Raw genomic sequence first — 72,089 nt, forward strand, 5'->3', positions numbered from 1 at the left:
AAGCACTTCTAAATCAATGAAATTGCAGAAATTACAAACTATATAACAAGTACGAAAGATTTATACTTGTCTCACTCCATACCTTTTGAAAACGATCAAGAACATGAGAATTAGATTGACCACGTGAGTCACAAACACTTGATACTTCATTTTAGGCATGTAAACACTTTCCTAAAGTGATTATTTCCCCCACAACGATGCTTGAGTTGAACCGGAAAGTCACTTTGAGATACAAAAGACGACACTACGATCTTAGCACTAAGAATCGTAATTTGATGATTAAACTCTCAAAAGTAAACTTGATTGATTGAGATTTCCAGGAAGAGATTGCAAGTTTCTTCAAAGAAAGTGTGGAGAAGAGAGAAAATTGGAGAGGAGATAAAACCGAATAACTTTCTTCTTTTTCAATTTCACAATAAAAAGAACGGAAAACCGCAAAACTGAAACGACGCGGGCGCGGGTGTCCAGGCAAAGGACGCGGACAGGATAAATTGGAGCTCATCTTTTGAAACCTGTAGAAGGTTGGCCGCACCCTTGGAGAGGGCTCTCCCCAGACAACCGCGGGCACGACACTTCATGACGCGGGCGCTCCACCATTCATACACTCTAAATTACTAACAGAAATATCCTCGAATATATATATATATATATATATATATATATATATATATATATATATATATATATACACACTATTATACAGCCTATACTGTTGTTAGGTACAATCAAAATTAGTCATTGGTCTAATAAGCAGACATAAGCACATAACTTCCAATGATTTGTTAAGAAATCCTAATAATTGACGTCCTACACTTTACTATAACACAAACTATGTGATCATTGAAAAATTATTCATCATGATATCCATTTAACATTTATATTCACCAAATCACCCGTATATATATAGATATTTATCATTGAATTATTTTGGCATGATTCTTACATATAGATCCACTCAATTTTATATCGCATTATTCTTTTTAGGTCTCGATTACTAAAAACTAATATTATTTATATTTGAACTTATGACTATATAGGCATAGTATATGTTATTTCTTAATTAGTTAACCATCGATTAAGTAAATGAATAAGTTCTAGCATAATTTTATACAAGTACCACATAAATCTTCTTTGTAAATATATGATTGTAAGTTTTCCTTAAAAATTATATATAGAAAAATATATTCTAATGTTTTTGACATTTCATATCTTTAATTACGGTGTATACATAATCATGTATGTCACAATTGTTGTATGTTTGATTATATATCATAAAAAAAAATATTGACTGTAAAATTGTTTTTTATGGAATTAGAAAATATATATTATAATGGATATATTATTGAAAAAATATTTAAAAACAAATAGCTAAAATTGTTATGTACAAATAAAAATAAAATAAAAAAAGATACTATCATCAAAATATATTTAAAAAAAGATATTGCACTAAATAAAAAACAATAACAAATAAGCTTGAATAACATGTTCATATAAGATATTTTTATCCTATATTTTATCACTATATATATATATATAGTTTAGTAAGTAAAAGATTTTAGGCTCCTCTATTTTTATACAACAATGGTCAGTTACAAATTATGAATAATTATTAAAAGAACAAAAAAAATAAAATAAAATACTTCTTGACCGTTTTATGAAGAATGAAGTATTATATAACAATCTTTATAGCCAATAAAAACTTCTATATCCTACATATATTATTCAACTTTTATTTATACAATTTAGTATAAGACTAGGTCAAGTGATGTTAACTAATTATAATTCTTTCGGGGTATTCTGATGTCCTGCGGGAGAGTTACAATTCCGAGACTGGAACCGGACGCCTGTACCTGCAAAACAAACGGATGCTCCGGATGATTGGAGATCCGCCTCCGACGGTCAAGTTAGTACCTGATTAAGGAGTAATTAATGCGGAAATAAAAGTGATTGGGTCTCTCTATGTGAGAGTGTTTAATGTGTGTAATCCCTCTTAATGAGGATTAAGGGAGGTATTTATAACCTTGGAGGATGCCACGTGTCATGAAATAATAGGTCCAGGGTGGACGAATAGGCGTGTGCCACGTGGCAAGCCCTGACAGTTCCAACTGGGGGACACTTGGCAGGACCTGATTGGCCCACGTGGCGCATTCCGATTGGTGGGAGCAAAATCCCCTAATCATTTGCCCCTCACAGGTGGCACGTGACTGGTCACGTGTTACCTGTGACATGTGTCGCACTGTGACAAACGACGGCCTGCTACAGGTGTCACTCGGCGAAAGGCCGAGAGATTCTCCCGCCCAAATTTTGAATTTTGGAAGTGACCCTTCGCCTTCTCACTTCGCCTATATAAGGGAGTGTTGACTTCAGTCATTTTCACATTTGAGAACTTTTTAGAGAGAACATTCGGACCCCTGAACTTGCTCTGACATTTCGGACCCTTTCTGCCTACCGCCTGCTCTGACAAGCCGACTGCACAGGATTTTCAGAACTCCATCAACTTCACTCGTTCAGGTAACCGTCGGTTCTCTTCCTCTTAATTTTCTCTTTATTTTATTCTTTTTTGAAATGGCACCACGGAAGCACACGACACGACCTAGGTTAGTGATCAGCCGGTCACCGGGGACGGCTGAATCTAGGACTAGGAGTGCCGCCTGCCCTTTTCCAGACCCATCTTTGCCCTTTATACAAAGTCCGACTGTCTCTGTGTCTATGCAAAACATGATGGCCAGAACAAAACGAACTACTAGGATTTCGAACTCAGACGGCTCCTCCCACAGGGTGCCGATTAGTGAAACATCTGACCAGGCGCCAGATGTGGAAGTGAACCAAAGCGGCTTGAAAGCCGACAGTTCTGAGGGAGGAGTCAAATTGAACCCTTCCAATTTTACAGTTGACAAGTCTACATTCTCTCCTGCTCCTTTTAAAGGAGAGGAGGCGGGCCCCTCTTGGAGAGGGGAGGAGTCGTCCTCTTCGGACTCGTCAGAGGACGAATCCGAGTCTAGCTCTTCTGGTCATGCTTCTGGACACAGAAGAGAAAAAAAGTCGCCTACAAGAGGCGAGGGTTTCTCACGCAGTTGAGAAGGGGGACAATTGGGCGGAGCCATCCGCCTCTTACCGAGAGCAAAGTACCCCCTACTACTGCACTGTCCCTCGGGGCCGGATCACGGCCATGCAAGAGAAAGTGGGGAGCTTTATTGTGAACCACACAATGGGCCCCGACTTTTTAGTGTTCGTGCCGGATCCAGAAGACACAGTCGTCTGGCCGGCTGATACTAGTTATGATGGCGCCTGCTTTGGCTGCTACGAGGCGGTCATCAAGGCTGGGCTGCGCTTTCCACTACATCCGGCTGTTCAGCGGATCTTGGATGGGTATGAGTTGTGGTTATGGCAGTTAGCCCCGAACTCCTGGGTCAACGTACTCGGCTATGTGGCCGGGTGCGAACTGCACGGGGTGGAGCCAAAGTTCGAGGCTTTCGCCCACATGAACTACCTCAGCCGGACCCCTAAGGCAGGCGGTACCGGCTGGTATCAATTGACAAGCCACAGAGGCTACCTCATGACAAGAGGTAAAGAAAACAAGTGGAAGGACTGGAGAAGCACCTTCCTTATCATTGAGAGTTCAGACACAGAGCTAAACAAGCACTTCAACAGATGGAACAGGGATCTGCCTCTTCTTGCAGGCGGCCGTAACATGCCGCATGTTCCCCCCAAAGCTAAGAAATAGATCCTGGATAAAGGACTCTTTAAAGTAGAGTCGAGGGTCGACTCTACTTCAGGGGTACGAGAGCAAGTACCCCTGCACTGCGTCCTGAGCTTCAAATGGCTCTACGACGAGTACTTTTTGGCCGCCTGTGGCCTCAGCAGTCGGTGCTCAAGAGGTAGCCGGCCTGTCAAATACTCTGTTTTTCCATGCATTACTGTTATGACTTTTTATTAACTTTGCTATTTGTTTTTGCAGCGGACGCCATGAGCAAAATTACCGCCTCCAAGACTGCGGCGGCCATGTTGCGGGCTTCCATCATGCAACAGTCCTCAACCGACTCCCCCAACAAGGGGGCGCCCTTGGTGAGCTTCGAACCTTTCACTCTCTTTTTGGAGTTGGGTTTATGCATATACTGACCGAGTGTTTTTTCTTTTTCTTTTTTTTTTTTTTTTAGACGGGCGCTCCAAGAGCCTCTTCTTCCCAACAGCCGGACTCCAAGACCCGGAGGACGAATGTTGCGAGCTCTCCTGGTTCTGCCAGGAAACATGCGGCGGCTGAGAATAAGCCGGCCACTCCTTCTAAAACTCCAATCGGGCCGCCTAGAAGTATGAAGCTGTCTTTGTGAATTTAGACTTGCTCCCTTCTTTACTAGGTCTAACTCGTTTGTTTATGGTTGATGCAGCCGGCCCTCAGGAGCCTGACTTGGTCGAGGTGGCCAAGTCTATGATCAAGGTCGTTCCTCCAGCTGAAAGGGAGGCGGCCAGGGGTGTCGGCACCCTTGACCTAGACGGGATTGCAGGGGGTCCTTGCTGAGGTATACTTAGCATATTTTTGGTTATTTAAATTCCAGGACGCATGTTTTTTGTTTGAAAATTGACGCCTGTTCCCTTTTACTTAGGCCTTGCTCCGAGTGAACGGCCTTCGCAAGCCACTTGACAGGAAGAATAAAGAGGTAAAAGCTGCAAAAGTTATGGCCGCCTCTTAATGTGATAAGACAATGTTTCAAATTGCCCAAAATGAGGTTCTGACAATTGACATTCTTTATTATCAGGCGCAGGCTACTTCTGCTATCCGGGCTCAGTTAGAGGCGGCCCAGAAGAAAAATAGCGAGCTGGAGGCGACCATCAACAATCTCAAGGCCGAGCTGAGACCTCTTCGCCAAAAAATGTCCTCATACGACACCTTGGAGAAATCCTTGGCGCACGTTAAGGAACGCCTGGTGACCCAGGAGAAGAGTCTTACTCAGGAGCTCTCAGAAAAGGCCGAGCAAGAAAAGAAGGAGCTGGTCCGGGAGATGATGGAAGACTCTGCTCAAATCCAGCGCATGACCTGGGGCCGCCTCTTCCCCAATGCCGACTTTGCCTCCTGGGAAAAAACGTACCGCCAGTGTTCTGATAGATATAATCAAGAGATCCTGGCGGCTGCTGAGGACGAGGCGTTGGAGGAGGAAGAGTCGGTAGTGGCGCTTGTGCCGCTTGGGGGTGATGCATCAAAGAAGGATGCAGCTGAAGCCGAGTCTAGCAAAAAGAGTGCTGACCAGGCGGCTGCTGCTATTATTGAAGATCTTTCCCCTTCTTAAGCTTTATGTCTTCTTTTCACGGCCTGCGTGCCGTTTGTTTCTATTTACCCGGCCAGGGGGCCGGGGTTCTGAATATTTGGTCGGTCTTTAATGACCGGCTTCTTTTTTATGCCAAAATATTTCATTTTTGTTTTGTTTCAAATTTGTTTAAGTATCGAATACTCTGATATCCAATTGCACACTATACCGACTGTTTTGCATGGCCGATAGTTGCGGACTGGTACGAGATAGTTAGTCACGCAACCTATGCCCCTGGACGACTGGTTGTCTGTTTCCAGGCTAAGCGATCAGTCGGCCACTTTAAAGAATGGATTTCCTTCAACCAAGTAGGAAGGTGGTTTCCTACCTGCCTTGTTTGCTTCTTTGTTTTTTAAGCTAGAGACTCTAGTCGGTCCAGGCCGACTGTTCCCCGCCACTTTTAATCTAGTGTGAACAGGCGCTGTATAAACACCTTTTTAGCTTCATACTAAATTTTTTAAGGAGTGACCATGGAAACATAATTGTTACCTAGTCGCCAAGTGACTGAGTAGTAGAGGTATCAAGCGGTGGGTACCGGTTGTTCCCCTTTATTCGCCAATGTTTGTTGGCTATTAACTCATAAGATACCAACTGTTCTTATCCCAAGTAGTTCAGTCGGTTGGTTGACACGGATGGTTACTGCGAACACTTGTTTAACCTGATTAGTCAGTTAAGTGAGAGGTATCCTTGCCCGGGAAAAGGCTACGTGGTTGTCTTGGTTAGATAGTCGTATAGGTGCCGTGTAATGATTTTATAGAACAATGTTCCACCCAAAAGGGAGCTTCTCTCTACGACGAATTTCATCCGGATGGATGTCGTCGGACGCCTGCTATAATGTTGGGACAGGTCGAATTGAATTTATATTTGGGTTAGTTGGCTTGGCGCCTGGTCTGATCATTTTAGCCATGAGCCTTTGATAGTTCTTGGTGAACTGTGTTATGGGAGAGTAACCGGTTGTGTGGAACAAGCGGCGTGCCCCTCTTAAGTAAGAATAAAATTAAACATGGAGAGTAGCCGACTTTTTGTTAGTAGGCATGCCCCTCTTAGGTAAAAGTGAAAATTAAACATGGAGAGTAGCCGACTGTTTGTCAGTAGGCATGCCCCTCTTAGTACAAAATTGAATGAAACATCAAACTTTTATTAAGTAGCCCTTGACTATTTACATCATTCAAAAGAAATATTTCTTAAGATTATCTACATTCCAGATTCGAGGCAACGGTTGGCCGTCTGGTGTTTCCAGACGGTAGGTACCGTCCCTGACCTCTTCATAGATTCGGTAGGGTCCTTCCCAGTTGGGAGTTAATTTTCCAGACTCATTAGCCCTACCAACTGCTTCCATTTTTCTAAGTATAAAGTCTCCCACTTTGAGTGGACGCATGTGTACTTTTTTGTTGTATGATCTAGTCATTCTCAGGCGGTAAATTTCATGGCGCAAGACAGCATTGCCCCTCCTTTCTGGGAGTGAGTCTAATTCCAGGCGCATGGCTTCCCAGTTTGCCTCTTCGTCATATAGCATTACTCGAAGAGTCGGCTCGTAGTGTTCTATTGGAAGAACAGCTTCCGCACCATAAGTTAGGAGGAATGGAGTTTCTCCAGTCGCCCCTTTTTCAGTCGTCCTAATGGCCCAGAGAACATGTGGTAATTCATCCGCCCATAGGCCGCCTGCTCGTTCAATCTTTTTCTTGAGACCGTCTGAGATGATTTTATTAAAGGCTTCCACCTGGCCGTTTGCTTGTGGACGGCCGACTGATGCAAAGTGGTGTGCAATTCCTTGGTCACCCAACCAGCTTTTGAGAACAGGCGTCTCAAATTGGGGACCATTATCAAAAACCATAGACATGGGAACCCCGAATCGAGTGATGACATTTTTCCAAATGAATGAAATTACATCCTTCGTCTTGATTCCCTTTACAGCCTCCGCCTCTACCCATTTAGTGAAGTAGTCGACTGCAACAAGTATGTACCTCCTTCCGCCTGTAGCAGGCGTATATGGACCCAGAATATCCATGCCCCACTTAGCAAACGGTAGTGGGCTATGAATGGTAGTGAGGTCAGTAGCCGGACGGTGAATTAGTTTGCCAAACCTTTGGCACTTGTCACATTTTTTCACCATCTCCATTGCATCTGCTTCTAAAGTAGGCCAAAAGTAGCCCTGCCGTCTTGTCCTTTGAGCAAGTGACCTACCGCCTATATGGGAAGCGCAGTAACCAGAGTGAAGATCGTCTAGTATCTCTCGCCCCTTTTCTGGAGTAACACACTTTAAGTAGGGTTGAAGGTACCCTCTTTTGTGAAGTTCTCCCTTTATCATTTCAAAACTGGCTGCCCGTTTTTTCAGCGCTGCCGCCTGGTGATTATCATCCGGCAGGGTACCGTCTGTCAGATATGCCCTGATTGGATCCATCCAGGTTGAGCTTCTGTCTAGGATTCCAATAGGGTCTTCCACGATGCTTCTCTTCTCCATTACTTCCCAAAAAACAGTTCGAGGAGTATCACAAGAGGCGGATGATGCTAATTTTGAAAGTGCATCCGCCTGGTTGTTTTCTGATCTCGGCACTTGAGTCAGATGAAAATCTTCAAGGGATCCGACTGCCTGTCGTACCGCCTGTAAATACTTGATCATGGCAAGATGGGTTGCTTCGTATTCGCCATTATACTGACTCACTATCAATTGTGAATCAGAACAGGCGTCTATCTTTCGTGCCCCTGCCGCCTTGCACATGCGGATTCCGGCTAGTAAAGCTTAATATTCTGCCTCATTGTTTAAAGCCTGAAAACTGAAGCGTAGAGCATACTCGTACCTGTCGCCCTCTGGCGACTGACATATGACGCCTGCTCCACAACCATTTGAAGTGGAGCTTCCATCCACATATACCTTCCAGACTTGGTCTGGATCTCGAGAATCAGGGGGACGAGTCATCTCAACAATAAAGTCAGCAAAGGCTTTCCCCTTTACTGCTTTTCAAGGCTCGAAAGTAACTTCGAGGCTCTGTATTTCTATCGCCCATTTGATCATCCGGCCTGACGACTCCATGGTGGTCAGTGGCCGCTTGATAGGTTGATCTGTATAAACGACGACTGCATGTGCCAAAAAGTAGGGCTTCAATTTTTTAACAGCCATGAAGAGTGCAAGACCAAATTTCTCCACTAAGGGATACCTCAACTCGGCATTTTTCAATACATGACTGACAAAGTAGATCGGGAGCTGACAGCCGTCTCTTTCAGCAAGAAGAACAGCGCTTAACGCATGATCAGAGGCGACCAGGTACATGTAGAGTACTTCTTTGGGCAAAGGGCTGACCAGCCTTGGCAAGGAATGCAAGTGAACTTTCAATTTCTGGAAGGCCGCCTCAGCATCCGCCCCCCATTCAAACCTTGCCTTCTTCTTAATGGCCTGGAAGAAGTATAAGCATTTGTCGCCTGATCGGCTTAGAAATCTTCCCAAGGCTGCCAGACAACCTGTTAACTTCTGAACCTCCCGGACGGTACGAGACGACTGCATGTCGATGACCGCCTGCACCTTCTCAGGGTTCGCCTCTATTCCTCTCTGATTGATAAGGAATCCGAGAAATTTCCCAGACTCAACTCCAAATACACATTTATTGGGATTGAGCATGACATGGTGCCGCCTGAGTGTGGCGAAAGTTTCTCGGAGGTCCGACTGATAATCTATCTGAAGCTTAGACTTGACAATCATATCATCAATGTATGCCTCGACGTTTCTCCCAATCTGATCAAAGAACACAGTGTTTATCATTCGCTGGAAGGTGGCCGGGGAATTCTTAAGACCGAACGGCATGATCGTGTAACAGTATAACCCTTGATCAGTGACAAAGGTCGTCTTCTCCTTATCTTTCTTCCATAAAGGAATTTGATGGAAACCAGAGTAGGCGTCCATAAAGCTCATCAAAGCATGGTCGGCTGTTGAGTCGACTAGGTTATCAATTTTAGGCAGAGGGTAACTGTCTTTGGGGCACACCTTGTTTAAGTCTGTGTAGTCTACACACATTCGCCAGGTGCCATTCGGCTTTTTAACAAGCACCACATTTGCAACCCAGTCTGGGAAGTAACATTGCCGAATGAACCCTGCATCAAGTAGTTTTTTAACTTTGGCGGCTGCCGCCTGACTTCTTTTTTCGCCATGGTTCCGTTTTTTCTGCCTTACCGGTTTCTTTTTCGGATCCACAGCCAGTTTATGTACCGCCAGGTCAGGACTAATGCCTGGCATTTCGTGGACTTCGAATGCAAAGATGTCCTTGTATTCTTTCAATAGTTTGTGCAAATCGTCACCAAGGACTCTCAGAGCAGCCGTCCCAACTTTGACTTTTCGGTCAGGACGTGAGTCGTCCAAGATCAGGTCCGTATGCTCACCAGCCGGCTGAGGGCGGAATTCGTCCGACCGCTACTCTGCCAATGATTGCTATTTTCTGTCTTTTCTTGCGGCCCCCGTCTGGGCTGCCTTTCTCTTCTTGCCGCCTACTTCTTGAACAGGCGCACTCTCCTTGACATTGTCAAGGTCTGCTTTTCCACCACTTGACCCTGCGGTCATAACAGTGGTCTTGATATCCGAGAGATAGCACTCTCGGGCCATCCTCCGATCTCCCCTTAGGGACCCGACTATTCCATTATCCCTCTCAAACATGAGCAACATAAGAGATGGGATTATAACAGCTTTGGAATTATTCAGGGTTGGTCGTCCCAGAATCATGTTGTAGGCCGAGAGTTCTGCTACTACAAGGAACCGGACTACCATGTGTCGTCCTTCCCCTTTTTCACCCAGGCGGATGGGTAAATCCACTCGTCCCACTGGGTGGACGACTCCTCCTCCAAACCCTACTAAAGCGTGGGATGCCGGATGTATGCAATCAGTCTGATATTTTAATTTTGACAGACATTTGCTAATGATAAGATCTGAGGAGCTTCCAGTATCTATAAGGATTCGACCAACTCTCTGGTTGGCCACTTTACACTCAATAACGATAGGGTCGTCATGCGGCCCCCTTACCCCTCCTAGATCTTCTTCAGTGATGACAATCTCAGGAAATGAATATTTGGAGGGCCGTTCTTGGTGAACGGAATTTACATCTAGCCGCCTGATATTGTCTTTGTTGCCCCTAATAGTGGGGCCGCCTCCTGAGAAGCCGCCTGCAATGGTGTAGACGACTGCATCATCTGTATCAGAGCTGTCGGCCTGTTGACTCTTTTTGGCTGACTGCTTTTTCGAGGAAGTGTTCCCCGTAGATTTCTTGACATAAGTGTCAAGATCGCCCTGCTCAGCCAGGCGGTCCAGATACCGCGTGAGACTGATGCATTCGTTGGTGTGATGACCAACATCTTCATGATAATCACAGAACTTTTCTTGGTTCCGGTTGCTTGCAGAACCCTTCATGGGGACCGGCTTCTCAATTGAGATCCGTCCCTTGATTTCCTTTAGGATAGCTTGGCTATCCTTGTTAAACGCATACTTTGGGGAGTATGGTTTGAATTCTTTTTTCTTCTTCTGGGCCGGCTGTTTAGAGGAATCAGCCGCCCAGACCTCTTTTCTTTTCTTCTCATCTTTGTTCGACAACTGTTTCTGTCGCCCTTCTTTTTTGTCGAACCTTTTCCTGTATATAGGCTTCGGCTTCAATCAAGGCCTCTTGAAGAGTCGCCACCCTATTTCGGACCAAATCAAATTTGAATGTTGATCCGTCTTTGAGGCCTCTGAAAAAGTCAGTATAGGCTACCTCATCCGGTAACCCTTGAATCTGTATTCTCATCAAGTTAAACCGCCTGATGTAAGAACGAAGCCCCTCATTTTCGCCCTGCTGAATCGCTCCTAAATCAAGGGTCGTCTTTTTTGCAAGTATGTTCATGGCAAAGTTGGAGGTGAATAAGTAAGCAAGCGTCTTGAAGTTATTCACACAACCAGTCGGCAGGTTGCCGAACCATTGTTGTGTGATTCCTTTGAGAGTCGCTGGGAAACACTTTCACCAAGTGGGATCATCCAACCCTTTAAGGTACATCAGGTTGGTGAATGCCATCAAATGATCTTCTGGGTTAGTAGTGCCGTCATAGGCGCCTACTAATACATTTTTCACTTTGGCCGGCTGAGCGGCTTCAGCAATTTCCTTGGAGAAGGCCGACGGCTGTTCCCCAAGTCTAAGCAACCGTAGCTGCCAGTCCATAGGTTGGACATTTTTTGCTGCATGCCCACCAAAAAGAGGTGGCTGCAAAAAATATTGTTGTTGCGGTACAAATGGTAAGTTTGGTACCGCCTGGTAGCTATGAAAGCCGGACTGACGGGAGGTGCCGCCTGACTGACTCTCATGATACGACTGAGTATACTTCATCGAGGTATTGCGTAGACTGTCTTGGAAGTTTGAAGTAGAGGCCGACTCTGACAATCGGTCATTCTTCTTCTGTTCTAGCAATAGCCGAGCATCTGTGTATGTTTTCTTCGACCCGTCCGCCTGAATATGACGAACATGTTTTCTCTTTCCTGGAGTAGGAAAGCGGTACTTTGTGAAATCAAGGGCAGGCGGCTCCCACTTCCTAGAGTTAGGATTAGGGGTCGCCTCTCGCCCTTGAACTGGCTTTTTCTTCCCTGAAGTGGAAGGTTTCTTAGCCGACTGCTCCTTGGCCAGAGCAGGCTTCTTGTTGAGCAACTATTGAATCCCTCCCTTGAAGCCCCTCATGAAGGTCATGAGTTCGTTTCTTGTAATGGGAGCAGACCCATCAGCCGGCTGCTGCTGAACAGGCGGTGCGCCGGCTGGATCACTGAGTCCAGTTTGAAGATGTTCCCGTTCCCTCCTTTCGGTATGGCGGGTGCGTCGAGCCCTTAGGGTCCCGTCTGATGCTATGTGAGCTTCAACTTCAAATTCTTCCTCAGTATCATGGTCCGACTGAACTTGAGGGTTGTCCAGGGGACGCCTCTCTTCAGGAGTCGGTACAGACGTGGATGCCATCTCAGAAGTACTCTCCCCACAGACGGCGCCAAAATGTTTCGGGGTTTTCTGATGTCCTGCGGGAGAGTTACAATTCCGAGACTGGAACCGGACGCCTGTACCTGCAAAACAAACGGATGCTCCGGATGATTGGAGATCCGCCTCCGACGGTCAAGTTAGTACCTGATTAAGGAGTAATTAATGCGGAAATAAAAGTGATTGGGTCTCTCTATGTGAGAGTGTTTAATGTGTGTAATCCCTCTTAATGAGGATTAAGGGAGGTATTTATAACCTTGGGAAACGTGCCAATCCTAGGTTTAGGTTAACCTAGGGCTGATTGGGCTTCCCTTGGAAGTTGGGCCTAGGTGGCCGGTTTCTCCATTAGGCATGGAGGATGCCACGTGTCATGACATAATAGGTCCAGGGTGGACGAATAGGCGTGTGCCACGTGGCAAGCCCTGACAGTTCCAACTGAGGGACACTTGGCAGGACCTGATTGGCCCACGTGGCGCATTCCGATTGGTGGGAGCAAAATCCCCTAATCAATAATGACAATAAAATAATGTAGAAAAATATAATGAATCGAGTCACTTGGTATTAAAACTTTGAAATAAATTAAACAATGAAAACATGTGAGAGGAAATATTTAAATATGTAATAGTCATAATGTGCAATTTGATATTTTAGGAGGTTAACTTTAGATCTTATATATATGAAGTAAAAGTCATAATTTAAATATAAACCTTATTTTTATATAACAGTGAATATTTTTTCATAAATTTTTATATGTGGTTAGGGTTACTCAACTCGGTCAGGGGTTACTCGAGTTACTCGGTCATGGGTTATTTGAGGGGTTCGGTCAGGGGTTACTCGAGTTACTCGGTCAGGGGTTATTTGAGGGGTTCGGTTAGGGGTTATTCAGTCAAGGGTTACTTGAGGGGTTCGGTTAGGGTTACTCGGTAAGGGGTTATTCAGTCAGAATTTAACTCGAGTAACCCCTGACCGAGTAACTTGAGTAACCCCGACAACACAGAAAAATCCCTCATTTTTTTTTTGAGAAAGTAAGTTTGGAGGGAAAAGTGTCCTCTTAGTTTTGATTTTAGTAGTATGTAGAATTATAATGTGCAAGTTGACATTTTAGGAAGTTAAATTTATATCTTATATAAAGTAAAAATCATAATTTAAATACAAACCTTATTTTTATATAACAATGAATTTTTTTTTTATATGAAAGTAATTTTGGAGGGAAATATTTAATAATATGGCGCCAAATGTCTTCTTAGTTTTGCTTTTAGTAGTATGTAATAGATATTAATGATTATATATTAAATGTTGATTATCACTCAAATACACTAATGACACATGATTAAATTAAGATTTTAAGGGGGAAACAAACCTAATTATCATTCTTCTAAGGTCATATAAAGAGCTTACATTTTTTTTTAATAAAAAAATTATACTAAGGCCATTCTGTTCACTTCACCTTATTTTTATTTTATTGAAATTTTATTACTGATTTGAAATTATTTTTGCTGAACATTATTTATTTTTGGACGAGTAAGGTAAATATTTTAGACGTGTAGGGTGCAATAGATGTGGTGATGGGGTGGGTATCACGTAATAAAAGGTAATGAGTGATGGGGGTAGGATAATATCAAAATTTATATAAATACATGAGCAGTGTAAACATAAAATAAGTTTGAGATAAACCTATCATTCTATACGAAAAAATAAAATATAATCATTTTCAAAAGTAAAATATTAAGTTTCAAGTGTTTTTAGAGGTCGTAGAGAGGAAAAAGTTGTGTTGTATTATTTATTTATTTTGTAAATATTTACAAGAAGAAATAAATTGTTTTCAAGTAACACATGCATCATTTTGAGTGGTTTATTTGATACTATTAAAATATATGATTAGTCTTATGTATTCAATTTTAGTTTTTTGTGAAATGAATATAAATATTAAGATTTATAAATCGTGCATTGCATGGGTGCTATACTAATTGATAATCTATTTCAGTGGTGAGAACCATAAGAGACATGATAAAATATTTTGAGCTGATTATGAAAAAGTAGACCCAATTATAGGTCAAGTCAGCTTAGGCTTTGGAAAAAAAAGGGACATTTTGTCCACAGGTTAGGGCAAATCGGGCCCAAGTTCGGGTTAACAAATGGAACCCAAACCCAGTACCTAGCTTGAACCCGAATTTAAACTTGAGGCAACCCTAACTCAAATCAACCAATCAAAGCCTTAATCTCATAAGTGGGGTCAACTACATGAATTCAACAGTGATTATTTTGTATAGTCATCCACAAGCTGCCCAAACTCAGATAAGAAATAAAAAAATCCGACCAAGATACCCCAAACCCGAAATTCGTGCCCAAAAAATGTGTCCATAATTGGGCAAATTTCAAGCTAGATAGACTGCTATCAATAGAGTTAGCAACAATAAAAATGATGCATATTTGTTTTGGAAAGACTAATATAAATAAGACAAGCTTTGGAACAAAAAGAGTACTCGTATTATTTATAGTGTAGTCGATCTAAATTTCAGCAAACATTTCAGGATATAAATTTTAGTGATCCAGTTGTAATCTTTTCGAATTTTTTAAATTGAAACGTTTTGACTTTTTTGCACTACTCCCTTAATTTACTTTGACTAATGTTAATAATTTATACATAAGAAAAAATATAGTTCTACGGGCATTTGTTGGAATCACTCAATGAATAGATTATTAATATTTAAGTATTATAATTTTTACTTATTAATAATTAGAGATATTATTGGTCAAAGTTAAAAAAAAACGGATGAATTATAAATGAAAGACATTAGTGGTTAAAATTGTTTATCAGCAAGTTTTACATGTCAAAATAATGCACTATTGAGACCAATCACGTAAAAGTTTACATGAAAGAGATCAAAGTACAATGTTTTTTTTAAAAAAAATAATTAGTTATTTTTTTTTTTCCAATTTACAAAATATAATTATACAAAATAATTAAGAGATCACAACCACTAAGCACTTCTAGCAAATTTCATTTTGTCGTCTAGAAAACAAAATTATTCTATAAATTTAAACTACGAGATGAATGCAATCCTTTAGAAATTGATCCTCGCCTATTATCAAGAGAGAAAAGAGTCTATTTCACATAATGAACCACCACAATAGTTCTACTGTAAAACTATGATTACAAGGGAGTATCCCCTTAACCCCTTAGCCTTTTTTGAGTGATTAAAATTAACAATCTTTTTTCCGCAATATGTCAATGCACAATTGTACTCCTTTTATGTCATAATTCACAACACTTTGATCGACACATATGTCAATGCACAATTCTGACTTTTAATATTTGTAATTATATATTATTAATATTCTGACTTTTAAATATACTTAAAGATTAATCCAAAAATATTTTACTCGTACATGCGAATATATGTTGCTTATATATTGATAAATATAGAGTTAAAGTAAGCATATGAATAGTGTAAAAGTCAAAAGAAAAAAAATGGGTGAGTCGGACTCACGGTGAGTCCATTATATCTGACATTAATAATCTAATGTCAGATATTAGATTATTAATGTCAGATAATAGATTTATCATGTTAGATATTAGATTATTAATGTCAGATAATAGATTTATCATGTTAGATATTAGATTATTAATGTCAGAATTAGATCATTAATGTCATACATTAGATTATTACTGTCGGATATTAAATTATTACTCTTAGATATATGACTCATGTCCGATCTCATGCAAATTGTTCTCAAAAGTCAAATGCAAAATGGATGGAATAGAGATTTTAACAACCGCGAGGCATAAACGAAATGAATTTATGATATCATTGTCTTTATATGGAATATTTAAAATTTTCAAGTTTATTGAAAAAGACAAAAAGGCCCACATTTAATATTTGGGTGATTGGGTCCATTTAATTTAATACTTCAACTCTTAGAGCACCATTATTGGTGAACAAAAAAAAAATGGTTCATGGGTCACTATCACCATTTCTCTCTCATCCACATCAACCCAACAAATCATTTACAATATTCACTCTTAACAATAAACACTAAACAATGGTTCATCATCAATACTCCCTACCCCACCTTATTTTATTTTTGTAAATATAATCTTTTTGTTTCATAATTATAATTTATTAACCGATGTCAATGTAATTAATTGACGTATTTAATATTTTAATCGTGATTACTAATCAAGAAATTATCGCGTTTTTTTATCAGCTTTTTAAAAAATTAATTCTTGTGATTAATATTTTTTAAACAACAACGCAGCTAATTTTAATTAACATAAAAAAAAGGAGGTACAAATCGTGATTACAGTTCTACAACTATAATCTAGTACATTTTATTTAAAAAAAAAAAACACAACTACACATCGTTTTGTAAGATGTCCTTAGGGATAACCATTTGTTGTAAACCTAGTTGCCTAAGTTTTCGTTGTTACCAAATTTATTCCATATATGTTCGACCAAGTCGTTTTTTAGCTGCAAATGAGTCTGTTGATCCTCAATCTCTGTTCTACGAGACAAGTATAAGCCGATATCCACAATACGATCAGTACGGTACTCGGTAGTGTCCTCATTAGCATTCCCTCCAGCATTCATAAACTCATTGGTATTAACGTTATTTTGATACGTCTCTCGTTCATCTTCAACGATTATATTATGTATTATGATGCAGGCGAGCATGATATTGTGGAGTATGTCGGTATCCCACGCCAAAGACGGCTTTTTAATAATGGCAAAACGAGCTTGAAGGACCCCAAATGCACGTTCAACGTCTTTTCTTGCAGCTTCCTGGTGTTTTGCGAATAAACGATCCTTATGAGTTTGTGGACTTGTAATGGATTTCACAAAAGAAGCTCATCTAGGGTAGATTCCATCAGTAAGATAATACCCATTCGTATAATGATGACCATTGACTACGAAGTTGACAGGAGGTGTCCGACCCTCTAAGACGTCTTCGAACACAGGGGATCGATGAAGCACATTAATATCGTTGCAGCTACCTGGCATCCCAAAAAACGAATGCCATATCCATATATCTCTGTCCGCAACTGCCTCCAGTATGAGAGTTGCAACTCCTTCTCTTCCTTGATACTGCCCCTTCCATGCGTGTGGGCAGTTCTTCCACTCCCAGTGCATACAATCAATGCTACCTATCATGCCAGGAAATCCACGTTCTTCCCCAATACGTAGCAATCTTTCCATATCTGCGATGTTTGGACGGCGTAGGTACTGATCACCGAACAGGTTGATGACACCTTCTATAAACTTTTGGAGTGCCAATCGTGAAGTAGCCTCACTTATACGGACATACTCATCACAAGCGTCTGAAGCACACCCGTAAGCTAGTTGTCTAACGGCCGCAGTGCACTTTTGAAGTGGAGACAAACCAAGACGACCTGCCGCATCTCGCCTTTGTTGAAACCAAGGGTCATGTTGGGTCACTACGTTGAGAAGGCGCTCAAACACATGTTTACGCATTCGAAACCGGCGCCGGAACAAGGAACTTGGATAAACTGGGACTTCCGCGAAATAGTCATCGTATAACCGTGCATGACCTTCTTCGCGTCCCCTATCCTTTCGGGGCTCAATAGATTTTCGTCGGCGTTGCTGAGTGGCAGCCTGAATAATTGGTGGAATGTACTCATGCATTACGTGTTGTATCATAAGACACACTTCATTACGTTGTTGAACTCTAAGCTCCCTTCCTTCATCATCCGAGTTAGATGAAGATGAAGGGGAATCGGTTGAGCTTTCGTTTAAACTATTTGAATTCATTTTGTACGTAAGAAATTTAAGATAGAGTGAGGTTTGCTAATAGTAACTGCAAACGATTTATGTGTTTGTGTGTATACAAAATGAAAGAATGGTGTTTATTTACAGTGAACTAATTTGTAATTCTTCTTCAGAAATAGCTGAATATAAAGAGACAAAGATCACATGGGCTATGACAAACAATGAATTACAACCACACAGAAATTGAATGGAGAAGAAGGGTTTCACATGGGCTATGACAAACACTGGATTAGAACCACACAGAAATTGAATGGAGAAGAAGGGTTTCACATGGGCTAACAAAGGGGAAATTAAGATACTGACACAATTATATATAAAGAGACAAATTGATATAATTGAATAAACAGAATAAGATCACATGGGCTATGAAAATGGGAAAGTGGAAAAGATACATTTTATTGATTAATTGATAAAGTACAAACATAAGGAAATGAGGACAAGAGGTTGAACTGGAATTGAAAACTTATCACTACTGAAAATGAAGAACAACAAAGGAATTGAACACACTTAACTACAATAAAAATAAAGGACACTAAGCATCATTATTGAAACGTTGAATATTGTTCCGAAGTATTACTATCATTTCGTCTTCCCATTGCTCTCGGTTTACTTTCTGTTCTAGACGAGATAGTTGCTCCCAGTTGATCCTATATTGCTCTAGCTCAATTTTCCGTTGTTTCCTTGCCTCCTTGCGCTCTTGTATTTCAAGTCTCTTCATTTCTGCTTCGTTTGACACATTCATCGACTCCCCAAAAAGCTGCAATCGAGTGTTGAATGTTTCTAATTCCTTAAATGCTTGACTTGATGGAGCTTTACCCTTCAACCTCGACTTAGCCTTTTTAATACCTTCAGCACGAGCTACTCTCTCATCACCGACACCCACGCTGGTTGGTGTGGTAGGTGAGGAATTGTCACCCTCATCCCGTGTCCTCTTCCCACTACTTCCGCTCCCTACAGACTCATCCGTCAGTGGAGTTGAATGTGGACGTCCCACCGATGGCTTGAATGTTTGTTGGTCCAAGAAAGACCGGAATTTGTCCCACTTCCTTAGTTGGATCCATTCCTCGTAGAAGGTGAATCGTCCGAACGAGTTCTCATGGATTTTGTGGGCCTCTTGGATAACATCATCTTCGTTATAGCCACTTCCCTTTCGCATCCGGGCCTTATCATAGCTTCCGCACCACTTTAACACGGCTTCAGAGATTCGCATCCACCTTCCCTTCAAACTACTAATAGTTCGTAGGGATATTTCATCTGGATTCGATTCCCTGGCAGCATCGTATGCGTCCAAGACTCTCTTCCAAAATACACCCTTCTTTTGATTTGTGCCGATAATTATGTCGGTGCTGGTGTTCATGTAGCCGGATATAAGAGCCGCAGTTTCTGATCGCGACCAACCTCTATTGTTTGAACCACCAACACGATATTCAGGAGTTGATTGGAGTGGTTGCTGTAACATTTGACTGAAGTTTTGATGGGGAGAAGGAGTTTCATTTCCCTCACCATCATCCTCACATTCTTCATTTGCCTCATCTTCTTCATATAAGACATTGCTCGATTCCCAAATATTGGGATTCGGTTGTTGTGACGGAAAATAACCAAATGCAACACCATATTCACCGTAACCCATTGGTATCATGGATGGATGTGGGAAATTTGAACTGCTTTGAGAAAAATTAAAATTTTGAGGGAAATTTGGTGGATTATATGGGAAACTTGACTGGGGTATTTGAGGATAAACTCCAGAAAAATTATGGGGAATATTTGTGGATGTTTGTGAAAAATTTGGGTGAATTGGAGGAAAATTAGCTTGATTCGGGATCATATTTTGACCCAAATTTTTTTTTTGCTTTCTATTTGTTTTGGGGTTGGTATTAGCATCCATAATTATAATTTATATTTGGAAAAAATAAAAATTTAATAATAATAATAATAATAATAACAATAATAATAATAGAAATAAAAATAATAACGATAATAATAACGATAGTAATAACGATAATAATAATAATAATAATAATAATAATAATTATTATTATAATAACAACTATGATAATAATAATAATAATAACAACGATAATAATAATAATAACGATAATAATAATAATAACGATAATAATAAAAATAATAATAATAATAATAACGATAATAATAAAAACAATAATAATAATAATAATATTAATAATAATATTAATGATAATAATTAAAAATAATAATAACAATAATAATATTAATATTGGTATAAATAATAATAATAATATTGGTAATTATAGAGGGGATTTTTGAAGAGAAAAATATAGTAGAAAAAAATGAATTTTGAAAGTTGAAAAAAATATATCAATATGGGCGTCTATTTATAGAGGGGAAAAAAATAGAGTCGTTGGTAATTTTTTTTTTTTTTTTTTGATTTGTATTTTGTAAAATATATCCGTTGCAAAATTACAACGGATATATTTAAAACAGTGCACACGTGTCAAGCAGCGGCTGGGCCAAGTGGCGCGCTCCCAGCCGCTGATTTCTATTTGTTTTTTCTGAGCTTCAACAGCAAAACGACGTCGTTTTGCTATAATACCAGTCCAAGATATTGGTGGGGCCCACAGCGAATTAATTCATGGAAATGCTTGCTCCTGCAATCGAACCCATGACCACTTAACATGAACCATTAAAGGTTTGCCATTAAGCCACCACTTTATTTGTTTATTCATTGTGAACAATTAAATAGTTCACCCTTAAAGATGCCCTTACGGAGCATTGCTTAGTTTTGTGTGTGACAACAATTTATTTATTTATTTTTTTTTAAAAAAAAGTCCACATATTAATATCTCATTATTATTAATTAATAATTGATGAATTTTATAGCAATGGTACACACGTCATTTTCATTTATGATGACGTGCTACGTATTCTTTCACGAAAATGCTACTACGAGCTTTTGTTTTGGAATTAGTACAAGTAACACTCGTCTCACACTTTAATAATTTTGGTCAGTTTCATACCACCAACTTGCTTGATATAATTCGCCCTTTTTATGTCTCATATATATAATGGCATTTGGTTGCTAATACTAAGATTTAATAATGCACATGAAAAACAAAACTTTATAGAGTTAGAGTGAGAAAGATAATAACAACGAACTAGCTTAGCTAGCCATGGAGATCAACAAAGAGCAAGTACATTCTTCTTGGTTACCATGGTGTTGTAGTCGGGGAGCATTTTCGACAACTTCGAGCGAGGTCCCTTTGGATGAACGAGAAGCTCATGAGGATGATGAGAAACGAGTCGTTATGGTGAGCTCAAACTCGAAAAAGCCCGGTGGATGGAAATCTATGCCTTTTATTCTAGGTTGATCTCTCTTCTCCTATCTTTATGTCTAAATTTTCTTATATACACTTAGATTGTATCGAGTTTTAGGTACAATATGTACACCCAATCATTCACGTACGTACAATACTTCGTATTAATTACTCTATATATTCTAGATAAAAAGTGAATTTAATAGCTATGGAGTGTGTTTTAGATGATATATATGAAACATACGAAGTAAATAATAGACTACATGTTGTTGTCTATTTTACTATAAATGGGTAATGACTCTATGCATGTTTTTAGTATTTAAGATTTTTCTTTTAAAAAAAACAATAATAAAAAATAAATTAATCCTAATTGATACTTATAGCAATATTCAAACTTTGAATTTTAGCTTTATCTGATCTTGGCTTTACCGATAATTTAAAAATGTTATTATATATTGAGACAATTTAAATTATTAAGGCACAATTTAACAATTTTGAGAAAAGATGTTAAATGATTTTTTAAATGCAAAAGATATATGCAGCCAATACATAAGTATGTTTATTGAATTTTCCTTCCGGACCTTTTATGTCTTAAACACTTTAAAGCATTTTACAAATTGTAATTCTACTATTATTTGACACAAGACAACATGGTTAAGGAAGATACTTCCATGTATGGTAAATTTTTCAATGCACATCTTTAATTTTCGGGTTTTTTTTTTTTTTTTTCTGAGAAAATATTATTGGGAGTCCCCCCCCCTTCTTGTGGTAAAATAATCAATTAATACTAGTAGTAGTAAGTTTTGAAGTTTAATTACCGTTAATTTAGAGAAAGTTTGGGACAACACAAAAGATCACTAAAATGAATAAAGTAAGCTTTAATTTTGGTTTGGTAATCTAACATTACAGATCTTGGTATTTGGTTGATTTAGAAGTTAAAGTTATTGTACAAAATTTGAAAGTTTCCTTTTTAAATTTTCATTAATACAAGTGAAATTTCGCAAGCGTTCGTTGTATCTTGTATGTATAAAAGAAATGAAGTACTCGTAACAGAAATGACGTTAGTCAGATGCTCAGAGCAATGAACATGCAAAAGAGGGTATCATGCTTAACAGAATATTGTTACAAAGGGTTTAAATACTATTTCCACTCAAAATTAATTCAGATATCACGTTTTTACCATTTGATTCAGAAACACTATCAATGGGATGATTAATTATTGACATACAGAGATAGTATACACTTCAAAGCTACAATTTAAATTTGTTATAATCTAATGTAGTTATAATAATCTGAAAGATGTATAGTACTTACAATTGAATCTAATGTTTCATTTTGGCAATTTACGTGATTATGTGAATAAAATCCATTAATCATAAACGTAATACATATTGTAGAATTTACTTTGCAATAGACACATTTGAAGTTGGTACGATAACATAATTCCAAATACCTCATGACAATTAAAAGATTGTACTAATGTACCACTCCGTAGAAAACAAGATTGCACACACACGGTTTTCATTTGAGCTATTATTAGCCCTCTACCACATCACAAAATGTCTAACCTCAAACCTAACTTAATATATTTCTAGGCTCCTTCCGCTCCTTACTGTTTGTAATGTTTGAAGTATTTTTTGGAGATAAAAATGATCAAAGCGTAATGAAAAATAAAATAAAAATTGGAGAAAATAACTTTTAAATAAAGGCAGACAATTATTGCACAAATAAAAAAAAAGTTGAAAGATCTAAGCCGGAAAAAAAAAAGTAAAGGAAAATAGCACTTAAAAGAGAAACTAAGAAAAGGAAAGGATCCACTTCTACAGAAATTTTTAGCTAGACTAGAGGACCATTGGTTCATCATAGTGCACCCAAATTTTTTTAAAAAATCTCTGATCACTAAATCAGTAAATCTCAACCACAAAGCAACATAAGTAGTACACGATAGACTTATCCTCAAAAAGATTAAGATTTTAGTGTTATGTTTTTTACTTTTAAAAAAATAGTCCCAAATTGCTAGTTAGACTGAAATTGCATGTTCATTTCTGTTCATGACATAGATCCATGCTCTACGCTTTATCATGACCCGGTGACCTAATTTCCGCGCCTATAAAGGAGTTATGTACGATTATTGAAGGATAGTAACATAGACGAAATTTAATTCCAAATGGTCATTACCTTAATTAGACTACAATACTAGTTGCATGCATATATAGGAGGAGCTATAGTCTCTGTTTCACATTAGTTCGGTAACTCTTGGATTATTATCTGTCAGATATAAAAAAATCTAAAGTTGTAACTATGTGACTATGTGAGACAGAGGTAATATTTGACTTCCAATAATCTAAACTTATTATCATGAGGACAAACATGTAGCGCACGTTTTGGACGTTTCCTAAACTACATGGCTACTTTGAATCGGGTGTATCGAATTTAGTTCCTCTATCTCTTTGTCTATCCTCAATTCATGACACTAGGTTGCCCTCCCAAAAAAGAAGTTATTATTGATTCCTAAGTTGGTACATCAACCCTCAAACTGTCCTCTAATAATAGATTTAGGACTAACCGAGATCCTTCTTCACCAATTTCCAATTAAGTTGAGGCTGAGGGAAAAGCAATACCTGGTGTTGGCTTGTAGCATGAAGAAATAAATTATAGTGTACAATTTGGTTATAGTGAATAAGGTCTCATAGAATGTGGAAATATCTTCTTCTTCGATAGTTTTATGCATATATTGTAAATAATATGTGTACGTTTGATTAAAAATTAGCGATGACACATAGTGTACTGACATGACTTCTAGAAAATCTAATCTCTCATCTAGAACGAGCAAAAAAAACCATGAATTTTGTCTTAATAAAGCATACATATATGTATGAAAGAACTTGTAAATAAGAAAAAAGAACAACGGATGAATTTAAGGAAGTTTAAAGAATTATGATTAAATAAATAAGGTCAAATTCATTTTACATTTTGCTTAATTGTAATCTATAGCAATTTACAAATGAGTTGGTAGATTTTAAAAATTGTGGTGGTTGCAGGAAATGAGACATTTGAGAGGCTAGCAACATTTGGGGTACTAGCCAACTTTATGGTGTATCTAAGGCGTGAGTATCATATGGACCAGGTGGCCGCCACTAACGTCATCAACATCTTCTCTGGGGTGGCTAATTTCGCCCCTTTGGTTGGCGCTTTTCTTTCCGATGCTTTCATTGGACGCTTTTGGGCTATCGCTATTGGTTCTTTGGCTGCTTTTCTGGTATGCATGTTCTCTTCACCTTATTTAAAAAATTCATTAAGGATCAAACTAGATTTGACAATAGAATAAAATCAAACTTTATGATTTGCGTGCATATATTTTCTTATAATTGAAATAATATACATCAAAACATATTTTACAGGCCTACACTTGATTATATGTTGTTTAATTTTCTTATATATTATTCTTGTACAAATATAATAAAAGTTTATTAAAAACAGGCTGGAGAAAACATTAGGTTAGACTTTATATGTTTATGGACTTTTTGTCAAAAATTACTTATTAAAAGCCATTTTTTGTGAGAAACTAACTAATAATAAAAATGTTGTAAGAAACTACCTATTAAAACTAAAATGTTGTAAAAGACTACCTTTCACCGGATTTTCACCATTGACTAATTCCTCCAGCATTGACCACCCACATGCCGATCACATTACCTTTTAAAACCATTTTTTTCCATGTCGCACCAGCAATGCCACGTCCCTCACCACTGCTCCACCACCGTGCCATTTCAACTCACCACCACAACACCCCCAAAACCGCCTCAAAACACCCCAAAACCACCCTCACGCATCCCCAAAACCAACACAAGCCTTCATTCCTTCGCAATTCCTCATCGTACTTTCGAACGATATCACCGCACACCACACGCCATCAGCTGAGTGTGGTCAACACCGCAAAAATTAGTCAATGAAGGAAATCCGGCGAAACATAGTTTCTTACAACATTTTTTATTTTTATAGGTAGTTTATTACAACATTTTTATTTTAATAGGTAGTTTCTTACAACATTTTTTTTATTAGATAGTTTCTTACAAAAAATTGCTTTTAATAGGTAGTTTCTGACATAACAACACCTTATTTAAGATTTTGTCCATATTTACACATGAAACTTGGGATTAAAAAAAATACAGCATAAGAACACCTTAAATGTAGGTCTATGGAGGTTGCTGCAATTGAATTGCATGATCCACACGAGTAAAGCATAATTTTATGATACAAGCTAAGGGACGCATGCATAATGTTAGTGTAATATAAGATGATTGTTATTGTTCTATGGTTGTCGTTTGAAAAATGACAACCATAATTTTAAAAAATGAACGGTTAAATTTAATGATTTCTGAATTATTTTTAAATGTTAATATTAATTAAAATTAATTTAATTATTTCTTGATTTAATATGATTTAATTTTTTGATTTTTAATTTAATTAATAATTAATAATAAATTTCATAAATTAATTTGAAAAAATAGAAACTTAAAATAATTAATTTTCAAAATTTTAAAATAAATTGCTATAATAAGAAAAATGAATTTTGAGCCTCAAACATTGCAAAACATAACTAACCGTACACTAATGAAAAATACTCTTATACATATGCATGAGCAAGTATATCGAGTGTCAACGTAGGATCATGTGCAAATTGGGTCATTCATGTGTCATAAGCTGTCACTGATTTGTACATGTAAAATCCATGCCAATCAACTTACCACATGATCCTACGTTGATTCTTTACTTACTATTCATAATAATTCTAACGTAATAATATTGGCCTACAATATGTAAATCTATTATTATTTTCTATATAACCTTTAAGGTAGTTGTGTATGTGATCAACTACTTTAATTGGTTAAACTTTAAGGGGTGGTGGTACTCAAAATTCGAGATTGAATTTTGTCTACACTATTTACTATTGACTATTGTGACTCTTTGTTAAAGAACCAATTCAACCAAAAACTTAATCTGATGGTTGAAGATCAGGATCAGTTTATATACTCTATCATGCCCCCTCACACAAAAGTCCATTGAGCTTGAAGTGTGGATGTGGCACGAGTCCCACCATATCTAGCGATTAATATTCCACTTTAAAATAAGGGGTGGATGAAATTCGAACCCAGGACCCTTTATGTCACGCTGACTCTTGATAACACGTTATAGGACCAATTCAACTAAAAGCTTAACCCTAAAAAATAAAATGTATTGAAATTAAAAACCTTCACAGATAGTTATTAAATAAAATATAACTTTACAAGGTTAAGAGTAAAAGCATGGACTTTCTAGAAGGCTAGTAGCATATTCAAATTTTAGGATAATAAAAATTGATTAAGCACACAACGACGTCTAACCACGCTTTAGAAAATAATGTAAGGCATCAAGACGTGTCATGGTGAACTGATGCAGAAGGGTAATCAATTAATCATAGAAGATCCAAGTTTGACAAGATTGAACTTCATATCTGCCATTGAGAAAAATATCATTTAAGTATATTATAAGAAAAGAATAGTAATTCGTTTGTCCAATGTTTATTTACTTCATAATGTGACTTAAGTTTTGAGTCAAATTAGAGTAGGTAATCATTATAAGATGGAGGGAGCTTAGTAAGTAACTAAAAATGAATAATCATGGAATTTTTTTTTTTTTTTTGATGCAAACATAATCATGGAATTTCTGAGTTGTAAATGAAACTAATAATGGCATATATAAAAGGAGATGTTGATGTTATACACGTAAATTACGAAATGATATGGAAATTAATAAAATAAAATTATTCAAAAATTTTGTCAATAATGTTAGTGTACTTCAAACTAGGAAACTTTTTATATCCGAATGACTTTCGATTATGTTTATATATATTTTTACTATCGACGTAAATATCTATTGTACGTCCGGTTTATTTAAAAATTTGTTGAAATGGTACAAAATAACAAGTCTTATTACTTTGACAGGGAATGGTGGGCCTAACATTAACAGCATGGATCCCTAACCTAACACCACCTTGGTGTCCATTCAATGACAGCAAAAATGTCCAAACGTTAAACCCAAAACAAATGGGCTCATGTCAACAGCCCAATGGACATCAATTGGGCTTCTTAGTCCTCAGCCTTGGGCTACTCTGCATAGGAACAGCAGGAATAAGGCCCTGTAGCATACCATTTGGAATGGACCAATTTGATCATACAACTGAAGAAGGAAGAAGAGGGATTAATAGTTACTACAATTGGTATTACACAACTTTTACAATTGTGGTAATGTTAACTCTTACTGTTGTTGTGTATATTCAAGACTCAGTGAGTTGGGTTTGGGGGTTTGGTATCCCTACGTCTCTTATGTTTTGCTCTATTTTGCTCTTTTTCTTTGGGATGAAGTTGTTTGTGTATGTCAAGCCTCAAGGTAGCATCTTCTCTAGCATCTTTCGAGTTTTCGTTGCAACATATAAAAAGCATCACCTTGAACTTCCTCATAATGTCGAGAAGGGTGTTTACTATGATCCGCCACCTTCTGGGGTTCTGGAGTCTGTGCTTCCTCTTACTCATCAATTCAGGTAACTACTTTTCGTGATTTAAAAATCTACAATCACAACTTTATACAATCGATATGATAGGTGACAATAAACAATGGTAATTCATGATATGCATCCTTCAATATGTTTGTTCATTGTAATTAAGTGTTAAAGGAATTTCACATATTTAGATGTGGAGTTCCAGTACCCTAGAAATTGCAATAGCCTTTTATTATCCTACACAAGTACACAACTACACAATTAGGAAACCAAAATTATAATTAATAATATTGCTTATCATCTAATTAGTGAAGGATCTTTATTAGGGCTCATAGGGTCCAACCCATATAATTTTTGTAAGAGTTACTAGACGTACAAAATAAATATATTGGTTTAGCTTATATTTTATGTCAAGTGGCAAATTCAGCAACTTTTTCAAGTGTTTCAAATAAATTAAAATTAATTCTTAATCAAACATAAATACTTTTATTACTTAATTAAATAATATATTTAGATTTATTTTTATCGAGGCTCTTTAAATTTTATGCTCGAATCATAACATTACAAATTTATTTCACACTCCCTTTGTTTTTTAAGTGCCCCATACCCTTGGGCACATAGTTTTAGGTAAATGAATAAAATAATATATGAGTAGGTATGGTTAAGAATAAATTTTTTTGAAAAATTAGGAGAGAGAAATATGAATGAGAAGCACTAGAAATAATGTGAGAGGGGGAAAAAATATTATGAAATAATTGTGGGGGTTTAAAGGAAGAGAGAAAAATAATATATAATGTGAGTGTGGTTTCCACTTTTAATAATGGGGCACTTAAAAAGGATAGCCGTTTTTGGGAAGTGGTGCAATTATTAAAAAAAAAAAAAAAAAAAAACAAAAGGCGTAATTCACAATTATCAACCACAATTTTTTGTAAGTGGCTTGCTGTACCGTGCGGCAGGGGTTACTCGAGTAACCCATGACCGAGTAACCCATAACTGAGTAACTCGAGTAACCCTTGACCGAGTAACTCGAGTAACCCCTCAAGTAACCCTTGACAGAGTGAACCCTTCGAGTAACCCCTGTCCGAATCTCTCAACTAACTCTTGACCAAGTAACTCGAGTAACCCCGACTGAATAACTCAGGTAACCTCTAACAAAATAACTCGGGTAACCCTGCCACACGGGGTGACCTGCTGCACCAAAAAGTTGCTGATTATCAACTGCAAATTCAAATTTTCATTCCAAAATAGTACATATATTTTTAACTTATACTATTTTTGTATATATACTGTACATATATCGATATCGTAATATGTTGCTTGTGTATGTTGGCTCATATAGTTTGTGTAAATAAAATTTGTAGGTCGAACTCTCATATTGTTTTCATATAATAATTAGTTTACTTATTCATTTTTTTTAATTCTATGTAACAAGGTTTTACAAGAGTTAAGTAGGGTCGATTGACTCCATTGTTTTAAACTTGACTTCACTCATACCATGATTATATGTCAATAGTTAGATATTTATAATTTCAATTAGAGGTTAAAGTTCGAAAGTTGACTCCATACCATTTAGTCTAAAATCCAACACTGTATCTAATTAATTATTTGTGGATTTACATGGCAGCTTCTTAAACAAAGCAGCAATAATACAAGAGGGTGAAATAAACAAAGATACTTATACAAAAACACCAAGAAGTAAATGGACTTTATGCAGCGTACAAGAAGTTGAAGAAGTAAAATGTGTGATAAGAGTACTCCCAATTTGGGCATCAGGTATTATTTGTTTCACCTCAGCTGCACAACAATCAACCTTTGCAGTCTCACAAGCCATGATCTTGAACCGAGCCATAGGCCCGAAATTTCAAATCCCACCAGGCTCAATTGGTATCATATCCATGCTTACCATAGGAGTTTGGGTGCCAATCTATGATCGTTTCATTGTTCCATCTCTTCGAAAGGTCACGAAACATGAGAATGGCATTACACTTCTCCAACGAATGGGGATTGGCCTTGCTTTCTCGGTGCTTTCGATGATTGTGGCCGGTCTAGTAGAGCAAAAGAGAAGAAATGCGGCAAATGATCACCACCAAATGCTATCGATTGGGTGGTTAGCCCCTCAGTTAGTCATGCTAGGACTAGCAGAAGGGTTTAATTTCATAGCACAAATTGAATTCTACAACAAGCAGTTTCCTGAGAATTTGAGAAGTATTGCGACTTCTATGTTCTTTTGCACCATTGCCGGTGCAAACTACTTGAGCAGTGCATTGGTGAGTATTGTTCATAAGTTTACTGGTAGACATGGTAACCCAGATTGGCTAACCAATGATATAAATCAAGGAAGGGTGGACTACTTTTACTACTTGCTTGCTATAATGGGTGTGCTGAATCTCATATATTTCGTGATTTGTGCTAAGAAATATAAATATAAAGGTAGTAATAATGATAATTCAGAGGGGAAAGATATTACTGACATTGAGCTTGATCTTGTTAAATATTGAAGAAAAGAGAGTTCTGTACTACTTAGTCTTAGCTAGATAGGGTATACATATATGTGTAATAAGCTGAATTTGAGAATCTGCATAGTAGTGTAATCTTTGATCTTTTAATATTATCTAACTCATGTTTTGATGGGTGTAATAATTGAGACTTGCAATTATTTATTTATTTATTTTTATTTTTATTTTTTTTTTCGCTGCAATATATAAAATGCATTCTAACAAAAGTCAAAAGAGTAAAGGTTGTAAAAAAGGATATTTAAGTATGTAGCTAAGATTTCCGAGCCTTTTGTTAGAAATCAATTCAATCAAAAGTTTAAGCTAACGGTTGACACATTGCATTATTATGAATAAGGCACAAGTTAGGCATGAACTAGGTTATATTTAGTAGTCAATAAAAGATATACAAAAATATTTATGAGAGTATTCTATGATTTCTATCACCTTTTAGTTGAAGATGTACTTTTAAGGCTTGAATTCTTTTTTGTATATGTCCCTGTGATGATTAAATTGTATACATGTTGGTATAAGAATTATGTTGTTTGGTCAAATTTCAGTGATGATTAAAGTGAATAGGCAATACAATATGATCTTTTCAACGTAAAAAAATTAACTGTGGCATAAAATTTGGATCCAAAGCCTAACTATTATATTGAATTGGGTGTACATGTCGAGTTCGATTCACGCCTTTCGAGTCGGGTCGTATTGGATTTATATTTTGTTGGGTCAATATCGTTGTAGTGTTCTTGTTTTGGGCGGGTTGGTTTTTGACAACGTTAAAGCCCAATGGACCTCAATGGAACCTGTTCATTACTAAAAAGCCGCTATACTGCTGGGGATAGATCGACGAGCAACGCCAATTGTATAACAATTAGACTTGATTATTAGGTAGGGTAACCCAATGATAATAGGGTTAGGTTAATCTTAATAGGTTCTTAATGGATAGAGCCTTTAATGGATAGAGTCCTTATTGGGTAGGATCAATATGAGTCAAAATATTTTTCCAGCTTAATAGATAAAGAAAGTAGATAATTTAAAAATAATTACATAGAAAAATTTGTATTCATATATACTTATTAATGGCTTTGTCTAATATTTTTTAAATTGATATATTGTTGGTCCACCCATTATCGACCCGTTATCAACCCACGACCTATATTGGCCCGACCCGTTATTGACCATTTAATACGTGACCCTCTTTGATCTGACCCGCAATCGACTCGCACCGATCTTGACCGGACTTGCCCAATAACCAGATCTAATAACAATAATCAATGTTAGACTAACTTGATTATTTTGCTAGGATACGAGCTATTTTGCCTTTTGATACGACATTTCATCTTTTCAATTTTTTTTTTTTAATTAAATGTTAAAGTAAGGTAAGAGATAGATGATAAAAGTTAATAATATGGGTTCCTTCATAACTCATTAGTCATTATTACAAAGTATAAGTGAATTTTAAAACAGTATTAAGATATTGTTTATATGATAGAGTGTATGTAATCCAATGAGAGGATGAGATGATAATATAGAACTACAGAGGTGAAAGAGACCAATTGTGTTAAGTAGTTTATGCGGATTAGTTTGTAAATTTTATAACATTCGGATTTGGATTTATGATTCAAAGTATAGGTAATGTCTATCATTTTTTTTAATTGCGGATTAGTTTGTAAATTATACTATAACAGTTGGATTCATGATTCTAAGTATAGGTCATGTTTATCATTTTTTCCGTTTATAAAAAATGATATTAATATGATGTTTTGATAATATTGTAAATTGTCAAAAAAAAAAAAGAAAAATTAAACGTATTATATGAATTTTAACATGTCGTACCATGTCCCCTATTTTGAGATTGACAATTTCCCATATCTGTTTCGTACCACATCCGTGTCATGTGCCGTTCTTGTGCAACCAAAGTACGGAGTATTCATTAGCATTTCCCTGCTTTTTTTTTGTTTGTCAAAAAAAAAAAAAAAAAAAAACTCATTTCTTCTAACGAAAAATGTTTAAATATCACTCATTTGTTATATTTTTTATTATACGAAATAATTTTTTTTAAATGTCTTATATATACAATTATACATTTATAGTTTTACACGTTAGTAACATCACTATTAACGTATACTAATGTACAGGGTCGTCTTAATCATTTTGGGGGCCCTGTTTAAAATTTAGAAATTGGGCTCTAATAACTTTTTTTTATTATACGATTTTTTTTTCTTTCTCTTTTGGTGTTTCACGTGGTTCACCCTTAAGGCTAATCTGGATTCGAGGATTAGTTTTGGGTGGTTAGGTTACATTCCCCTCTCAATTGTTGTTGCGGGGGATCGAACACGTGTTCATCCCTACCAAGTGTAACCCCAATCACTACTACACCAACAGTCAATTGGTTATTTTACGAAATTATCATATAACAACATTTTAAAACGAAACCAAAAAACACAAACTAGTTTATTTAAATTGTAAATAATATGATTAATATCAAAATACAATCTCAATTATTAAAACATCAAACTATTTAATAAGAGCTATTCCTCTAGCATTTTTTGAAGCAAATTCATCAACCATATCTTCATATTCCACCTTCTCCAAAAGATCATTCTCAATTGCTATCAACGCTAATCCATTAAACCTTTCTTGTAACATGGTAGACCGCAAGTAAGATTTCAACAATTTCAATTTTAAAAAACTCCTTTCTGCAGAAGCAACTGTCACAGGAATAGTCAATAAGATCCTATAAGCAATATTTGCATTTGGAAAACAATCTACATCATTCAAAAATTTTAATTAATATATCAATAGCTCCCATTATTTTTGCTGGCATTGCTGGAAAGATATCTCTTACTCCCTCCGTTCCCTTATATTTTTTACGTTTGAAATTATGCGCGGTTATTAAGAAATTGTGTAAAGTTGAGGTATATTGTAAAATTGAATTTTTGTACAATTCTATTATACATGTGGGGTGAACAAAGTAGAGGAGAGAGGAGAGAGAATGTAATAATGAGTATTGAAAAACCATTAAAATAGTACAAAAAGTACAATAGCACATGGAAAATTAAGGACTTTTGAGTATTAAAATTGTAAAATAAGGGTAATTTTGTCCTAAATTTATCGCTGAAAAAAAAGATACTGAATATAAAGAATAAAAAGGAAAACCTAAAATGGGAATGTAAAAAACAAATGGGAACGGAGGGAGTAATAGCTTTAACTCCACATACAATTCATGTCCATCAACATCAGATTGCCCATTATGTTTTAATGCTTGCTCAAAATGACAACATGACTTCAAAGATGCATCATCTAATTCTAACTTTTTAGAAATAAACATGAACCCAAATATACTTTCATACTCTTGATATTGCTCCAATAGCCTGATCAACAAGGATAAGAAAATAGTTTACTCTAAAAGATTCTTCCCTTGATAACTCAACTGAAGGGGTATCTAAATTCTCATCAATTGTTTTTTTCTTCGAATAACACGCCTTTGAGGAAATGGATCAATATATTATTTAATAGCAATTTCTTTAGCATTATTCAAAGCACTATAAAATCTAGTATCTCTATACTTTTTCAAAATATGAAATCAACTCCTTTAATTTTTCCATAGCAGCATCAATAACCATATCATTTGATTGCAAAAGCTTGCTAACCATATTAATTAATTGTAGAAAATATCTCAAACCATATAATTATTGACATTAAATCACCTAGCTCATTTGTTGCTAAGGATTTAGCTTCACTACTTAATTTAGAATCAAGATCATTGTCTGACACTTCAAGTAAACCTTCTCTAAAATCTGACATTTGACATTTTATAGCTTTGAAACTATCTATGTGACTCTCTCAACAAGTGGATGACAATGCTTTCAAAGTTAACACTTTTACATTATCTTTCAAAATTTGCCATCTCTAAGTAGAATTAGCAAAAATTGTATATATGCGTTTTACGACTCTAAAAAATTCCTTAACTTTATTACAAGAATAAGCCATATCACGCAATGTCAAATTAAAACTATGACAACCACAAAGGAGTATAAAAGACTCTCGGATTTATGTCTAAAAATTTCTTTTGTACACCTTAATGTTTTCCTTTCATATTTAACCCATTGTCATATCTTTGTCCCCGTACATCAAATATGCCAAGACCAAGATTTTTCAATTCTTTTGTAAAACATCAAAAAGTCTCTGACCGGTTTTGTATTCATCATTCACATTTAAGAATCCTAAATAAAAAAGATTCTTCAACACTAACAGAATTTATAAAGACATCCACATATCTTATTATCAAAGACATTTGCTCTTGGTTACTAATATCAGGAGTACAATCAAGTATCACAAAGATATACTCTGCTCATTTGATTATTTTTTTTTATTTAAGATTTCATTTTTAATTGCAGAAGCAAGCAAAAGTATTAACTCGTTTTGGATGTTATGCCCAAGATCAATGAAAGTGTACATCATCATTATGTGATATGTCTAACGTGCTCTTGGATAATTGGATCAAACTCGGCTAACATTTCAATCAAGCCCAAAAAATTACCATTGCTATTTAATTTCTCGTTTGAACCACGAAAGGCCAACTATGTTTAGCAAGGAATTTCACTATTGAAACAATTCTATTTAAAACATTTTTCCAGTGATCCTTTTCTTTCTCAATTAGTCTTTGGGCCGTTTTATCAATAGTTTTATTCTTTTTTAGCCTTAGACGCAACTCATACCAAGTTGCCATATTATTAACATGTTCAATACCTGTTATGCTACTAAATTCCTTTTTGAGAAATAGGGAGTGTACTAAATTCCTTTCATCACAAAAATTATGCTACTATATTGTGTTTCATTTTCAGACGTCTTTAAACAAATTTCATTTCTACATGTCTACATGCATTTGTTGCCACTATATTACGTTGTCATAACTCCATCATGTGAATCAAATCATGTTCAGCGCATGCATATGTGTCAAATTTAACCATGTTAATTATAGGATGGAGGGAGTAGCTAATAAGCGTTTTTCAAGTCATAAGTCATATGTCATACGGAGTAATAACTAGTTTACGGAGTATGTCCTCATCCAAGACCTTGTGAATGTTGTGATACATAGACAAGTTTCGCTAACTTTGACAATACAAGTAGTCAACGAAAAGGCAAGTGCAATGCCTGCTGAGTGTTGACGATGAAATAGATTAAAGGCATGTAAGTCGCTTCTAATTTTAGTCATGTATGTATCTTGCCAAGAGTCGTTGTCTTTAGGCATCTCATGATCTAAAAATTATTCTAATTATAAAGGAATGTCAATGCTAAATTATGCTCTAATTTATGTGTACTTTAGATTTGGGTTATCCTTTAGGATACTAACGTCATGTTAAAGTAGAAATGTATATGATTTCCACAGATCGATAACATATGTTGTGTTCGAACTTGTATTATATGAACTTATTAGAATTTATCGATCTGAACTTATCAACCATCATCGTGTTGGATTTATTTAATGGCCCTTATATAATAATACTCCATATTATTTGAATTTATTAACCTCTATATATCTTAATTAACTAATCGAAACTTATTAACTCTTTCTTCCTATGTTCCACAAATATTGCAACAAGAATGATATTACGCATTTCAAATCACATTTTACATGCTAAATATATATAATTATATAAGAGTAAAAATTATAAAAAGTTGGTATTGTGAAAGTATTTTACGAGACGAATCTAACAAGATCCCACATGACTATATTTTACTTTACGTATAAATCATAATATGTTGTCAAACAAGCATGATGAATATGTAAAAGTCCAGTTGTTGCAATATTGCTAGAATGGAGGAAGTATAATTTTCGCCATTATTTTAACTTATAACTTCGTACTTATACCTTATTTAAACAAATATGGAATAAGTGAAAATAGGAAGACAAAAAGATAGGCTAATTGAACTTGTTAATTAAGTACAATATAATTTTATAGTTTAATTAACAATGGCATGAAAGTTTTCATCTTTATTCTTTGATCGGGTGGCTAGTCATTGTTAATATAATCAAACAAAGATTTATCTACTAAACAATGATATAATTTCTTGATATTTTAATTTTTTTTTTAATGAGTAAAGTCTGTTTTAAAAGTCTTCTCCACACTTAGACTAAACCGTTATTGAGCCCTATATAACACCCTTTTATTCGACAAAGTTGTAGAGACTCCAACAACGAACACTTGAACTAAAAAGATCGAGTTATATACATCGTACCTCATTTTTAAGTCTTGCAAAGGAGCTCAAATGGCAAAGATGGCAACAATTCGAGAAATCCGAAATTCCCAAAGAGCAGATGGTCCAGCCACTATCCTAGCCATTGGCACTGCAAACCCACCCAATGAAATGAGCCAAGATGAATTTCCTGATTTTTACTTCCGGGTTACTAAGAGTGAGCATATGACCAATCTCAAGGAGAAATTCAAGCATATGTGTAAGTTTTATCACGTGATCTTTCTTCATGTTAACTATTCCCTCTGTCCCTATTTTTTTTTTCCCCCTATTTGATTTTTTACGGTATTCGAGACGTGTGTTAAAATATATATATATATCTACAAATCTATAAGCGTAAAAATTATAAAAATTTAATATTAATAAAATATACAGTTTGAAAAATATAATAAGATGGTACATGACTATATTATCTCTTATATATTAATGAGAATTTATGATGAAAATTTAAGTTGACCCAAATATTAGGTATGGGGCAACAACATGTATATTAACTTTAAGTTGCCTTTGTTTTCTTTATGTGGTTTAAATTTTTACCAATTGTACAACAATCAATTCTATAATTTTATATGAAATTTAATTTAAAGTATTGGGTAAATTGACATAGATCTAAAATTGTAGTAGAGCATCAACAATAGCAAGTTATATCCCTTGTAGCTTTGGCCTGTCTCATCATTATTGTCAAGTTAAATTAATCTAAGCTATAATCTCTATAATGGCAAATTACATCCCTTGTAACTTTAGTGGATCCCACATGTTATTAAAAATTACCAATTTTTTATTTATTTATTTTTTTTAATAATACCACAATACATTCAATTTATTGGATAACACATGATTTGATAAATGTGAAAGTTTCACCAAACCTACATCCCTTGTAGCTCCACTCCACAATGGTAAGGCACGTAAGCTACTAGCTACAACTCTTGATAAGTTGCAAGCTTGTACTTATTTAATACTACCATTGTGGATGCTTATGATACCATCTAGTTTAAGTGGACTAATTATATACTCTATCCCTTCTTTATAGAAAGAAACGAGAATTAATTAATTGCTATGATCTTCACAGGCAAGAAATCAACCGTCAAGAAGCGATACATGTACCTAACGGAAGAATTATTGAAAGAGAACGCGAATATGTGTGATTACAACACCTCATCTTTAGACACTCGCCAAGACATACTAGCAATTGAGGTGCCCAAACTTGGGAAAGAGGCAGCTATTAAGGCCATCAAAGAATGGGGCCAGCCGCGGTCCAAGATCACCCACGTCATTTTCTGCACCGTATCAGGTGTATCCATGCCTGGGGCAGACTACGAGCTTACAAAACTCCTCGGCTTAGGGCCTACTGTTAAGCGCTTTATGCTCTACCAACAGGGTTGTTATGGCGGGGGCACGGTCCTCCGTCTAGCCAAGGACATTGCAGAGAACAATCGTGGAGCTCGTGTGTTGGTAGTCTGCTCAGAAATGACAGTAGTTGGCTTTCGAGGGCCTACTGAGACACACTTAGACTCGATGGTAGGACAAGCCCTCTTCACTGATGGTGCAGGGGCTGTGATCGTGGGTGCTGATCCAGATGAGTCTGTCAACGAACAACCGATTTTTGAACTTGTATGGGCCTCCCAAACCTTCTTGCCGGGTTGCGAAAGGGCCATCGCAGGACAGCTGCGACAAGTAGGATTGACCATTCATTTAGCAAAGGACGTACCAAAGTTAATATCTGACAACCTTGAAAAAACATTGGTTGAGGCTTTTAAACCTATTGGTATAAATGATTGGAACTCCATCTTTTGGGTTGCTCATCCTGGAGGTCCTGCTATCCTAGATGAGGTGGAAGCCGAGCTCGGCCTTGACGAGGACAAGCTCAGTGCAACTCGGCATGTACTTAGCGAGTTTGGAAATATGTCTAGTGCTTCCGTATTGTTTATCTTGGATGAGACAAGGAAGAGGTCGTACAATGAAGGCAAGGCTACAACTGGTAATGGGTTGGATTGGGGAGTCTTGTTTGGGTTCGGGCCGGGTATTACTATTGAAACTGTTGTGCTCCATAGTGTCCCAACAAAATTAGCTTGATTGAGGCAACATCCGATGTATTGACACTTTATAAGACCAATGCAAATGTATTGTACTCTCTATGTTTCAAATAAAAATACTTCAATTTGTAATTTAGAATAATAAATATTGTAATACATTGGATATTGTAATTTAGAATAATAAATATCGTACTTTGTATATAAAACATCAATTTGAGAGCAATTATTTAGTTTCATAGTAGTACTAGACTACTAGTTATTATTGTTCCTTTTTAAAATTACATAGTTTATATTTTATAGCTCAAATAATATTAATTGATATTCAAAGTAAAACTCGGTGTATCGCCCGGATCACACACTAAAAGGTAACAAAACATCACCTAAGAATATTAATGTAATCACCTTAGAATATTAACGTAATCACCTAAGAAGATACAAGAGTATTTACAACTAGGGTCAAGAGAGTGCAACTAGTGAGATATTAAAATGCCATTATGAGAAACAAAAGTGATTCTCATGAAGAGAAACTAGGGCTCACTCATTATCTTTATCAGTTGATTAATATAATTAATGTGTCATTTAATTTATTAAATTCACTTTTTACTTATAACCTATTTTGTACTCCATATATCATTCTCCATAATTTCCAATAAAACTAGTCTTTTATGTACGCGATGTGTGCATAAGTTAAATTAACTAATGAATTAGAGCTTTATTATTGTTAGTTTGATGTCTATTTTTATAATTGATTCGCCTAATTACATTTGCATGTTCATATACCATCCATTCATCCCTTTGTTGTTACGCATCTTGGATTGTAATTTCGTCCATATACATTTATATTTGAACAGCATTATTACTAACCCTATAGTGACATTTCTGTGACTATAGTTACTCGATGAATTAGTTACCTCTGCTATATAACTAACATTGAATTTGTTAGTTGAGATGAACTACTACAAAAGGAGGGGGGGGGGGGGGGGGTTGAATTGTAATGGGTTCCTAAGTGGCTACTTTTTGCGGAATTAAAACTAAATAAAATAGGAACTTGCAAATCACACAGGAATTTTATGAGGAAACCTTTCAGCGCCCAACTCGAAGTAAACCGTCGACCCTCAAAGGGATTTCAAACCAAACCAATCCACTGTAATAGGGCAACACACCTAGTTACAACCTATTTAGCACAGGCCTTTACACATAAGTTTCAGACTGAACTTATTACACAGTAGAACCCTATTCTACCAAACTTAAGTCCCTGACCTAAGTTCACTCGGCACTCCCAGAGTACTCACAACTCAGCTTCACACTAGAAGCCTACAAATTGTATGCAATGACTCAAACAATCACCCAAATATCAAAACAATACAAATGTTTGATTCTAATATGAGATTGGAAAGCTACACATGAAACCCGAAACTAATATGACAAAGCTTTAAACTTGGCAAATTTACTCTTAAGCACAATACTGATTTTCACGCATAAACTCTCAAGTTATATCAATTATGATCACTCCTTTATATACAAGAAACACTTGTATGTAAAGTAGGGTTTTTCAAAAAGATAAAATATCAAAACTGCAGTTTTATAAAACCCAATGTGAAAGGAATCATTTTTTGAAAATCTATTGGAAAATCAAACAAAGATAAATTTAGAAAAAGATTATTATTTTGCAAACCAGATTTTATAATATAAAATCTCTCAAAGATATTTTCCATAAATCAAAACTTATCTTTTTTAAATATTCCATTTTTACTAAGCTTGCCAAGCTTTGTCACGTTTCTAATAGATCTCATGGACAATTAACCAACTCATATTTACAACAATCCTAAGAAAAATAAACTTAACAAAACCTTATTAAAAGTCTTCCAAGTTAATTACCGAATTGCCTCCTCAAGCTTCGCATAGTATGAATACTTGGGCTCTTTGCAAACTAGGACTGAGTTTCTGTTGTCTTCAACCCTCCAGCTCTTTGCTGAAACTCGTAGATCAAGTTCTTATGAAACTTGATGTCTTCAACGCAGTCCAAGCTAGTCTTCTTAGCTTGATGTCCAACTCCTATTAGGGAACTTCTCTCTGTATTCCTGTTAGGGACCACTTTTAGTTCCAATGAGGAACTCTTCTTCTATTCTCTTTATCTTTCCTTTATTTCTCCTTGGATCTTCATAGACAGGTTACTCTTCCACTCCCTGAGTCAACTTCACCTGTTCTAATTCAATACTCAGAGAAATCGCAATAGTTGAAGTTTGTCTTTCCATCATCATCAAAACTACTTAAGGTTCAATAACTTCCCCCTTTTTGATGATGACAAACTTAGAAAACTTCGAGCAAGAAATTAAATAGGATAGAAGGTTCGTATTTTTGAATTTTTTTAACAAGAAATTAAAACACACAGAATATAAAAACTTAAAGCATACAAAAAAAAATATACACAACATATCAAAGAAATCTTTGATACTTTATCAACTGGAACCCAAAACAACTACACTTCCAAGTTTGCTTCTTCTTTTCCCCCTTTTGGCATTATATAAAAGTCCTACAAGCAGAGTTAGACATCTAAACACAACCCCACAAGCAATTCATCGAGTGTGGGAAACTGAAGGTAGCGCTGGCTAGCACCCTTTAGCCAAAACTTTCACACAATCCTGCACATACTTTTATACTCTACCATGTAGACATATATATAAACAAAAGTTCCAAATTAACATAAAAACCAAAAGTAACCATCCTGTTTTAACAAATACAAACCAGAGATTCCAAAAACCAAAATCAAACATAAATTGTTCATGACTTAAACAGAAATAAGAAAATGGCTAACTATAGACACTTGATTGTGTCTCCCCAAAAACCAAACCCAGTGATGAATACCTTTCACGTCTTTGATTATCGAATTAGGTAAAGAGTTGAAGAGTCTCGTGAAGTTCCCTTAAGACTTAACCATATTTCTAATCTTACCTAAAATTTTTTAAACCCAAAATCATTTATTTCGTGTCTTCAAACCCAAAATCATTCATTTCGTGTCCTTAAAATCATTCATTTCGTATCCTTAAAATCATTCATTTCATGTCCAAACCTTAAAAACTTCCAAACCAGATTATTTGGGTCCAAATCTCGGTCTAATTATTGTTTAGTTGGATGGGGTTTGAAAAGATCTTTCCAACGATATATTATAAGCCCAAATCCGACTTATAACGAAGGAGTTATGGCCAAAATACTAAACCGAGCCCGAACCAAGCTTTACCTGCAACCCAATGATCATGTGGAGGGTCCATTTACCTTAATCTCATTCCTAAATTAATTAGGATTTATTACAAGATTCTAGAATTTTCTAGAATGTTCTAATTTATCATGTTTCTAAAAATAAATATTTGAGAATTTGATATCGAATAAAACATCTTTTTTTCGATGATCCTAATCCCGATCAAAATAGAATGCGTACGGGAATTAGATTGACCCAATTCGATTGAAAATTGGATTTTTCACGAATTCTATCGTTTTCAAAACCATCGCGACAGAGCCATTGCGCCGCGATGGAACCTGTTTTATTTCGATTCAAATTCGAATCTCTTTTGATTGCTTTGACCCGCTTTTTTTTCTTATATATAGAGGTCGTATCACCCCATTTTCAATCACCAACAATCATCATCAATACCTTTTATAATATTCTCTCTCTCTTGATTTCTCATATTCTTAACCTAGCCAAAACACATCCTTGATACTCTCCTCAGCCAAACACCATTCTCCCTTTGCGAGATTTGAATACTCCATGCCCTTCTCGATGTTGCCTTTGACCTCGACGTGAAAGGTTGATAGTTCTGTGGGTTTGGTCACAAATCTATATTTCAATTAATATTGGATTTATTTACTTTGTTGATTTAATCTTTATTGAAGTTACTAACATGTTTATTGTTTTGATAGTAAGAAAGGAGGATCATCAACGTGATTAATTCGATCACCCTTATTATTATTTTGGTTTTGGAGTAAAAATCATGTTTAGAATATTATTTCTAGTATCATGTTAGGATGTTACTTTAATTCCTAGTATCATGTTTAGGATGTTTTAATTATTTCTAGTATCATGTTAGGATGTTACTTTAATTCCTAGTATCATGTTTAGTATGATTTTTTATGATTTCTAGTATCATGTTTAGGTTAAAGATTTGATTATGGTTTTTGTTAGTGACATGTTGGAATTTGTTATTAATCCGTTTAGTATCATGCCTAGGATCTTGCTAACGATATTTTGATGATGTTATCATGATGATGATTGTTGTGTCAATTAATTATATGTTCATGATTGATTGTTATTTCGTGATCACGCTCTTTTTGTAGGTTTAAAGAGAATTTGTATTTGAAATCACGCCTAATAAGATAATTAATAATTTGTATTTGGGATAATATGATTTTAATTCAAGTGATCTCCAATAATAGATTTGATTGTGCATTAATAATCAACCAACGTAGATTAAACAGGTTTATGGCTAATTTGATGTATGTATGTTGATCGAAAAGCGCACATGAATATCATAAGAATTAAGTAGAGGCCTATTTAGGGCGGGTTCAATCTCTTTTAGGTTGGATTTGTACCATTATCCCCGAATATCCAGTCATGGTTCCAGACCACTATAGAGTTAGCGATCTTCGAGATCGTGAGTGGGGTGTAACCTTCACACATGTGAACGGTTTACAAGTTCCTAAAACTTGTTGGAACCTCTTCTATCTCTAGCTTTCTTTTCTTGGAGCGCTACCATGCCTAAAAGCATGAACACAGTGGGGCTCAAAAGGTTGAGTTTGAAAAATCCCCCATAGTTTTTGGCAACTCCACCGGGGAGGATTTCTAATTTTGATTCCTAAAATTTATTTTGGCAATCGATTTAGAATGAGTGGATGAGACTTGAAAGATTTCAGATATTCATTGTGCTAATTTTGATTAACATTGTGGCATAAGCATAAAAAGGTTCACATTGGAAAGACCATCCATAATGCATAAAAACATAGGAATTATACACATAGGAAAAGTCGGAGATATCTTACAACTAAAATCGAATAAACTCTATGAAAAATCGGAAAAAAAATTCAACAATTGGACTTGCCGCGACGCGCTGAAATTATCGCGAGACGACAACGTCCATCGCCAAACGAAAAATTTATCGCGGTGCGATAGAGCTGTCGCTGCGCAATAGACTCTATTTTCTCGCGTCAAGTTCTTGCGACATTGCGCTAGTCTTCTAGCTTCGTGTTTTGACTGATTCTAGTATTGTTTTGACGATTTTACATCCTGATTGAGTTTTTTCGACTTTTGTGAACCCATATGTGTTCTACATATGGTCTTATCCCTTGTGAATTCACGCTCCATCCACCCTAATTAACGCTCCGCGCAACAATGGGTGCATCCGAGTTTGTGAATTCACTAAACCATGGAAGCTAGTTTTACTTGCGGGGTCCCATCCATCGTGCCAACCCTTCTAAGGTAAGGCTTCCGCACGATGCATATGGACTCATAACCATGGACCCTCTTGGACACCATAATCCTTGACCTTAGAGAGCTAGAGCCATGGTTAGGTTACAAACTCATTGCATCATATTGTGACTACTTGTGCATCTCTTACTTGTGCATATCCTACTTGTGATTAAACCAACCTTTTGTGTTACTTATTCCTTGTAAATAAAGTCTTAATGAACTAACCAAGGACTAAAAGGACTTTGCTTTATTAAAATGGTTAATTAATACGAACTTATAAAGTCTAAACATACTTGACCTAGAAGTCTATAGGTTTAAACCTTCGAAAGAATCACCGAAAACAGATTAGATTGACGTTCCAATAGTGGCGCAAAAATGTGGTTTGTGACGCAGGGCGCCAGTTTCCATCGCGTCGCGATGGTTCGGTTTTTTTCTTTTTGAGTCTTCGCGTCGACTCCTACACTAGGTGAAAAATGTAAATAAGCACCGGTTCAAAACCCCCCTTTAGCACTGGTTTTGAACCGGTCCAGATTTGAGGGATGCTAAAAAAAAATTCATTAGCACCGGTTCAAAACCGGTGGGAAAACTTAGAATTGGCACCGGTTAACCGATGCGAATTCTTTGTTTTGGCTCCGGTTAACCGGTGCTAAAAGTGTAAATGCCGCGCTTTTTTTTTTTTGGTTTTAAATGTAACCGGTGCCCATTATTCTTTCCAAAAATAAAAAAAAAAAGGATTTTTTCACTTATATTATCTAATACAAATGGGCACCAGACAGACACAAACTACTATGGCTCATGTATATAACAGATTAATCTCACAACAGATCAAAATAGAGGAAATTACATCCTTAATTGATTTAATCAAAATCCCAGAAAAGAGGTAATTCACGAAAAAATACGCAAAGATCAAACCCTTGTGCAAAAATCAAAAACCGCAATCGCATCAAAATTACCTCTTCCTTCGAACAAAAAAAAATCCCTAAAATCAAACAAGAAATTAGGGTTCCATACCTGGTTATTAGGCAACTCAAATTCGAGCTTGTATATTTAACCACCATCAATTTAAATTAACAATCCCTAAAATTAAAATTCTGTAGATATTTTAAAAAAAAAAACCCCTTCCCCTCCACCACCCACCCTAACCCTAAACCAGATTACCGATTTACCCAAACCACTTAAACCCACAACGATACCCACCCTAAACCACCACCTACCGCTGCTACAACCACCTGCCACCAAAAACACTCGGAAAAACACAAAAATCACCAACAAAAACGCAAGAAAATGAAAAAAAAAGGAAGATAAAAAAACAAACCTTCATAATTTCAAGAAAAATAGGTTTATATGGTCAAATTCAACCACGAAAACTCCAGATCTGGAATTTTCATGGTTGAACTTGGCCAAAAAACCCAAAAAATCCTTCAACATTGCTTAAATTCTTATAGTACAGTGTTTTCTCAAAACGAAAAGTGATAAACTCTAGCAATCGCATCAAAAACCCACCAACATTGCTTAAAATAGGAGAAGTGTGAAGAAGAGGAGTGAGAAATGAGAGGAGATCTAGTGGCGCCAAAGGGGGGAAATAAGGAGAGGAGTGAGAAAAGAAGAGAAGTGAGGATGAAGAAGAGGAAGTCAGAAGGGGGAAATGAGGAGAGGAGTACAGAGAAAGAAAACAAGAAGAGGGAAAAGAGAGGAAAGAGGAGAGAGAAGGAGAGAAGAACAGATGAGCGAGAGAGGAGAGAGAAGAACAGATGAGAAAGGAGATCAGAGAATGAAATACAACAGAGAGGCGGATGAGAGTAAAGGGTTTATAATAGAAATTTTGGGGCACCGGTTAACCGGTGCCATTTGTTTTGTTTTTGGGAATTTATTTTCTAAAACAAATAGCGTCGGTTAACCAGTGCCTTTGTTTTTTTCCCCACCGGTTTTTTATAACCGGTGCTATATCTTCGGTGTTAATTTCTATTTTTCTACTAGTGCTACCGCCATAATTAACCGATTTAATGAATAAACAAGGTCTGAACTTGGTCTTTATTTGAGTCTAATCACATATCTAGTCCCATGGTCATCACACTAGTATTGTAAATATTACTTACACTTATGAGTCCTTGCAAGCACTTTGTACATACTTTCTTCACATCATGACCATGTCTTAGGTTCATGCATGAGTCATCCTTTTTATCATTCGAGTTGAGGGTCCTTCCTATTCTCGAATTATTTCTATATCTTTCCAGAATACATTTTTTCCCTTTACATCATTTTCCATACATTACATACCTTATATCTTTCTTCTTAAACACCTTTAAACATTACATACTTTCGTGTTTCATGCTTTCCATACATATCATTCCCCTCATACACCGTGATCTTTCCCCATCTATGCATGTTGAATTGAGTTTGAGTCAAGTTATTGACAATAAGTGTCCATGATTTCCCTTTTTACAACGTTTGGTTAAGGAGAGAAGAACGCTTAATCAAAGATAACACTTTCATACAAGTACTTCTTTTCTTGAGTCCAGTTCAAACAAGAAGAAAGATAAGAATGGCAGCTAGTCAAGAGGATTTTGACAAACTCCAACAAACTGTAAATGGTCTTGCTGAAATGCTCAAGAGACTTAGCGCCTGAATTGAGAAGGTTGAGGACCCTAACAAGCAAGTACCAGTTGAGACAATCAAGCGCATCGAAGACAACTTAAGTCAAATCTCTAATGACTACAAGTACCTTGGAATAAACTCTAAGAGGATCTCAGTGGATAAGGAACTTTTTCAGCACATGTTTTCTACCAATGACATCCCTTAGTTTAAGGCTACTGACATTCCTTACTTTCACTTGAAGGCTTTTGAGGCAATCATGGAAATTAAGGGCATCGACAAGAAATTTTCCCTTCACTTTTCTCTCTTTCACTTGAATCAGTATGTCAACAATTGTTCTTTTCTATAGGCACTGTAAAAATTGCCACTTGGGATAATATTACATATGCTTTTATTGATAGATACAAATGTTATCTTCAAGTAGAAACTGATCACATAGAGCTTGAAATTATTAAACAAAAAGAAAATGAAGGCTTTACTGCATTTTACAATAGATGGAAGGAAAGTTCCGCTAGAATGATTGAAGTTCCAAATGAAAGAGAATTCGTGAGAATGTTCATTCGAAACCTTCAAGAGAAATATCAAAAGCATCTCAAATATCAATGTAATTTAAGTACCTTCAAGGCCGTCTATAACATAGGCATTAATATTGAAGACAACCATATGAAATCAAAAGCTGCTAACAATAGTAACAACAGTGGCTGGAAAGGAAAGAAGAACGACAATCCTTCTTCTTCCGATAACACTTACTCTAGTAACAATGTTAGTACCTTTATTTTTAATGATATCTTAGCTATGGATAATCAAGGGCCCAAAAGGCCATTAAGAAAAGAGTTCACCACTATTGGGATGAGCTATGACACCGCCATCGATCGTCTCCATGCTAAAGGGCTCATCACTCCCATTGGGCCTATTCAAGATCCATCTCCTAAAAATAGATTGCCCAACTGGAATCCTAACGCCCATTGCATGTACCATCAAGGTAGGGGTCATATTACCGAGAGTTGTTGGAAGCTAAAAGAGGTCGTCCAATATTTGATTGATAATAACAAGCTTCTCGTTCCTCTAGCTAGCAAGAAGACCGAGTGATGATAAGCACAAAATACAAGGTGGGCTTTCAACGACAAGAATTCATGATTTTTTTTATTCTTGATTTCCCTTTTCCCAAATAAGTCTAGCGTAGGCACCCTCTATCATTCCTTAGATTTATTTCATGAGTTTGATTTTTTTACCTTTTCCATTTCAATAAAATGAGCATTTATTTCTTTGCATATGATCATTGCATTGCATTTCATTCATAAAAAAAAAAAAAAAAAAAAAAAAAAAAAAAAAAAAACCACGTTGAAGTAAGCACGAGGTATACCAATGATTTGAGGCACCCTTTGTAGCCACGTCATATCATCTTTACCCTTTTTAAATATTCAATCTCTTTTGATGAACAATTTTGAGCCTCGTCTAACGATTGGCTTTTTTTTCAACCCACATCTACCTAACCTTGGAATGGGATGGGATGGTGTGTAACTTATGCAATTTACAAAGCCAAGTACAAAAGCTTGAGTGATTTTTACCAAAATTTCAAAAGTTAAAAAAAGCAATAAAAGTGTGCAAAAGGACAAGTGTTCCAATGTCTTTGATATGAACATGCACTACTACAAAAATGACCAAAGAGACCGAAAAAAATAGTTTAAGAGACCATAAAAGGCCCGGTGCCTAGGTAGTAGGTCTCTTAGCCAAAGGAACCGCAAGTTTTATTCGGTTTCTTAGAAAAGCCAAAGATACCAGTTCTTACTTATATCTGGTTTCTTATTTATACTCAAAAACTATTGATTATCGAAGCGAAGAGACTAGAATTATTTAGATCCCCGGTTTCTTTGATACACACTAAGAAACCGGTATATTAGAATAACCGGTTCTTTGCTTTTTTTTTTTTTTGAAAAAAAAAAAAAAAAAAAACCATAGCACAGCGTTTACTTCCATGCCACTATGCTATTATGCCACAAATTATTAGATGAACCATTATCCTTTCATATCTGCTACTCGTAGATGATAAAACGTTTTAGACTTTTAGCTTTAAGATATTAATCATTGTCGAATCCATCGATAAAAAGAATTACATTTATACTTGAATATTAATAATACAAAATCAATAATGATGTTACATAATGACATATGAATCTACTAATAAATTTAAAAAATAAACAAATACAATATGAATCCGAACCATTTTCTTAGCTAAAGTCATGCATCTTGATACTATATACTAGGAGTTGAAATTTATATTTGTCCTCAACTTAGCCCACTTTGCAAAGGTGTTGTCTTAAGCGAAAATCAAGACATCCTAATAATGGATGGAGATGAGCCAGCGACATACAAACAAGCTATGACGAGCCCCGACTCTGCTAAATGGCAAGAGGCTATGAAATACGAGATGGAATCCATGTTTGAAAATAAAGTCTGGGACTTGGTTGATTTTCCTGAAGGTTACACACCTATCGGTTGCAAATGGATTTTCAAGTTGAAAACCGACAAAGATGGAAATTCACGGCATTGATTATGATGAAACCTTTTCGCCAATCGCCATGCTTAAGTCCGTCCGAATTATCCTAGCAATTGCCGCATATTATGATTATGAAATATGGCAAATGGATGTCAAAATCGCCTTCCTTAATGGGATTTTGGAAGAAACCGTGTATATGACACAACCGAAAGGTTTTGTTGATCCAAGCAATGCTGGGAAGGTATGCAAGCTTAAGAAGTCCATTTATGGACTAAAGTAGGCAAGCTGAAGTTGGAATCTGCGATTCGATGAAGCGAAGGGTAAGTTTGGTTTTATCAAGAATCCAGATGAATCTTGTGTTTACAAGAAGGTCAGTGGGAGTGACATCTCATTCCTCGTCTTATATGTTGATGACATATTGCTCATTGGAAACGACATTCCAATGTTGGAGTCTGTAAACACTTGGGTTGGGAAGTGCTTTTTAATGAAGGACTTGGGAGAGGCTCAGTACATATTAGGCATCAAGATCTATTGGGATTGATCTAAAAGGATGATTAGATTGAGCCAAAGTAATTATATTGATAAGGTACTGGCACGATTCAACATGGAAGGGGCCAAAAGAGGGCACCTACCCATGTCACATGGCATAACTCTCAGCAAGAAGCAGTGTCCACAGACACCTGATGAGCGAGAGAGGATGAATTACATTCCATATGCTTCGCTTATTGGATCGATCATGTATTCCATGATATGTACTAGGTCGGATGTATCGTATGCCTTGAGTGCTACGAGCCGATACCAATCAGACCCAGGAGAGGCGCATTGGACTGCGGCCAAGAATATCCTAATGTACTTGAAAAGGAACAAGGATAAATTTTTGGTCTACGGTGGAAGTAATGATTTGGTTGTTGAAGGTTATACCGACGTGAGCTTCAAGACTAACTGAGACGAATCTAAGTCGCAGTCAGGGTACATATTCTGCCTAAATGGAGGAGCGTTTAGTTGGAAGAGTACTAAGCAAAGCACCACTGCAGATTATACAGCTGAAGCCAAGTACTTAGCCGCTTCAGAAGCAGCTAAGGAGGCAGTTTGGATTCGTAAGTTCATTGGTGAAATTGATGTTGTACCCTCTATCAAGGGTCCAATAGACCTCTATTGTGACAACAATGGAGCTATTGCTCAGGCCAGGGAGCCAAGGGAACATCAGAAGGGCAAACATGTCAAGAGGCGATTTCATATGATAAGGGGATGGAAGTCTGAGGGTGAAATCAAAATTTGTAAGATTGGAACGGACGACAAAGTAGCCGATCCACTTACTAAACCTTTGCCTCAAGTGAAGCACAACAACCATTCAGTTTTGGAGCAATTAAATTTTCTGCAAATTTATTATTACTCTAATTCTATTTAATTGTGGTTTAGAATTAAATAATGAGTCCATTCGATTTATGAGAATATCAAAACAAGGTATCAAGACCATGTCTTGGATAAAGAAACACCTGTTAAGTGAACATTGAATATTTCAATCGAAAATTATCCCTAATCAAGGTCATTTAAATGATAGACGGTTAATGACCACGTGAGATAAGTGTGCAGTATGATTTATAGCACCGTTTCTTTTGCTACAAGGACATGATTGTCATAAATCATTTGCACAGGTATTGATTTGGAACTATACCGGATCGACCTATGAGAGTACTTTAAGAGATTTGAAATCTTTATAAGTACATTTCTCATTATAGCTATCGGAACCTTTTTCCTCTACCATGAGTATTGTAAGTTCTCTTGTTTAAGTACTAGTTCGTTTTGATGTTATCAAATGTCTGCCGTAAAAGGGATTATAACGGCAACACTCGGGCAACTAGGTATTCTTAGTAAGGGAAGCTAACAATACAAGACTAGGAATGTCCCCCTACTATCAATAGGGAACATGTCTTTGTTGTTTACAAGGCCTCTCGAAGAGTGAGACTATGAAAATGCATGGCCGTGCTTAGATGGATTTTAGAAATTATCTACTTATTGAAAGTTGAACTCGGAAATTGAGAAACACTTCTGGACATAATAAGGATGACGAAGAATCTTACCTTATAGTTCATGAATATACATTAAGTGACATAAGAAATGGGCTATACACTAATTGCACACTTGTTCGGAAGGACGAGTGGGAGATTGAAAGGAATGGTGTCCTTCCAACAAGTGTATTATTCCGATAAAGGGTTCGAAATTATTAGAAAGCTAATTATTCAGTGAGGTTAAGTGATCGAAATGCCTAGGTGGAGGCCGCTTTTGATCAGTAATATTAATGTATAATTAATATTACAGCTTAATCTTAACTGAAACCCTTCGGGTTACACCCCAATCAAATAACCAATCCGAGACGACGAATCAATCCGAAGGATTGGATGAGTCATTAGAGTATTATTACGAACAAAGACGTCGGATATCGAGCTTAGAGTGTCAAAATCGAGCGTCGTGAGTCGAGTCGAATTCGAAATTCGACGAGACGTGAAATCAAGCAAACGACAAGTGCAAGCTAAGCCGTAGCATCACATTGGCATACCCATGCGAGTGCTAGGCTAACATGGGCCACCAATTGCAATGCATGGCTATGCCGCAAGCCAAGCATGCATGTGCGTACTAGGCTCCCTGGCCGAGCACGCCTGCGAGGTTGATGTGCCTAGTCGCACGCATGATAGCGTGCCCATGTGCTGGCTCTCGCATAGCCGCAATTAGGTTGCGCATAGCACGAGCATCGCAAGCAGCGTGCTATGCGTGCGTGTGTTGTGGCTGTGCGTGCTTGCTAGCATAGCAGCACCAGCCACAAGCAGTAGCTGGGCCTCATTAGCACAGGCAACGCAGCAGCAGCAGCAGCCCGCATTGTGTAGCTTGCTTACTGCGCTCTTGAGTATGCGGGCTGGTCTGCTAGCCCAGCCAAGGTGTCAGGCGCCAGCTAGGTAGCCTTGGCAGCCAAGGCGAGCTGGCAGCCAGCTGTGCGTAGGCAGCTCATGGGGTTTGGAGGGGACCGATTTATGGGGATTTCTTGGGGAGCAAGGGGGTTTTGGTCACCCCCCCCCCCCTTTAGTGGTCCTCACCTACCCTTGCTCACCAAATGTCACTTGGCGCTTGTTGATTCATTTGCATTTTAATTTGTTTTTAGATTAAAATAAATTTAGCAAAATGCAATTCTCCCACATTGAAAGGAGATGGGAAATCAAGACTCCCTTCCCTATAAGTACCCATGTTTTAGGTTTAGGAAAAAGCACTTGAGTTGAACTCAGTAAGGCATCTCCTTATAAGTGAGAAAACCTTTAAGTTCGTAATACTCTAGTATTTTGTTGGTCTACCCTCAACTAACCTTCGAGGTGGAGACCGCTCGGGTCAGGTCGAGGGTGCGAGCCGTCAGAGGCTTACGCACTTGCGAAGCTAGAGCTTTAAAGTAAGAACTCGTAAGCGAGCAAAGCACGCGTCGAGGGTAAGATCGTCTTTTCTCTTTCTCTCTCTTTTTTTGTTTAATTATGTGATTGTATGTTTAGTTACATTAATTAGTGTGTGGGTCTTGGGCAGGTTTTTTTTTCCGCGTAGTGTCGGAGACTACGAAACCCAACAGCGGGTATCATCCATAATTAGGATATCTTGGTTCTCGGTTAAGACGATACTGTGGTATCTATTTGGTTGAGACCTTGACCTTTGCGACCTACGCAGGGTAATAGATTAAGCATTTACATTGTCGGTTTGACTCTGAACATTGTCGGTTTGACTTTGACCATTATCAATAGGTGCTTCCAAAGCCCTTAACTGTTTGTTTAGTCTGATTCATTTTGTTGCTCATCTACTTCATCAAGTTCGATTTTCCTCCCAGTTGTCATTTTGGAAAGGTGCTCCGTCTCTAAAAAGACACCATCTCAAGCGACAAATACTTTGTTCTCAGATTAGTTGTAGAAGTAATGCCCCTTTGTTTCTTTTGGATACCCAACAAAAAAACATTTGTCAGATTTTGGTGTAAGCTTATCGGACATGAGTTCTTTGACATATGCTTCGCAACCCCGCCCAAATCTTAATAAAAGACAATCGTGGAGGTTTCTTCGTCCATTACTCATATGGAGTCTTTTCGACAGCTTTTGATGGAGCGCAGTTCAGTGTTAGTGCCTCGGTTTGAAGTGCGTGTCCTAAAACGAAATCAGAAGATCGGTAAGACCCATCATGGATCAAACCATGTCTAACAAAGTTTAATTTCTCTTCTCGGACACTCCGTTCCATTGTGGAGTTCCAAGAGGTGTCAATTATGAGATAATACCATGTTCTTTCAGATGGTCGTCGAATTTGTAGCTTAAATACTCGCCACCTCGATCCAATCAAAGGGCTTTGATTTTCTTGCTGAGATGATTTTCTACTTCACTCTGAAATTCTTTGAATTTTTCAAAGGATTTAGATTTGTGCGACATTAGGTAGACATAAACATATCTGCTATAGTCGTCCATGAATCTGATAGAATAGTGATAACCGTTTCTTGCGATTGTGCTCATTACTTCGCATACATATGTGTGTATTAAACCCAATAAGTCTCTATCCCTTTCTTCTAACTTGGAGAATGGCTGTTTTATCATCTTGCCAAGTATCCATCCTTTGTAGTTTTCAAACGACTCTAAGTCGAATGAATTAAGAATCCCTTTATGTAGAAGTTTCTTTATGCTTTTGATGTTTATATGGCCTACACGACAATGCCACAAGTGGGTTTGATTCGAGTCATTGGTCTTAACCCTTTTGGCGGTATTGTTAACATTATAAATATTTTTTCTAATGAAAGCACTTTTATGAATGTGAAATACCATAGAGCATTTAATCAAGACATGTAAAACAACCATTGTCATTGTCTTGTGATAAAAAACTACCTGACATCCAACGCCAAAGATCATAATATGTCAACAATAAGCATAATAATACGAAATAATTTCTATTACATCTCAAAAGACAAAGATTGTACCTATAAACACGACAGAAGGACTATCTTCATCGTCCAGTTTTAGTCACACATTCACTTGTGAAGCCTCTCACTTGGTCCCTAAAATATGAGCATAAAGTGAGTCATACATGGTATCTGATACCTATAAATTTCTTATTCCCAAGTGTTAGGTTACAATGAAGATACCTGAGGTGGATGGAGCATTCTCCTTTTCCTTATCTTCTCAGAAGATCTTGCATTCCCTTTTTTAGTGGCCTTGCCCACCACAATAGAAGCATCGCATCTTCACTTTGTTCTTGAACTCTTTCTTCTTCACTCTCAAGGGCATCTTGGTAGCTCCATAGGAGTCGGCCTTGCGTAACACTTGCACCACCTCATTTAATGAGTGTGACTCCTTCCCGGCTGCCATATGATCCTAAGTACATCATAGCCCAAGTGGAGTGAGCTAAGCAAGATATGACCAGCCATGTCATCCTTTGATGGGATTCCAAGAAGATCCATATGCTTTAAGAGCCTAGTCATTCTAAGCACATGGGGTTGGGGGGGCATACCGGGTCTCAGTTTGGTATTGTAGACCCTAGACCAAACTCGGTACCTTTCCCTGGCAAGGCAACCTTCCTTCAGGGCCTTGATTTTCATGTTCACAAATGACCTAGTCAAGTTATGAACATTCAAGTCCCGAGTCTCGGAAGACATATTGACTAGATCCTTAAGACTATTAAGAAGCATGTCCGAAAGGTATGAGGTGAACTTCCTCTTCCAATCCTCTGGAAGGGAGTTCCTCATCAATTTTGTGACCTTGTAACAATCCAAGGGCCAAGTTTCATGAGTTTCATCACTCATGAGTCCCTTAAAGAAGAATCTTGGAATGGGAGTGTCCAATATGTACTCCATGGAAATATTCCGTAGAGTTCTTCCGAAGTTCCTCTACCCATTCCTTGAAATTGACCAAGTTTAGGCTAAAAGCCAACTTGTCGGAGAGTTCCGGGTACATGTTGTTGTTGTTAATTGCAGACATTTTGCTACAAATGAAAGAATTTGCAATGAAAAACCATTCATAAAACCAATAAGTTTGAAATTTAAAGCATACATGCAAACTTTCAATCTTATTAAGTGTTTTATCCACACATTTAAAATTTGTCCCTTTTAGGTGAAAATAAAACGATTCCAAGACCCCAAAAAAAAAGTGATTAATCATGCTTTGGCTTGTCTTATCACTTAATATTTTAAGAAAGGCAATCCAATTGCTAATAGCTATAAGCTATTCTTGGTTCGATAAAACGTTGCATCTAATGCTTTCTTGACGTTTATCTCCATTGCCACGACATCTAAGAACTCCTTACCGATATCGTTGAGGTTAACCAAAACTAACGTGTATACCTAGCATACCTTACGTCCCTAGGAAAGTAGTAATGCCTTGCTTTGGCATAGCCCATTACTATTCTCATTAGTTCGGTAAGTGTCATTTTGGAATGGAAAATTTTAACTCAATTTTATAGGGACTTAGGGTTTCTATGTTGGTTGATTTAAGTGAACTAAATTAATTATTCAACATTCGAAATCCTAAACAAGAATCTAATATCGCGATTATATACATAAGAAAATATATATAAAAGATAATTAAAGATGCATTGACAAACTAGCATGACCCCTTGAAACTTGAAACATCCAATCTTCAAGGCCAACATTGCATCTTCTTGGCTTCATATTTTAGAAACGTCGTCTTGAGACTTCACCACCAATTATGCAATTACTAGTGACTAGGACTATTCTAAATAATCTAAGTACAAAAATACTTAATGCAGTCCATATTTACTATCCTAGTCAGACAATACTAGTTGCCTCTTGTAAAACCTGCATAAAAACATTTATAATATTCCATTCATTCATTCACTTCTAAAGTGAATGGCCCATGCATTTTACAAACAATTCAAGCAACGATACAAAACATTGTATCAAAACGAGCGCATACTAGTTACTAACTTAGATGGTTAATCCGATTAACACACCTAATTAAAACTAGTCAAGTGTTTATCTAATTATGCGAACTAACGCAATTACAAAAGCACAATCAAGGCTAAATTAAGCTCAAAACGATTAATGAAGCTCCCACTAAATTCCACATCCAACTTAATTAAAATTAATCCAATTAAAATTAATTAAGCTGATCAAACAAAATTTTGTCAAAATTTTGCAAATGCGTGAAAAACTGAGGTCTAGCCTCGTTTTAAACAAAAAACGCAAAAACCGAGCCAAGTGCCTAGCTCCCAAGTCAATGGCTAGGGGCAACTAGGCACCATGGCTAGCATTGGCCCATGGCCCTAACAGCGCACCAAGGCAGGTTCTAGCCTTTCGGCTGCCCAGCCATTGGCACGTGCTAGCAAAGGCACCATGGTGTTGCTCCACAGGCCTGGTCTGGCACTTGGTACTGGGCTGGTAGAAGCTCATGCCCACCGCGCTACTAGGCGTTGCCAAGGCAGGCCCAGTAGCGTTTGCATGCTGGCTAGGTGCTGCCCACCACCAGCATGCACGCACACGGCCTATTCTAGCCCTCCCCGCACCAAACATGCTCGCAGCCACATTCTCACGCACACACTCGCACGCACCTAACCTTGGCAACAACATGCTAGGCTGTACGATCAGCCCATGCTAGCCGAGCTTGGTGCTCAAAGCTTAAATCTTTGATTTTTGTGCTCGTGCTTCGGAATTTTATTCGAGCAATATTGAAATTAAAACAAGTCTAACTTAATTAAATTCAATTTTAGTGCACAAACCAAAATTAATTTTAGAACCATTCTTTTAATTATTTTGGCTCAACTTGATGCAACAAAAATTGAGGGCTAGTCTCATAATTAATTTAACAAACATAGATTAATAATGAGATTTTGACCAAATTAGTTGAATAAATAATCAATTATCCAATGTAATAATTTATCCAACACTTACTCATGCATTTTTTAATATTACAACCTTCCACTATGAAGAATAATAATATTCTAAGCACAAGTATGAACACTTAAGATTTTAATCAACTTCCAAAATGATTAAAACCAAAATTTGTTCATTATAGATTTTAGCAAGTTAAGATTCAACCATTTATACCATTAAAGATTAAATCTTAAACTCTTTTAAGGGCTTCAAAAAAATCATATTCACCATAAACATTCACACTCAAAGCAATTAATTTTGCAAAAATGAAAAATTCCAAGTTTATGTGAAATTAAGAGCTATACAAATCAAGCAACCAATTTAAAACATAAACATGCTTAATAAAGAGTAAAATTACAGAAGATTAATGGTATAATCAAACACATAATCCAACAATTGCATGCCATAATTAATCAAGGCTTAAAGATTTAAAAAATTTCGCTCCAAACGAAAAACCCGTCGAAAAACCACTTTCTGGGCAGATTTTAGCCTCTGGAAACCATTTTTTTTATCACTTCGTGGGTAAAGGTTGATTTAGAACATTGATTCTACCCAAAATTCACTATTTTTGAGTCAAAATCTGGGTTCGTGGTCATAAATTAGCAATAATACGATTTTAATCCAATTAAAACCGAGGTCTTAATCTAATTAGGCTGCTAATCCAGAAATTTAAATCCATTTTAATCAGCTTAATTAAATTTTTAGTTTTAAAAATTAAATGCAAGAGGCTCTTATACCGCTATTTGGTTTTGTGGTGTCCGACATCGCGCGAAAACAAAACCCGCATAAAGGATCGCATGCATAATAATTACAACATAACAACATAGCTTGCAATTAATGAAATCATAAACACATAAAGGGAAGAGAGAGAAAGAAAGGATAAGAGTAGCTCACCCTTGACGCGTGCTTTGCTCGTATCACGAGCTCGGACTTGGAAAACCTTGAGACTCACAAGTGCAAGCCCTCCAACATCTCACGCCCTCCTGCCCGAACCGGCCTCTACCCCGTAGCTTAGACGGGGCTAGACCAAATAAAACTAGACTTTTACGAACTTAAGGGTTTCTCACTCTTTAGGGAGATACCTTTGGGGTTCAACTCAAGTGTGAAATCCCAATACCTGGGGTGGGTATTTATAGGGAAATGCTCCCAAAAACATCAATCAACTTTCCATGTGGGAGAGTTGTTGAAATGAGAAAGTAAGCAATTAATTTAATTCCAAATTAAATTAAATAGCTTGAACAAATAATTAAACGACACTTGGCACAAAACTAAAGAGGGAGTAGGTAAGGACCACAAAGGAGGAGGACCACTTCTTCCTCCCTTGCTCACCAAGCATATTCGGCCTCCCCTCAATCTCGGCCAGGTAGTAGCCCCCAGCCTTAATCTCCAAGGCACGCCTCGTTTGCAGCCTTTCCCCTTGGCTGAGCTGCTGCTAGCCCAGTGCACGGGGCTGGCGGGTGGGCTGGTGAACGTACTGGCCTGCTAGCTAGCTGCTAGCGTGCAGGCTTGCACACACACGCAGCACAGGGTTGCTAACCATGCCCCGCATAGTGTGTTGGGCTGGCTGTCATGCTGCGTGCATGACTAGCCAGCCTAGCTGCCATGCTTGCTGCATTAGCTAGCCATTCTTGGCCTACCCCAGCGTGGTTAGCACCATGCTAGACCGATGCGGGGCTGCGACCAAGGTTTTGACCCTCGTGTCATTTAAATTATTTTTCTCGTCTTTGTCGATTTCGAAAATCAACTTGACGCTTGACGCTTGGCTTCAACGCTCTAAGCTCAAAATCCGACACATAGTTCGTAAAATCTCTATCGACTTATTTAATCCTCCGGATTAATTCGTCCCCTTGGTTCAGTTACACGATTAGGTGTGACCCAAAGGGTTTAGTCAAGAGCAAACTTTAATATTAATTATACATTAATATTACTAATCAGAAGTGCCCTCCAGCTAGGCATTCCGATCACTTGACCTCACTGAATAATTTGCTTTCCTAGTTAGTTCTTTACCCTCTATCGGAATAATACACTTGTTCGAAGGACACCATTCTTTTCACTAGGAGCTTACTTTAGTCCATAAAAAGCCTTGTCAAGCTTCTAGACATGGTTTGGGAACTCTTGATTTTCACATCTAGAAGGCTGTTCCACATAGATGTTCTCACCAAGATATCCATTTGAAAATGCACATTTGACGTCCATCTGATACAACCTAAATCCCATAAAACCAGCAAAAGCTATAAGTAAACGAATGACTTCTAACCTTGCAACTGGGGCAAATGTCTCATCATAATCTATTCTTTCCTGTTGGTTGAATCCTTGAATCACCAATCTTTATTTAATCCTAACTATTATACCATGTTTATCTAGTTTGTTTTTGAACACCCATTTGGGAACAATTGTCTATTGATGACTTGGTCTAGGTTCCAAATGCCAAACTTTGTTTCTTTCAAATTCATTTAATAAAAATTGCATGACATTAATCGAGTTAGCATCAGTGAGTGCTTCCACATGATTCTTAGGTTCCATAGATGACATGAATGTATAGAATGCACAGAAGTTCCTTTGGCTATGTCACTGATAATAACATTCACTGGATGTGAGCTTTAATGTTTCTAAATGTAGACACCTGATTGTGTCTCCCCAAAAACCAAACCCAGTGATGAGTACCTTTCACATCTTTGATTAACGAGTTCGGTAAAGAGATGAAGAGTCTCGTGAAGTTTGCTTAAGCCTTGACCAAATCCCTAACCTATCCTAAAATGTTTTAATCCAAAATCATTCATTTCGTACATTTAAAACCAAAATCATTCATTTCGTGTCCTTAAACTTCATTCATTTTGTGTTTAACTCATAAAAACGTCCAAATAGGATTATTTTGGTCCATAATGCAGGCTAGAAAAAGCTTTCCAACAATATATTATAAGCGCAAATCCGACTTATAACGAATAATTTATGGCCAAAATACTAACTCAAGCCCAAACCGAGCCTAGCTCCACCTTAACTACGACCCAATGATCATGTAAGGGTCCAAATACCTTAATCACAATTCGAAACCAATTAGGATTCATTTGAAGCTTCTAGAATCCTCTAGAAGGTTCTAATTTATCCTTTTCTCGAAAGATAAAGATTAAATAATTTGATATTGAATAAAATAATCCTAATCCCGGTCAAAACTGAATTTCGTGCCTCATAATTTTTATCCAAATCTTGATTGGTTGGATAGCCCTTGAAATTATGTTTCCATTGATATGAACGAAATACCAAACTCTATCCTAAACTGATACTGCTCCACTATTTCAATTATATCTTTTATTCTAAAAAAGATATGAATTTTATTCTAATTAGGTTGGAAATTAGACTTCTAGATCTTTCCAACTATATACTATTTATCTTATTCTGATTTTTAGATCAAAAGTTATGATAAAAACAAAAACCAAAAAATTGCAGTACCATCGCACCGCAGCAGCACCAACGCGTCGCAATACTTGTATTGCGCCACGATAAAAAGAGTTTTATTCCAATTCAAATTCGGAGTCTTTCTGATTGCTTCGACCCTCTTTTTCCCCTATAAATAGCGGTTGTATTACCCCGTTTACAATCACCAACAATCACCATCAATACGCTTTCTAATATTCTCTCGCTCTCTTGATTCTTCATATTCTTAGCCTAGCCTAAACACATCCTTGATACTCTCTCCAATCAGCCACAATACTTCCTTTGCAAGATTCGAATACCTCTTGCCCTTCTCGACGTTGGCTTCGACCTCGACGTGAAAGGTTGATAATTCTGAGGGTTTGGTCCCATATCTATATTTCAATTATTTGATTTATTTACTTTGTTGATTTAATCTTTCTTGAAGTTACTAACGCGTTTATTGTTTTAATAGAAAGAAGGGAGGAACATCAACATAAGTAATTCAATCACTTAATATTTGATTTTGGAAGTAAAAATCATGTTTAGAATATTATTTTTATACCTAGTATCATGCTTAGGATGTTGATTATGATTCCTAGCATCATGTTTAGGATGTTATTATGATTTCTATTATCATGTTTAGGTTAATGCTTTGATTATGATGTTTATTAGTGACATGCAAGGATTTGTTATTAATCCGTTTAGTATCATGCCTAGGATCTTACTATTAATGATGTTTTGATGATATAATTATGATGATGATTGGTGTGCCAATTAATTATATGTTGCTTGATTATTCATGATTGATTGTTATTGCTTGATCACACCCCTTCTTGCAGGTTTAAAGGGAATTTGTACTTGAAATCACGCATAATAAGATAACTAATCATTTGATTTAGGCTTAATATGATTTTAATTCAAGTGATCACCAATAATAGATTTGATTGGGCATTAATAATCAACGAACAAAGATTAAACAGGTTTAGGGCTAACTTGACGTATGTATGTTGATCAGAAAGCGCACATAGAATATCATAAGAATTAAGTAGAGGCAGATTTAGGGCCAGTTCAATCTCTTTCAGTTTGGATTCGTACCATCATCCCCGAATATCCAGTCATGGTTTCGGACCACTATGGAGTTAGCGATCTCCGTGATCGTGAATTGGGTGTAACCTTCGCACCTGTGAACGGTTTACAAGTTTCTAAACTTGTTGGCAACTCTTCTATCTCTAGCTTCTTTCCCTTAGAGCGCCGACATGCCTTCAAGCATGAACACAGTGGGGCTCAAAAGGTTGAGTTTGAAAAATTCCCTACACTAAGGCTTAGGTTGGAAATCTCTAATGGGAAATATCCTTTCTTGAGTTTCATTGTTCGCTAGCACTTCTGTTGGAACTTCTACTGGAACTTCTACCGGGCGGAACTTCTACTGAACTTCATATGGAGTCCTTGTGCTTCATCAGTTACTTCCTCATGTTGATGAGTATTATTCTCAGCTGCTTCTTGATTCGTTTCACCTTCCATTCCATGGTGCTGCTTCTGCATGGATGTTGGTTCTTCATCTGGATCATACTTTCGTACTAATCCAATTTCAAATCATCATTATCATCATGTACAGATTCTTCCACACACAATGTTCTTTTATTATAAACTCTATAAGTTTTACTATTTGAGGCATATCCTAAGAATACTACCTCATTACTATGTTCATCAAACTTTCCCAAGTTTCTCTTTCCATTGTTATGAACAAAACACTTGCAACCAAAATATCTAAAGTAAAAAATATTGGGTTTTCTCCCTTTGATGATTTATTATGGTGTTTTGTTGGTGATGACTCTAACAATGACTCTATTCAATATGTAACATGATGTGTTGACTGCTTCTGCCCAGAAGTTCCTAAGCAGGCAATCAGCATTGTTCTAGCCATGTCCTCAAGGTTTTTGTTCTTGCGTTCAACCACTCCATTTTGTTGTGGAGTCCTAGGAGCAGAGAAGTTGTGGTCCATTCCTTGTTCTTTGCAAAACTCATCAGACTTAGATTTTTCAAATTCTATTCCATGGTTAGATCTTAGATGCACAAGTTGGTGAACTATTTTTCTCTGTTCTTTCTTCACAAATGCAACAAACAAATCAAAAGTTTCATCTTTACTTACAAGAAATAACACCTATGTAAACCTTGAGAAATCATCAGCAATAACCATAACATACCTTTCTCCGCTTCTACTTTGGATTCTCATTGGACCACAGAGATCCATATGTATGAGTTCCAAAGGTCTCTTGGTGCTTACAATATTTTTAGATTTAAAAGAAATATGTGTCTGTTTTCCTCTAACACATGCATGACAAACTTTATCCTTTAAGAACTTGATGAATGGAAGTCCTTCCACAAGTTCCTTAGATCTAAGTTTATCTAATAAAGAAAACCTTGCATGACAAAATCTTTTGTGCCATAACAATGGATCATCTTCAATGACACTAAGACATGTCAGACTACTATTTGGAACCTCGTTCAGATCCACTATATAAGTGTTCCCTTTACGAGTTCCTTCCAATATAATGTTCCCAGTGTCATTGCTAATGATTCGACACGAATTAGAAGAAAAGTTAACAGAGTTACCTTTGTCACAGAATTGTGAAATACTTAACAAATTGTGTTTCAGACCGTCGACCAGGAATACATTATCTATTGCGTGAGAACTTAACCTTCCAACTTTTTCAATAGCAACAATTTCACCTTTCTTGTTATCACCAAAAGCCACAGTCCCACCATAGTACGCGTCCGGTAAGAGAAATCTTGATTTATCTCCATTCATGTGCTTAGAAGAAGCGTTGTCGAGGTACCACGTGTTGTTCCTTGTCACTGGAACCTGCATGAAAATGAAATGTTAGTGTTAGGAACCTAGGTCTCCTTGGGTTCCTGTGCTACAGATGTGGACTCAGATTTCTTAATCCATATCTGCTTAACATGATTCTCATTCTTAAGAGTACTTTTGTCAGGACACTTAATCTGTTTGTGTCCAGTATTGCCACAAAAATAGCATATTATGCTACTGGGTAGATTAACATACTTTTTTTCTTTTTGGAACTTTCTTATACCATATACCTTCAATTCTTTTGGTTTGAGCATTAGTAATACAATCATGAATGGTATAATCAACGGTTTTCTTACCTTTCCTAACTCTTTCAAGTTCCCACTCAAGTCCAGCCTTTTCTAGTTTTAGTTCTTCCAAATCAGATTTTAGTTTTTCAAAATTTGAATATTGGTCTAGTAGAGGAACTTCAAAGTTAGAAGAGGCACCGTTGTGTTTCAATAAAGACAATTCCACATTCAAAATTATATTATCACTACTATAAAACAGGCGATTTTCGACGGAATTATTTCGTCGAAAACACCATGTTTTATGCCAAAATTCCATCGTCGTAAACGCGTTTGTTGGAAAAACGAAATTTTCGACATAATTTAGGCGTCGTAAGAGATTTTCTGGCTCGAAAAAGTTGGTTGGAAATTTCCGACGGACATTTTTTCCGTCAGAAAATGAAACAAAAAGTTTTTTAAAAAAAAATTAAAAAAAAAACTATCCAAACCACCCCTACCAGCCCCCACCGCTAGTATCCCCCACACCCACCTCTCCCAACCTTAACCTTAAACCATATCCAGACCCACCACCACCACATTCTTTGTCCTGCCGCCGCCCCTCACCACCACCACAAAAATCTCATCACTCACCTTCTTTCGCCCCCGTTGCCGCCCCAACCACACCACTAGCTCCGACCCTTCCGCCACCAGCCCTCACCACCACACCTTAACTCTAAACCCATATCTAGACCCACCACCACCCACCTCTAACCCCAACCCTAACCTTATACCCATACCCACAACCAAGAACGGCCACCTAACCCTAACAAAAAGACCGCCACCACCACAAACCCATCGCAACCACACCACAAAGAACCTTATCATCCACCATTCGGCCACCACAGCCCAAAAAATCAAAAACAGAAGAAAAAAATTAAAACATGAAAACATACCTTCAAATTGAAATAGGCTTCGAATTTCACCTGATTTTGGTATAACAAGGCCAAATTCGACCATAAAAAGTATAGATCTACCCATTACATAGTCGAATTTGGCCTTAAAAACCTTAAAAAATCAAAACATGTGGCTGATTTAAATGTGGGGCTGCATTAGGCGATGCGGTGCTAGTTTTTAACAGAGAAAAGAGAAGAATAGAGAAGAGAGGACGCAAAGGAGAGAGAAGAACAGAGAGGGAGGACGAGAAGGAAAGAGAAGAACAGAGAGAGATGAAGGAGAAAAGAGAAGAAGGAAGAAAAGAAAGGGAGAAGGAGTAAAAGAGAAGAAGGAAGAAAAGAAAGGGAGAAGGAGTAAAAGAGAAGAAGGAAGAAGAAAGAAGAAAGAGGGAGAATGGACGGATTGACGAAGAAGGAGAAAGAAGAGAGAGAAGAGAGGAAAAGAGGAGAATAGAGAGAAAGAGAGAAGAGAGTGAAATTAAGTATTTTCCGATGGATTTAAATTATGTTGGTAGTTTCCGACTTATTTCCCGACAGAAAATCTAAATTCGACGGAAATCCCAACAGAAAATCTAAATTCGTCGGAAATTTCTGACGCAATTTAAATCCATCGCAAATTTCGTCTTTTTCGACGGATTTTCGTGTCCGTCAGAACATATCCGTCGAAAACCGAGCTTTTTATTGTAGTGTATCATGTTTTAATCTTTCTACATTCTCTTTTAATTGAACATTATCATTAAACAAGTTAAAGAATCTATATTGAATATCAAACCTGATGTTATCTACCCATTCACTATGTTCTATGTGAGTTTTAAGAGATTTGTCACTTAGCGCTTTAGCCACATGCAAATCCTTTGATTCATCTTGTATTTCAATTTTCAGCCTTGATGAAGGTCTCCATTTTTTTCTTCCGGTAGGTATAAAACTTGTCATTGAACATAGGTGGACGTTGGGTGGAATACCCTTCTTCAAGCTTCTCTCGATAAGTCATCTCTCCTCAAGAACTTACTCAACAAAGTTACTTGTTATACGTAAGAACCTGCTCTGATACCAATTGTTAGTTGAGATGAGCTACTACAAGAGGGGGGTGAATTGTAGTAGGTTCCTAAGTGGCTACTTTTTGCGGAATTAAAACTCAATAAAATAGCAACTTGCAAAGCAAACAGGAATTTTACGAGGAAACCTTCCAGAGCCAAACTGGAAGTAAAACCTCGACCCTCCAAGGGATTTCAAACCAAACCAATCCACCATAATAGGGCAACTGTAGGGAATTTTTCAAACTCAATCTTTTTAGCCCCATTGTGTTCATACTTTAGGCATGGCGGCTCTCCAAGGGAAGGAAGCTAGAGATAGAAGAGTCGCTAACAAGTTTTAGGAACTTGTAAACCATTCACAGGTGCGAAGGTTACACCCCATTCAAGATCACGGAGATCGCTAACTCCATAGTGGTCCGGAACCATGACTGGATATTCGGGGATGATGGTACAAATCCAACCTAAAAGATATTGAACCCGCCCTAAATCTGCCTCTACTTAATTCTTTTTATATTCATGAGAGCTTTCTGATCAACATACATACATCAAGTTAGCCCTAAACCTGTTCAATCTATGTTGGTTAATTATTAATGCACAATCAAATCTATTATTGGTGATCACTTGAATTAAAATCACATTAAGTCTAAATCAAATTATTAATTATCTTTTTAGACGTAAAAGGTACTCATCTCTGGGTTGGTTTTTTTAGGAGACACGATCAGGTGTCTACAACAACACACCTAGTTACAACCTATTAAGCACATACCTTTACACACAAGATCCAAACTAAACCTGCTACATAATAGAACCCTATTGTATGTAAAGTAGGGTTTTTTTAAAAAGATAAAATATCAAAACTGTCGTTTTATAAAACCCAACCTGAAATGAATCTTTTTATCAAAATCTTTTGGTTATTTCAGACAAAGATAAAATTTAGAAAAAGATTATTATTTTGCAAACCAGATTTTATCAGATAAAATCTCTCAAAGCTATTTTCCATAAATCAAAACTCATCTTTTTTAAACTTTCCATTTTTACTAAGCTTGCCAAGCTTTTTCACGTTTCTAATAGATCTCATGGACAATTAACCAACTCATATTTACAGCAATCCTAAGAAAAATAAACATAACAAAACCTTATTAAAAGTCTTCCAAGTTAATTACTGAATTGCCCCCTCAAGGTTCGCAATGTATGAATACTTAGGCTCTTCGTAGACCAGGACTGAGCTCCTACTGTCTTCAACTCTCCAGCTCCTTGTTGGAACTCGCATACCAAGTTCTTATGAAACTCGTTATCTTCAACCCAGTCCAAGGTAGTCTTCTTAGCTTGCTGTCCAACTCCTGTTTAGGGAACTTCTCTTTGTGTTCCTGTTAGGGACCACTTCTAGTTCCAATGAGGAATTCTTCTTCTATTCTCTTTATCTTTCCTTTATTTCTCCTTGGATCTTCATATATAGGTTACTCTTCCACCCTTGAGTCAACTTCACCTATTCTAATTCAATACTTAGAAAAATCGCATTAGTTGAAGTTTGTCTTTCCATCATCATCAAAACTACTTAAGGTTTAATAGAATCTAATCACCCAAGTAAAGTTAGTAGTAATTTTTTCTAGCATCATGATTGTAACTTGTAGGCGTCATTCGAAACGCGCCCACTTAAGCATGTGTGAATATGCTTGGCAATCATAGGAAGTGGGAATTGACATATACGATTAGGGACAACGATTAGGGACAAATAAAGTAGGGAGTCGCCAACAAGTTTTTAAGGAACTTGTAAACCGTTCACGAATCATTTAAGGCAACCACAAATAAGGGACAACAATAGGCAACAACAATTGACCCATGAAGGTTACACCCAATTCATAATCCATGAGATTACTAATTCCATATGGTTCGGAACCATGAAAGGAGGATCGGGGATGATGGTACGAAGTGAGTCACGGAGTCACATTCACCCGTATTGGTCTCTACTCAATTCATATAGCGAAAAGTATTTCCTGTGATCTCAAAGGCACACAATACAAAGATTCATTTCTCTCGAAACTAATATTAGGCTAAATTGGTTGAATGTTAATGCCACATATAATTCTAAATATTAGTGGTCACTTTAATTAACAACAAGATTGAAAAGGATCCTAACCGATCGTCCAAATTATCTTATTAGTCAACAATATATTCCCTTTAACATGCAATTTGGTGATCAACAATATATAATAGAACAACATTAATATTGGAAGCAATATAACCATAAATCTAACAATTAATATGTAACAAACATAATAGAAATCGTTAGAAATATAACAAGAACAAAAGGAACATGATTCCTTACTTTACGGTATACATTGTCGTAGCACGGTAAAAAATACCGTGGCACGATGATTGTGACCCAGCTAGTTACCTATTTCTATCATTTATGAAAGTGAAGACGCATAAAAAGATAAAACTGGGTAAAGAGAATTGTCGTGATACAACAGATACCGTGGCGCAACAATTGTATTTCTGGAAGATTCTTTTAAGTTCATTTTTATCTTATTTTCTTCAAAAGCACGTGATAATTGGGCACCGTTTTAGCTATTTTGGACTCGCTTTAGATTTAGGGTTTTATAATATTTATTAATCGGGCTCAATTAATAAATGAAATGAAATGGATTAAAAATGGTTTGGTTTGAAATCGGGATTGGAAAATACTTGACTAAATACTTGGACTGAAAATGTGGACTGATTTGTAAACTATGTTTGATTGAAAAAGGATTTTAAGCACCCCTGAAATTAAATATTCGACCTGACCAATAATGGCGGTGAAAGGTTATTCATCATCGGGTTTGGTTTTGGGGAGACATTTTTAGATGTCTATAGAAGCCCCTATTTTGACTGAGTTTATAGAAACGTAAGTTTCCAAAACCATAGTCAAAGTAGTCAATAGGGACGCAAAATGATTTAAGACGTTCTGTGATCCTAAATCACTTTGTATACACCGATACCTAACGAAAGCGTTAGTTCCACTGATAAAAGAGTAAGGGGATAGAATGCGTATCTAACACCAGTGCATCGGTAGCAAATACGTTTGGTAGATTTCTGCGCCTTGAGAAATCTACTGAATGTTAAATTATAGTCTTCCACGCCTCGAGAATCTTATCGTGAATTGCTACGCCTCGAGTGATCCATTAGATGAAAGGTGACAATTTTCCGCGCCTCGGGAAACATGTCGTAGATTCCTATGCCTCGAGCAATCTACTGAATGTTGAATGACAGTCTTCCGCGCCTCGGGAATCATATCGTGAACTCCTACGCCTCGAACAGCTCACAAGTGAAATTCCCCGCCTCTAGAATAACTCTAAAACGGTGTTCGCGCCTCGGGACACAATTGTAGACCTCTGCGCCTCGAGAAGTATACAACGATCGACTATTTTCCGCGCCTCGGGAAAACGTGTCTGATGAAAGATTACAAGCCTTTACGCCTCGAGAAGCTTGCAATGTGAGTAAATGTCCGCACCTTGGGATGATCACTGAGTGTTGATAAATGTGCTTTCGACTGCCTCCGAAGAGAAGGGATGTTCAATTGTCTCCGAACTGAAGCTGTGGATGATGATAGTAGTGTCTTCAAGTCATGTGCATCTGACTGTATGGGTGTTGGTGATGATGATGAAATGTCGATGGTGGCACCTTCAATTCATGTATATCTGACTATGTAAGTGTTGCTCGATACCTTCAATCCATGTGCATGTGGATTTATAGGTATTGGTTACGACATTGTTCGATTGTCCCCAAACAAAGGTTGTTTGCTCGATTGTCCCCGAGTAGAGGCTAATGATATGATTGCTCAATTTTCCCTGAGCAGAGGTTGATAATTTGATTGCTTGATTGTCCCCGAACAGAGGTTGATGATATGATTGCTCGATTGTCCCCGAACAGAGGCTGATAATATGGTTGCTCGATTGTCCCGTAACATAGGCTGTTTGCTCGATTGTCCCCGAACAAAGGCCGATGTGATTGTTCGATTTTCCCCAAACAGAGGCTGATAATATGATTTTTTTTCATTGTCCCCGAACAGAGGCTGATAAAATGTTTGTTCGATTGTCCCCGAACAAAACTAATAATATGATCGTTCGATTGTCCCCAAACAAAGGCTGATAAAATGATTGTTAGATAGTCCTTGAACAAAGGCTGATAAAATGATTGTTTGATTGTCCCTAAACAGAGGTTGTACTTGAGACCTGCAAAATTGAATTAGCCAAAGGATTCGTATAGACGATAATTGACTCATAACTAACTTGACAGAGGTAAAGTTGACATGACATGACATGTGTATGACTTGTGATTATGTGTGTATATGTATAGTTTAAGTGTGTGCAGACACATGCAACTGAAAATGAAAATTTCCGTCATTTTTTGTCATGAGTGGAGGGTATTGACTTTCTCCCAAAAAACAAAGACATGAAAAAGGAAGGTTTGGAAAAAGTGGTCGAACTTCCCCCAAAAATAATTTCAGAAAAGTTTTAGAAAAAAAAAACTTTAGAAAAGTTTTTAAACTTCCCCAAAATAAAAAAAATAAATAAAAACTTCAGAAAAAGTTTTAATTTTAAACTTCCCCAAAAGAAAACATGATGAAAAATTGTAAGAAGTTTTGAGCTTCCTTGCTGAGTATGATAGAGTGAAGCGAGGTAAATCGCATGAATTTTCTTGTTGTCAAATTGAATCGCTCATTTTGAGAATAATGTATAAGCATGATGAATGTTTTTAGGCCAGGAGACTAAGAATAATTACATCATGGGACACGATCAATTAATGAATGTACTTAGGCTAGGAGGCTAAGCACAGCATAACTGTCAATGTATATTGCTTAGGTCAGGAAGCCAAGGGTTATAAAAAATCTTGATGAACGTTACTTAGGTCTGGAAGCTAAGCACGTATACAATGGTGATTACCGAATGTTGTCTTGCAAGATGATGAAGCATTCACGTTGATGAAACAAGATTTTATGATAATGGGCTCCTAATGAAAGGATGATATGGAAATGTATGTGGGAATGTGATACTAAAGTTTGGCTGCAACAGTTGCAGTTGTGGAAAATATGCAAGAAGAGTCAAGATGGTGACTTTTTAGGCTAGGTAGGCTAATTATGTAGGTTAAAGCCCACAAGTCTAGGTCTAGATGGATATGGATGAGCATTGGAAATCCTTTGACTCGATCATGCATGAATAATAATATGAATGTGAATGTGGCCGCGCCTAAAAGCGAGGTTGCCTACGTATCAGTTAGGAATTAGGCCGAACGTAACTCTAGCCGAACTTCACACATGAAAGGAATGGTGTCCTTCCAACAAGTATATTATTCCGATAGAGGGTTTAGAATTATTAGAAAGCTAATTCTTCAATAAGGTCAAGTGATCGGAATGCCTAGGTGGAGGCCGCTTCCAATCAGTAATATTAATGTGTAATAGATATTACAGGTTAATCTTGACTGAACCCTTCGGGTCACACCCAATCGAGTAACCAATCCAAATCGACGAATCAATATGAAGGATCAGATGATTCATTAGAGTATTACGAACAAAGACGTCGGATATCGAGTTTAGAGCGTCGAGACCGAGCGTCGCAAGTCAAGTCAAATTTAGAATTTGACGAGACGAGAAATCAAGCAAGCGAAAAGTTCGAGCTAAGCCAAGCCTCACATTTTCCTAGCAATGCGAGTGCTAGGCTAGCTCAAGATGCCATGCGCATCACTAGGGATACCACAAGTATGCTAGCAAGGCTAGTGCACAAGGCCGCAAGCATACTAGCAGCTAGCGCATGCTAGCGTGTTGGTGTGCTGAGCCACACACTAAGCCGCATCATCACTAGATCAAGCACAGCAGCAGTGCGCTATGCGTGTTGTGCTATGGTGATGTGTGCTAGCATAGCAGCCTCACGCATCACTGCCTCTTGCACATAGCCCCGCATCGTAGCATCGCCTGCATCGCAACGTGCTATGTGCTGTGGTTGTGCATGCTTGCGTGCTGGGCATCGCAGCATGCTATGTGCTGAGGCTAAGCGTGCTTGTGTGTTGGGCGGTGCCTGGCACAAGCAGCAGCTGCCAAGCAGCGCCTAGCATACGCCACACTGCAGCAGTAGCCCGCATTGCATGCGTGGCTTGCCGGCTACGTGCATGCATATGCGGGCTAGCTAGCCAGCCCAGCCAAGGTGTCAGGAGCCAACTAGGCAGCCTTAGCAGCCAAGGCAGGTTGGCTGCCAGCTATGCGTGGGTTGCTCTTGAGTTTTAGTGGGGATCGATGCTTGGTGGCCTTTCTTGGGGAGCAAGGGGATTTTTGGTGCCCCCTTAGTGGTCCTCACCAACCTTTGCTCACCCTTTGCCACTTGTAGCTTGTTGATTGAATTGCATTTTATTTTGTTTTTATATAAAATAAAATAGAGGAAAATGAAAATTTCCCACATTGATGGGAGGATGGAGATCAAGTCTCCATTCCCAATAAATACCCAAGTTTTGGGTTTTGGGAAGAACACTTCAGTTGAACTCAATAAGGCATCT

The 72,089-nt window shown here is 37.1% G+C and overlaps 4 protein-coding genes across 4 annotated transcripts; 2 read left to right on the forward strand and 2 right to left on the reverse strand.

Moving 5' to 3' along the window:
* Positions 1-16,665: 16,665 nt before the first annotated feature.
* LOC110698242 lies at positions 16,666-18,030 on the reverse strand. Its single transcript, XM_021875640.1, has 2 exons — positions 17,173-18,030; positions 16,666-17,043 (listed from the first exon to the last, which is right to left on the reverse strand). Exons 1-2 carry the CDS (start codon positions 18,028-18,030, stop codon positions 16,666-16,668), a joined length of 1,236 nt encoding a protein of 411 aa, XP_021731332.1.
* Positions 18,031-18,580: 550 nt separating this feature from the next.
* On the reverse strand, positions 18,581-19,678 carry LOC110698243 (glutathione S-transferase T3-like). Its single transcript, XM_021875641.1, has one exon. It carries the CDS (start codon positions 19,676-19,678, stop codon positions 18,581-18,583), a length of 1,098 nt encoding a protein of 365 aa, XP_021731333.1.
* Positions 19,679-21,083: 1,405 nt separating this feature from the next.
* Positions 21,084-30,780, forward strand: LOC110698031 (protein NRT1/ PTR FAMILY 2.12-like). The gene is made up of 4 exons (XM_021875437.1): positions 21,084-21,390; positions 24,383-24,600; positions 27,326-27,921; positions 29,504-30,780. Exons 1-4 carry the CDS (start codon positions 21,198-21,200, stop codon positions 30,375-30,377), a joined length of 1,881 nt encoding a protein of 626 aa, XP_021731129.1. The 5' UTR covers positions 21,084-21,197; the 3' UTR covers positions 30,378-30,780.
* Positions 30,781-35,309: 4,529 nt separating this feature from the next.
* Positions 35,310-38,880, forward strand: LOC110698032 (chalcone synthase 2-like). The gene is made up of 3 exons (XM_021875438.1): positions 35,310-35,567; positions 36,559-36,834; positions 37,702-38,880. Exons 2-3 carry the CDS (start codon positions 36,648-36,650, stop codon positions 38,703-38,705), a joined length of 1,191 nt encoding a protein of 396 aa, XP_021731130.1. The 5' UTR covers positions 35,310-35,567; positions 36,559-36,647; the 3' UTR covers positions 38,706-38,880.
* Positions 38,881-72,089: the final 33,209 nt, after the last annotated feature.

This window comes from Chenopodium quinoa, unplaced genomic scaffold (assembly GCF_001683475.1).
Source record: "Chenopodium quinoa cultivar QQ74 unplaced genomic scaffold, ASM168347v1, whole genome shotgun sequence".
NCBI lineage: Eukaryota > Viridiplantae > Streptophyta > Magnoliopsida > Caryophyllales > Amaranthaceae > Chenopodium > Chenopodium quinoa.

What these genes read in the sequence shown, in the direction of transcription:
- LOC110698242 (XM_021875640.1), bottom strand. Translation starts at nt 18,030, where the DNA reads ATGAATTCAAATAGTTTAAACGAAAGCTCAACCGATTCCCCTTCATCT. An exon ending in GGACACCTCCTGTCAACTTC is followed by an intron (nt 17,044 to 17,172) that starts GTAGTCAATGGT and finishes GCAAAACACCAG; the next exon opens with GAAGCTGCAAGAAAAGACGT.
- LOC110698243 (XM_021875641.1), bottom strand. Translation starts at nt 19,678, where the DNA reads ATGGGTTACGGTGAATATGGTGTTGCATTTGGTTATTTTCCGTCACAA.
- LOC110698031 (XM_021875437.1), top strand. Translation starts at nt 21,198, where the DNA reads ATGGAGATCAACAAAGAGCAAGTACATTCTTCTTGGTTACCATGGTGT. An exon ending in ATCTATGCCTTTTATTCTAG is followed by an intron (nt 21,391 to 24,382) that starts GTTGATCTCTCT and finishes TGGTGGTTGCAG; the next exon opens with GAAATGAGACATTTGAGAGG. An exon ending in CCTCTTACTCATCAATTCAG is followed by an intron (nt 27,922 to 29,503) that starts GTAACTACTTTT and finishes TTTACATGGCAG; the next exon opens with CTTCTTAAACAAAGCAGCAA.
- LOC110698032 (XM_021875438.1), top strand. Translation starts at nt 36,648, where the DNA reads ATGGCAAAGATGGCAACAATTCGAGAAATCCGAAATTCCCAAAGAGCA. An exon ending in GGAGAAATTCAAGCATATGT is followed by an intron (nt 36,835 to 37,701) that starts GTAAGTTTTATC and finishes TGATCTTCACAG; the next exon opens with GCAAGAAATCAACCGTCAAG.